This window comes from Thermobia domestica, unplaced genomic scaffold (assembly GCF_964235325.1).
Source record: "Thermobia domestica unplaced genomic scaffold, izTheDome1.hap1.1 HAP1_SCAFFOLD_240, whole genome shotgun sequence".
Lineage (NCBI taxonomy): Eukaryota > Metazoa > Arthropoda > Insecta > Zygentoma > Lepismatidae > Thermobia > Thermobia domestica.
In genome coordinates, this window is record NW_027655959.1 from 76,020 (window position 1) to 148,108 (window position 72,089).

Sequence of the window (72,089 nt, forward strand, 5' to 3'; positions counted from 1 at the left end):
TACCAAAAATGGTAGAGAATAAGGTACTTGATATCAACCATAGGGATCCCGGTTTGGGATCTCTATGAAAGATGTGCCTGCACTGCAATTTGAGCTTTATTTCGTGAAAATATGTTAAATAGTTCGGAAGATATAGACCAAAACAGATTATAATACGCAACAATTAGTAACAATTCAATATGTACATATTGACATATGATATATTGTCAGAAGGTTGCCAACCAACAGTTTTACGTGAAATAAGAAAATTATAAGAAAAGTGAATAACTCAGTGGTAATTCGAATCAATTTTTGACAGAAGGTGTGCGTCACGTGATCTCATCGAAAAGGTAAGGGTTAAAGTCGTTCATGTACAATATATCTTACTACCTTCATCATTTTATAATTTTTCTGCTAATTTGTGCCTTTCGTGTCTATCCTGATGTGTAGAATGTGAAAACAGCATATTTTGTTCTGACATCGAAATATATATACAGGGTGCAGCAAAATTAACCGTTGCTGAAGACAAGATAATATTTCGTTTTCAGGAAAATATAAACGTTTTCTATAATTAGGGTATTTTCTCTTTGTGTTACGTAAAAATACACATATTTTAACTTCGGGTGTCATATGCAAGCAACATAGTGGTGTGTCAGGGAAGGGGTGTGCAGTGAAATATGCGTTATTTTGAAAAAAAAAAACAAAAAAGTTGTACCAAAAATGGTAAAGAATAAGGTAATTGATATCAACCATAGGGATTCCGGTTTGGGGTGTCTATGAAAGATGTCCCTGCACTGCAGTTTGAGCTGAATTTGGTGAAAATATGTTAAATAGTTATGAAGATAGATACCAAAACAGATTATAATACACAACAATTCGTAACAATTCAATATGTTACTATTGACATATGATATATTGTCAGAAGGTTGCCAACCAATAGTTTTACGTGAAATAAGAAAATTATAAGAAAAGTGAATAACTCAGTGGTATTTGGAATCAATTTTTGACAGAAGGTGTGCGTCACGTGATCTCATCGAAAAGGTAAAGATTAAAGTCGGTCATGTAGGATATATCTTACTACCTTCATCATTTTATAATTTTTCTGCTAATTTGTGCCTTTCGTATCTATCCTTATGTGTAGAATGTGAAAACAGCATATTTTGTTCTGACATCGAAATATATATACAGGGTGCAGCAAAATTAACCGTTGCAGAAGACAAGATAATATTTCGTTTTAAGGAAAATATAAACGTTTTCTATAATTAGGGTATTTTCTCTTTGTGTTACGTAAAAATACACATATTTGAACTTCGGATGTCATATGCAAGCAACATAGTGGTGTTTCAGAGAAGGGGTGTGCAGTGAAATATGCGTTATTTTGATAAAAACACAAAAGTAGTACCAAAAATGGTAAAGAATAAGGTACTTGATATCAACCATAGGGATCCCGGTTTGGGATCTCTATGAAAGATGTGCCTGCACTGCAGTTTGAGCTTTATTTCGTGAAAATATGTTAAATAGTTCGGAAGATATAGACCAAAACAGATTATAATACACAACAATTCGTAACAATTCAATATATACATATTGACATATGATATATTGTCAGAAGGTTGCTAACCGACAGTTTTACGTGAAATAAAAAATATATAACAAAAGTGAATAACTCAGTGGTAATTGGAATCAATTTTTGAAAGAAGGTGCGCGTCATGTGATCTCATTGAAAAGGTAAGGGTTAAAGTCCTTCATGTATTATATATCTTGCTTACTTCATCATTTTATAATTTTTCTGCTAATTTGTGCCTTTCGTATCTATCCTGATGTGTAGAATGTGAAAACAGCATATTTTGTTCTGACATCGAAATATATATACAGGGTGCAGCAAAATTAACCGTTGCAGAAGACAAGATAATATTTCGTTTTCAGGAAAATATAAACGTTTTCTATAATTAGCGTATTTTCTCTTTGTGTTACGTAAAAATACACATATTTGAACTTCGGGTGTCATATGCAAGCAACATAGTGGTGTGTCAGGGAAGGGGTGTGCAGTGAAATATGCGTTATTTTGAAAAAAAATACAAAAGTAGTACCAAAAATGGTAGAGAATAAGGTACTTGATATCAACCATAGGGATCCCGGTTTGGGATCTCTATGAAAGATGTGCCTGCACTGCAATTTGAGCTTTATTTCGTGAAAATATGTTAAATAGTTCGGAAGATATAGACCAAAACAGATTATAATACGCAACAATTAGTAACAATTCAATATGTACATATTGACATATGATATATTGTCAGAAGGTTGCCAACCAACAGTTTTACGTGAAATAAGAAAATTATAAGAAAAGTGAATAACTCAGTGGTAATTCGAATCAATTTTTGACAGAAGGTGTGCGTCACGTGATCTCATCGAAAAGGTAAGGGTTAAAGTCGTTCATGTACAATATATCTTACTACCTTCATCATTTTATAATTTTTCTGCTTATTTGTGCCTTTCGTATCTATCCTTATGTGTAGAATGTGAAAACAGCATATTTTGTTCTGACATCGAAATATATATACAGGGTGCAGCAAAATTAACCGTTGCTGAAGACAAGATAATATTTCGTTTTCAGGAAAATATAAACGTTTTCTATAATTAGGGTATTTTCTCTTTGTGTTACGTAAAAATACACATATTTAAACTTCGGGTGTCATATGCAAGCAACATAGTGGTGTGTCAGGGAAGGGGTGTGCAGTGAAATATGCGTTATTTTGAAAAAAAAAAAAACAAAAAAGTTGTACCAAAAATGGTAAAGAATAAGGTAATTGATATCAACCCTAGGGATTCCGGTTTGGGGTGTCTATGAAAGATGTCCCTGCACTGCAGTTTGAGCTGAATTTGGTGAAAATATGTTAAATACTTATGAAGATAGATACCAAAACAGATTATAATACACAACAATTCGTAACAATTCAATATGTTACTATTGACATATGATATATTGTCAGAAGGTTGCCAACCAATAGTTTTACGTGAAATAAGAAAATTATAAGAAAAGTGAATAACTCAGTGGTAATTGGAATCAATTTTTGACAGAAGGTGTGCGTCACGTGATCTCATCGAAAAGGTAAAGATTAAAGTCGGTCATGTAGGATATATCTTACTACCTTCATCATTTTATAATTTTTCTGCTAATTTGTGCCTTTCGTATTTATCCTGATGTGTAGAATGTGAAAACAGCATATTTTGTTCTGACATCGAAATATATATACGGGGTGCAGCAAAATTAACCGTTGCAGAAGACAAGATAATATTTCGTTTTAAGGAAAATATAAACGTTTTCTATAATTAGGGTATTTTCTCTTTGTGTTACGTAAAAATACACATATTTGAACTTCGGATGTCATATGCAAGCAACATAGTAGTGTTTCAGAGAAGGGGTGTGCAGTGAAATATGCGTTATTTTGATAAAAACACAAAAGTAGTACCAAAAATGGTAAAGAATAAGGTACTTGATATCAACCATAGGGATCCCGGTTTGCGATCTCTATGAAAGATGTGCCTGCACTGCAGTTTGAGCTTTATTTCGTGAAAATATGTTAAATAGTTCGGAAGATATAGACCAAAACAGATTATAATACACAACAATTCGTAACAATTCAATATGTACATATTGACATATGATATATTGTCAGAAGGTTGCTAACCGACAGTTTTACGTGAAATAAAAAAATATATAAGAAAAGTGAATAACTCAGTGGTAATTGGAATCAATTTTTGAAAGAAGGTGCGCGTCATGTGATCTCATTGAAAAGGTAAGGGTTAAAGTCCTTCATGTATTATATATCTTGCTTACTTCATCATTTTATAATTTTTCTGCTAATTTGTGCCTTTCGTATCTATTCTGATGTGTAGAATGTGAAAACAGCATATTTTGTTCTGACATCGAAATATATATACAGGGTGCAGCAAAATTAACCGTTGCAGAAGACAAGATAATATTTCGTTTTCAGGAAAATATAAACGTTTTCTATAATTAGCGTATTTTCTCTTTGTGTTACGTAAAAATACACATATTTGAACTTCGGGTGTCATATGCAAGCAACATAGTGGTGTGTCAGGGAAGGGGTGTGCAGTGAAATATGCGTTATTTTGAAAAAAACACAAAAGTAGTACCAAAAATGGTAGAGAATAAGGTACCTGATATCAACCATAGGGATCATGGTTTGGGATCTCAATGAAAGATGTGCCTGCACTGCAATTTGAGCTTTATTTCGTGAAAATATGTTAAATAGTTCGGAAGATATAGACCAAAACAGATTATAATACGCAACAATTAGTAACAATTCAATATGTACATATTGACATATGATATATGGTCAGAAGGTTGCCAACCAACAGTTTTACGTGAAATAAGAAAATTATAAGAAAAGTGAATAACTCAGTGGTAATTCGAATCAATTTTTGACAGAAGGTGTGCGTCACGTGATCTCATCGAAATGGTAAGGGTTAAAGTCGTTCATGTACAATATATCTTACTACCTTCATCATTTTATAATTTTTCTGCTAATTTGTGCCTTTCGTGTCTATCCTGATGTGTAGAATGTGAAAACAGCATATTTTGTTCTGACATCGAAATATATATACAGGGTGCAGCAAAATTAACCGTTGCTGAAGACAAGATAATATTTCGTTTTCAGGAAAATATAAACGTTTTCTATAATTAGGGTATTTTCTCTTTGTGTTACGTAAAAATACACATATTTTAACTTCGGGTGTCATATGCAAGCAACATAGTGGTGTGTCAGGGAAGGGGTGTGCAGTGAAATATGCGTTATTTTGAAAAAAAAAAACAAAAAAGTTGTACCAAAAATGGTAAAGAATAAGGTAATTGATATCAACCATAGGGATTCCGGTTTGGGGTGTCTATGAAAGATGTCCCTGCACTGCAGTTTGAGCTGAATTTGGTGAAAATATGTTAAATAGTTATGAAGATAGATACCAAAACAGATTATAATACACAACAATTCGTAACAATTCAATATGTTACTATTGACATATGATATATTGTCAGAAGGTTGCCAACCAATAGTTTTACGTGAAATAAGAAAATTATAAGAAAAGTGAATAACTCAGTGGTATTTGGAATCAATTTTTGACAGAAGGTGTGCGTCACGTGATCTCATCGAAAAGGTAAAGATTAAAGTCGGTCATGTAGGATATATCTTACTACCTTCATCATTTTATAATTTTTCTGCTAATTTGTGCCTTTCGTATCTATCCTTATGTGTAGAATGTGAAAACAGCATATTTTGTTCTGACATCGAAATATATATACAGGGTGCAGCAAAATTAACCGTTGCAGAAGACAAGATAATATTTCGTTTTAAGGAAAATATAAACGTTTTCTATAATTAGGGTATTTTCTCTTTGTGTTACGTAAAAATACACATATTTGAACTTCGGATGTCATATGCAAGCAACATAGTGGTGTTTCAGAGAAGGGGTGTGCAGTGAAATATGCGTTATTTTGATAAAAACACAAAAGTAGTACCAAAAATGGTAAAGAATAAGGTACTTGATATCAACCATAGGGATCCCGGTTTGGGATCTCTATGAAAAATGTGCCTGCACTGCAGTTTGAGCTTTATTTCGTGAAAATATGTTAAATAGTTCGGAAGATATAGACCAAAACAGATTATAATACACAACAATTCGTAACAATTCAATATATACATATTGACATATGATATATTGTCAGAAGGTTGCTAACCGACAGTTTTACGTGAAATAAAAAATATATAACAAAAGTGAATAACTCAGTGGTAATTGGAATCAATTTTTGAAAGAAGGTGCGCGTCATGTGATCTCATTGAAAAGGTAAGGGTTAAAGTCCTTCATGTATTATATATCTTGCTTACTTCATCATTTTATAATTTTTCTGCTAATTTGTGCCTTTCGTATCTATCCTGATGTGTAGAATGTGAAAACAGCATATTTTGTTCTGACATCGAAATATATATACAGGGTGCAGCAAAATTAACCGTTGCAGAAGACAAGATAATATTTCGTTTTCAGGAAAATATAAACGTTTTCTATAATTAGCGTATTTTCTCTTTGTGTTACGTAAAAATACACATATTTGAACTTCGGGTGTCATATGCAAGCAACATAGTGGTGTGTCAGGGAAGGGGTGTGCAGTGAAATATGCGTTATTTTGAAAAAAAATACAAAAGTAGTACCAAAAATGGTAGAGAATAAGGTACTTGATATCAACCATAGGGATCCCGGTTTGGGATCTCTATGAAAGATGTGCCTGCACTGCAATTTGAGCTTTATTTCGTGAAAATATGTTAAATAGTTCGGAAGATATAGACCAAAACAGATTATAATACGCAACAATTAGTAACAATTCAATATGTACATATTGACATATGATATATTGTCAGAAGGTTGCCAACCAACAGTTTTACGTGAAATAAGAAAATTATAAGAAAAGTGAATAACTCAGTGGTAATTCGAATCAATTTTTGACAGAAGGTGTGCGTCACGTGATCTCATCGAAAAGGTAAGGGTTAAAGTCGTTCATGTACAATATATCTTACTACCTTCATCATTTTATAATTTTTCTGCTTATTTGTGCCTTTCGTATCTATCCTTATGTGTAGAATGTGAAAACAGCATATTTTGTTCTGACATCGAAATATATATACAGGGTGCAGCAAAATTAACCGTTGCTGAAGACAAGATAATATTTCGTTTTCAGGAAAATATAAACGTTTTCTATAATTAGGGTATTTTCTCTTTGTGTTACGTAAAAATACACATATTTAAACTTCGGGTGTCATATGCAAGCAACATAGTGGTGTGTCAGGGAAGGGGTGTGCAGTGAAATATGCGTTATTTTGAAAAAAAAAAACAAAAAAGTTGTACCAAAAATGGTAAAGAATAAGGTAATTGATATCAACCCTAGGGATTCCGGTTTGGGGTGTCTATGAAAGATGTCCCGGCACTGCAGTTTGAGCTGAATTTGGTGAAAATATGTTAAATACTTATGAAGATAGATACCAAAACAGATTATAATACACAACAATTCGTAACAATTCAATATGTTACTATTGACATATGATATATTGTCAGAAGGTTGCCAACCAATAGTTTTACGTGAAATAAGAAAATTATAAGAAAAGTGAATAACTCAGTGGTAATTGGAATCAATTTTTGACAGAAGGTGTGCGTCACGTGATCTCATCGAAAAGGTAAAGATTAAAGTCGGTCATGTAGGATATATCTTACTACCTTCATCATTTTATAATTTTTCTGCTAATTTGTGCCTTTCGTATTTATCCTGATGTGTAGAATGTGAAAACAGCATATTTTGTTCTGACATCGAAATATATATACGGGGTGCAGCAAAATTAACCGTTGCAGAAGACAAGATAATATTTCGTTTTAAGGAAAATATAAACGTTTTCTATAATTAGGGTATTTTCTCTTTGTGTTACGTAAAAATACACATATTTGAACTTCGGATGTCATATGCAAGCAACATAGTAGTGTTTCAGAGAAGGGGTGTGCAGTGAAATATGCGTTATTTTGATAAAAACACAAAAGTAGTACCAAAAATGGTAAAGAATAAGGTACTTGATATCAACCATAGGGATCCCGGTTTGCGATCTCTATGAAAGATGTGCCTGCACTGCAGTTTGAGCTTTATTTCGTGAAAATATGTTAAATAGTTCGGAAGATATAGACCAAAACAGATTATAATACACAACAATTCGTAACAATTCAATATGTACATATTGACATATGATATATTGTCAGAAGGTTGCTAACCGACAGTTTTACGTGAAATAAAAAAATATATAAGAAAAGTGAATAACTCAGTGGTAATTGGAATCAATTTTTGAAAGAAGGTGCGCGTCATGTGATCTCATTGAAAAGGTAAGGGTTAAAGTCCTTCATGTATTATATATCTTGCTTACTTCATCATTTTATAATTTTTCTGCTAATTTGTGCCTTTCGTATCTATTCTGATGTGTAGAATGTGAAAACAGCATATTTTGTTCTGACATCGAAATATATATACAGGGTGCAGCAAAATTAACCGTTGCAGAAGACAAGATAATATTTCGTTTTCAGGAAAATATAAACGTTTTCTATAATTAGCGTATTTTCTCTTTGTGTTACGTAAAAATACACATATTTGAACTTCGGGTGTCATATGCAAGCAACATAGTGGTGTGTCAGGGAAGGGGTGTGCAGTGAAATATGCGTTATTTTGAAAAAAACACAAAAGTAATACCAAAAATGGTAGAGAATAAGGTACCTGATATCAACCATAGGGATCATGGTTTGGGATCTCAATGAAAGATGTGCCTGCACTGCAATTTGAGCTTTATTTCGTGAAAATATGTTAAATAGTTCGGAAGATATACACCAAAACAGATTATAATACGCAACAATTAGTAACAATTCAATATGTACATATTGACATATGATATATTGTCAGAAGGTTGCCAACCAACAGTTTTACGTGAAATAAGAAAATTATAAGAAAAGTGAATAACTCAGTGGTAATTCGAATCAATTTTTGACAGAAGGTGTGCGTCACGTGATCTCATCGAAAAGGTAAGGGTTAAAGTCGTTCATGTACAATATATCTTACTACCTTCATCATTTTATAATTTTTCTGCTAATTTGTGCCTTTCGTGTCTATCCTGATGTGTAGAATGTGAAAACAGCATATTTTGTTCTGACATCGAAATATATATACAGGGTGCAGCAAAATTAACCGTTGCTGAAGACAAGATAATATTTCGTTTTCAGGAAAATATAAACGTTTTCTATAATTAGGGTATTTTCTCTTTGTGTTACGTAAAAATACACATATTTTAACTTCGGGTGTCATATGCAAGCAACATAGTGGTGTGTCAGGGAAGGGGTGTGCAGTGAAATATGCGTTATTTTGAAAAAAAATACAAAAAAGTTGTACCAAAAATGGTAAAGAATAAGGTACTTGATATCAACCATAGGGATTCCGGTTTGGGGTGTCTATGAAAGATGTCCCTGCACTGCAGTTTGAGCTGAATTTGGTGAAAATATGTTAAATAGTTATGAAGATAGATACCAAAACAGATTATAATACACAACAATTCGTAACAATTCAATATGTTACTATTGACATATGATATATTGTCAGAAGGTTGCCAACCAATAGTTTTACGTGAAATAAGAAAATTATAAGAAAAGTGAATAACTCAGTGGTAATTGGAATCAATTTTTGACAGAAGGTGTGCGTCACGTGATCTCATCGAAAAGGTAAAGATTAAAGTCGGTCATGTAGGATATATCTTACTACCTTCACCATTTTATAATTTTTCTGCTAATGTGTGCCTTTCGTATCTATCCTGATGTGTAGAATGTGAAAACAGCATATTTTGTTCTGACATCGAAATATATATACAGGGTGCAGCAAAATTAACCGTTGCAGAAGACAAGATAATATTTCGTTTACAGGAAAATATAAACGTTTTCTATAATTAGGGTATTTTCTCTTTGTGTTACGTAAAAATGCACATATTTGAACTTCGGATGTCATATGCAAGCAACATAGTGGTGTGTCAGGGAAGGGGTGTGCAGTGAAATATGCGTTATTTTGAAAAAAACACAAAAGTAGTACCAAAAATGGTAAAGAATAAGGTACTTGATATCAACCATAGGGATTCCGGTTTGAGGTGTCTATGAAAGATGTCCCTGCACTGCAGTTTGAGCTGAATTTCGTGAAAATATGTTAAATAGTTATGAAGATAGATACCAAAACAGATTATAATACACAACAATTCGTAATAATTCAATATGTAACTATTGACATATGATATATTGTAAGAAGGTTGCCAACCAATAGTTTTACGTGAAATAAGAAAATTATAAGAAAAGTGAATAACTCAGTGGTAATTGGAATCAATTTTTGACAGAAGGTGTGCGTCACGTGATCTCATCGAAAAGGTAAGGGTTAAAGTCGGTCATGTAGGATATATCTTACTACCTTCATCATTTTATAATTTTTCTGCTTATTTGTGCCTTTCGTATCTATCCTGATGTGTAGAATGTGAAAACAGCATATTTTGTTCTGACATCGAAATATATATACAGGGTGCAGCAAAATTAACCGTTGCAGAAGACAAGATAATATTTCGTTTTCAGGAAAATATAAACGTTTTCTATAATTAGCGTATTTTCTCTTTGTGTTACGTAAAAATACACATATTTGAACTTCGGGTGTCATATGCAAGCAACATAGTGGTGTGTCAGGGAAGGGGTGTGCAGTGAAATATGCGTTATTTTGAAAAAAAATACAAAAGTAGTACCAAAAATGGTAGAGAATAAGGTACTTGATATCAACCATAGGGATCCCGGTTTGGGATCTCTATGAAAGATGTGCCTGCACTGCAATTTGAGCTTTATTTCGTGAAAATATGTTAAATAGTTCGGAAGATATAGACCAAAACAGATTATAATACGCAACAATTAGTAACAATTCAATATGTACATATTGACATATGATATATTGTCAGAAGGTTGCCAACCAACAGTTTTACGTGAAATAAGAAAATTATAAGAAAAGTGAATAACTCAGTGGTAATTGGAATCAATTTTTGACAGAAGGTGTGCGTCACGTGATCTCATCGAAAAGGTAAAGATTAAAGTCGGTCATGTAGGATATATCTTACTACCTTCATCATTTTATAATTTTTCTGCTAATTTGTGCCTTTCGTATCTATCCTTATGTGTAGAATGTGAAAACAGCATATTTTGTTCTGACATCGAAATATATATACAGGGTGCAGCAAAATTAACAGTTGCAGAAGACAAGATAATATTTCGTTTTCAGGAAAATATAAACGTTTTCTATAATGAGCGTATTTTCTCTTTGTGTTACGTAAAAATACACATATTTGAACTTCGGGTGTCATATGCAAGCAACATAGTGGTGTGTCAGGGAAGGGGTTTGCAGTGAAATATGCGTTATTTTGAAAAAAAAACACAAAAGTAGTACCAAAAATGGTAAAGAATAAGGTACTTGATATCAACCATAGGGATCCCGGTTTGGGATCTCTATGAAAGATGTGCCTGCACTGCAGTTTGAGCTTTATTTCGTGAAAATATGTTAAATAGTTCGGAAGATATAGACCAAAACAGATTATAATACACAACAATTCGTAACAATTCAATATGTACATATTGACATATGATATATTGTCAGAAGGTTGCCAACCAATAGTTTTACGTGAAATAAGAAAATTATAAGAAAAGTGAATAACTCAGTGGTAATTGGAATCAATTTTTGACAGAAGGTGTGCGTCACGTGATCTCATCGAAAAGGTAAAGATTAAAGTCGGTCATGTAGGATATATTTTACTACCTTCATCATTTTATAATTTTTCTGCTAATTTGTGCCTTTCGTATCTATCCTGATGTGTAGAATGTGAAAACAGCATATTTTGTTCTGACATCGAAATATATATACAGGGTGCAGCAAAATTAACCGTTGCAGAAGACAAGATAATATTTCGTTTTAAGGAAAATATAAACGTTTTCTATAATTAGGGTATTTTCTCTTTGTGTTACGTAAAAATACACATATTTGAACTTCGGATGTCATATGCAAGCAACATAGTGGTGTTTCAGAGAAGGGGTGTGCAGTGAAATATGCGTTATTTTGATAAAAACACAAAAGTAGTACCAAAAATGGTAAAGAATAAGGTACTTGATATCAACCATAGGGATCCCGGTTTGGGATCTCTATGAAAGATGGGCCTGCACTGCAGTTTGAGCTTTATTTCGTGAAAATATGTTAAATAGTTCGGAAGATATAGACCAAAACAGATTATAATACACAACAATTCGTAACAATTCAATATGTACATATTGACATATGATATATTGTCAGAAGGTTGCTAACAGACAGTTTTACGTGAAATAAAAATATATATAAGAAAAGTGAATAACTCAGTGGTAATTGGAATCAATTTTTGAAAGAAGGTGCCCGTCATGTGATCTCATTGAAAAGGTAAGGGTTAAAGTCCTTCATGTATTATATATCTTGCTTACTTCATCATTTTATAATTTTTCTGCTAATTTGTGCCTTTCGTATCTATTCTGATGTGTAGAATGTGAAAACAGCATATTTTGTTCTGGCATCGAAATATATATACAGGGTGCAGCAAAATTAACCGTTGCAGAAGACAAGATAATATTTCGTTTTCAGGAAAATATAAACGTTTTCTATAATTAGCGTATTTTCTCTTTGTGTTACGTAAAAATACACATATTTGAACTTCGGGTGTCATATGCAAGCAACATAGTGGTGTGTCAGGGAAGGGGTGTGCAGTGAAATATGCGTTATTTTGAAAAAAACACAAAAGTAGTACCAAAAATGGTAGAGAATAAGGTACCTGATATCAACCATAGGGATCATGGTTTGGGATCTCAATGAAAGATGTGCCTGCACTGCAATTTGAGCTTTATTTCGTGAAAATATGTTAAACAGTTCGGAAGATATAGACCAAAACAGATTATAATACGCAACAATTAGTAACAATTCAATACGTACATATTGACATATGATATATGGTCAGAAGGTTGCCAACCAACAGTTTTACGTGAAATAAGAAAATTATAAGAAAAGTGAATAACTCAGTGGTAATTCGAATCAATTTTTGACAGAAGGTGTGCGTCACGTGATCTCATCGAAAAGGTAAGGGTTAAAGTCGTTCATGTAGAATATATCTTACTACCTTCATCATTTTATAATTTTTCTGCTAATTTGTGCCTTTCGTGTCTATCCTGATGTGTAGAATGTGAAAACAGCATATTTTGTTCTGACATCGAAATATATATACAGGGTGCAGCAAAATTAACCGTTGCTGAAGACAAGATAATATTTCGTTTTCAGGAAAATATAAACGTTTTCTATAATTAGGGTATTTTCTCTTTGTGTTACGTAAAAATACACATATTTTAACTTCGGGTGTCATATGCAAGCAACATAGTGGTGTGTCAGGGAAGGGGTGTGCAGTGAAATATGCGTTATTTTGAAAAAAAAAAAAAAAAAAAAGTTGTACCAAAAATGGTAAAGAATAAGGTACTTGATATCAACCATAGGGATTCCGGTTTGGGGTGTCTATGAAAGATGTCCCTGCACTGCAGTTTGAGCTGAATTTGGTGAAAATATGTTAAATAGTTATGAAGATAGATACCAAAACAGATTATAATACACAACAATTCGTAACAATTCAATATGTTACTATTGACATATGATATATTGTCAGAAGGTTGCCAACCAATAGTTTTACGTGAAATAAGAAAATTATAAGAAAAGTGAATAACTCAGTGGTAATTGGAATCAATTTTTGACAGAAGGTGTGCGTCTCGTGATCTCATCGAAAAGGTAAAGATTAAAGTCGGTCATGTAGGATATATCTTACTACCTTCATCATTTTATAATTTTTCTGCTAATTTGTGCCTTTCGTATCTATCCTGATGTGTAGAATGTGAAAACAGCATATTTTGTTCTGACATCGAAATATATATACAGGCTGCAGCAAAATTAACCGTTGCAGAAGACAAGATAATATTTCGTTTTCAGGAAAATATAAACGTTTTCTATAATTAGGGTATTTTCTCTTTGTGTTACGTAAAAGTGAACATATTTGAACTTCGGATGTCATATGCAAGCAACATAGTGGTGTGTCAGGGAAGGGGTGTGCAGTGAAATATGCGTTATTTTGAAAAAAACACAAAAGTAGTACCAAAAATGGTAAAGAATAAGGTACTTGATATCAACCATAGGGATTCCGGTTTGAGGTGTCTATGAAAGATGTCCCTGCACTGCAGTTTGAGCTGAATTTCGTGAAAATATGTTAAATAGTTATGAAGATAGATACCAAAACAGATTATAATACACAACAATTCGTAATAATTCAATATGTAACTATTGACATATGATATATTGTCAGAAGGTTGCCAACCAACAGTTTTACGTGAAATAAGAAAATTAGAAGAAAAGTGAATAACTCAGTGGTAATTCGAATCAATTTTTGACAGAAGGTGTGCGTCACGTGATCTCATCGAAAATGTAAGGGTTAAAGTCGTTCATGTAGAATATATCTTACTACCTTCATCATTTTATAATTTTTCTGCTAATTTGTGCCTTTCGTGTCTATCCTGATGTGTAGAATGTGAAAACAGCATATTTTGTTCTGACATCGAAATATATATACAGGGTGCAGCAAAATTAACCGTTGCAGAAGACAAGATAATATTTCGTTTTCAGGAAAATATAAACGTTTTCTATAATTAGGGTATTTTCTCTTTGTGTTACGTAAAAATACACATATTTGAACTTCGGATGTCATATGCAAGCAACATAGTGGTGTTTCAGAGAAGGGGTGTGCAGTGAAATATGCGTTATTTTGATAAAAACACAAAAGTAGTACCAAAAATGGTAAAGAATAAGGTACTTGATATCAACCATAGGGATCCCGGTTTGGGATCTCTATGAAAGATGTGCCTGCACTGCAGTTTGAGCTTTATTTCGTGAAAATATGTTAAATAGTTCGGAAGATATAGACCAAAACAGATTATAATACACAACAATTCGTAACAATTCAATATGTACATATTGACATATGATATGTTGTCAGAAGGTTGCTAACCGACAGTTTTACGTGAAATAAAAAAATATATAAGAAAAGTGAATAACTCAGTGGTAATTGGAATCAATTTTTGAAAGAAGGTGCGCGTCATGTGATCTCATTGAAAAGGTAAGGGTTAAAGTCCTTCATGTATTATATATCTTGCTTACTTCATCATTTTATAATTTTTCTGCTAATTTGTGCCCTTCGTATCTATCCTGATGTGTAGAATGTGAAAACAGCATATTTTGTTCTGACATCGAAATATATATACAGGGTGCAGCAAAATTAACCGTTGCAGAAGACAAGATAATATTTCGTTTTCAGGAAAATATAAACGTTTTCTATAATTAGCGTATTTTCTCCTTGTGTTACGTAAAAATACACATATTTGAACTTCGGGTGTCATATGCAAGCAACATAGTGGTGTGTCAGGGAAGGGGTGTGCAGTGAAATATGCGTTATTTTGAAAAAAACACAAAAGTAGTACCAAAATGGTAGAGAATAAGGTACCTGATATCAACCATAGGGATCATGATTTGGGATCTCAATGAAAGATGTGCCTGCACTGCAATTTGAGCTTTATTTCGTGAAAATATGTTAAATAGTTCGGAAGATATAGACCAAAACAGATTATAATACGCAACAATTAGTAACAATTCAATATGTACATATTGACATATGATATATGGTCAGAAGTTTGCCAACCAACAGTTTTACGTGAAATAAGAAAATTATAAGAAAAGTGAATAACTCAGTGGTAATTCGAATCAATTTTTGACAGAAGGAGTGCGTCACGTGATCTCATCGAAAAGGTAAGGGTTAAAGTCGTTCATGTAGAATATATCTTACTACCTTCATCATTTTATAATTTTTCTGCTAATTTGTGCCTTTCGTGTCTATCCTGATGTGTAGAATGTGAAAACAGCATATTTTGTTCTGACATCGAAATATATATACAGGGTGCAGCAAAATTAACCGTTGCTGAAGACAAGATAATATTTCGTTTTCAGGAAAATATAAACGTTTTCTATAATTAGGGTATTTTCTCTTTGTGTTACGTAAAAATACACATATTTGAACTTCGGGTGTCAAATGCAAGCAACATAGTGGTGTGTCAGGGAAGGGGTGTGCAGTGAAATATGCGTTATTTTGAAAAAAAAAAAACAAAAAAGTTGTACCAAAAATGGTAAAGAATAAGGTACTTGATATCAACCATAGGGATTCCGGTTTGGGGTGTCTATGAAAGATGTCCCTGCACTGCAGTTTGAGCTGAATTTGGTGAAAATATGTTAAATAGTTATGAAGATAGATACCAAAACAGATTATAATACACAACAATTCGTAACAATTCAATATGTTACTATTGACATATGATATATTGTCAGAAGGTTGCCAACCAATAGTTTTACGTGAAATAAGAAAATTATAAGAAAAGTGAATAACTCAGTGGTAATTGGAATCAATTTTTGACAGAAGGTGTGCGTCTCGTGATCTCATCGAAAAGGTAAAGATTAAAGTCGGTCATGTAGGATATATCTTACTACCTTCATCATTTTATAATTTTTCTGCTAATTTGTGCCTTTCGTATCTATCCTGATGTGTAGAATGTGAAAACAGCATATTTTGTTCTGACATCGAAATATATATACAGGGTGCAGCAAAATTAACCGTTGCAGAAGACAAGATAATATTTCGTTTACAGGAAAATATAAACGTTTTCTATAATTAGGGTATTTTCTCTTTGTGTTACGTAAAAGTGCACATATTTGAACTTCGGATGTCATATGCAAGCAACATAGTGGTGTGTCAGGGAAGGGGTGTGCAGTGAAATATGCGTTATTTTGAAAAAAACACAAAAGTAGTACCAAAAATGGTAAAGAATAAGGTACTTGATATCAACCATAGGGATCCCGGTTTGGGATCTCTATGAAAGATGTGCCTGCACTGCAGTTTGAGCTTTATTTCGTGAAAATATGTTAAATAGTTCGGAAGATATAGACCAAAACAGATTATATTACGCAACAATTAGTAACAATTCAATATGTACATATTGACATATGATATATTGTCAGAAGGTTGCCAACCAACAGTTTTACGTGAAATAAGAAAATTATAAGAAAAGTGAATAACTGAGTGGTAATTGGAATCAATTTTTGACAGAAGGTGTGCGTCACGTGTTCTCATCGAAAACGTAAGGGTTAAAGTCGTTCATGTGGGATATATCTTACCTCCTTCATCATTTTATAATTTTTCTGCTAATTTGTGCCTTTCGTATCTATCCTGATGTGTAGAATGTGAAAACAGCATATTTTGTTCTGACATTGAAATATATATACAGGGTGCAGCAAAATTAACCGTTGCAGAAGACAAGATAATATTTCGTTTTCAGGAAAATATAAACGTTTTCTATAATTAGGGTATTTTCTCTTTGTGTTACGTAAAAATACACATATTTGAACTTCGGGTGTCATATGCAAGCAACATAGTGGTGTGTCAGGGAAGGGGTGTGCAGTGATATATGCGTTATTTTGAAAAAAATACAAAAGTAGTACCAAAAATGGTAGAGAATAAGGTACTTGATATCAACCATAGGGATCCCGGTTTGGGATCTCTATGAAAGATGTGCCTGCACTGCAATTTGAGCTTTATTTCGTGAAAATATGTTAAATATTTCGGAAGATATAGACCAAAACAGATTATAATACGCAACAATTAGTAACAATTCAATATGTACATATTGACATATGATATATTGTCAGAAGTTTGCCAACCAACAGTTTTACGTGAAATAAGAAAATTATAAGAAAAGTGAATAACTCAGTGGTAATTCGAATCAATTTTTGACAGAAGGTGTGCGTCTCGTGATCTCATCGAAAAGGTAAGGGTTAAAGTCGTTCATGTAGAATATATCTTACTACCTTCATCATTTTTTTAATTTTTCTGCTTATTTGTGCCTTTCGTGTCTATCCTGATGTGTAGAATGTGCAAAACAGCATATTTTGTTCTGACATCGAAATATATATACAGGGTGCAGCAAAATTAACCGTTGCTGAAGACAAGATAATATTTCGTTTTCAGGAAAATATAAACGTTTTCTATAATTAGGGTATTTTCTCTTTGTGTTACGTAAAAATACACATATTTTAACTTCGGGTGTCATATGCAAGCAACATAGTGGTGTGTCAGGGAAGGGGTGTGCAGTGAAATATGCGTTATTTTGAAAAAAAAACACAAAAGTAGTACCAAAATTGGTAAAGAATAAGGTACTTGATATCAAATATAGGAATTCCGGTTTGGGGTGTCTATGAAAAATGTCCCTGCACTGCAGTTTGAGCTGAATTTCGTGAAAATATGTTAAATAGTTATGAAGATGGATACCAAAACAGATTATAATACACAACAATTCGTAACAATTCAATATGTAACTATTGACATATGATATATTGTCAGAAGGTTGCCAACCAATAGTTTTACGTGAAATAAGAAAATTATAAGAAAAGTGAATAACTCAGTGGTAATTGGAATCAATTTTTGACAGAAGGTGTGCGTCACGTGATCTCATCGAAAAGGTAAAGATTAAAGTCGGTCATGTAGGATATATCTTACTACCTTCATCATTTTATAATTTTTCTGCTAATTTGTGCCTTTCGTATCTATCCTGATGTGTAGAATGTGAAAACAGCATATTTTGTTCTGACATCGAAATATATATACAGGGTGCAGCAAAATTAACCGTTGCAGAAGACAAGATAATATTTCGTTTTCAGGATAATATAAACGTTTTATATAATTATGGTATTTTCTCTTTGTGTTACGTAAAAATACACATATTTGAACTTCGGATGTCATATGCAAGCAACATAGTGGTGTTTCAGGGAAGGGGTGTGCAGTGAAATATGCGTTATTTTGATAAAAACACAAAAGTAGTGCCAAAAATGGTAAAGAATAAGGTACTTGATATCAACCATAGGGATCCCAGTTTGGGATCTCTATGAAAGATATGCCTGCACTGCAGTTTGAGCTTTATTTCGTGAAAATATGTTAAATAGTTCGGAAGATATAGATCAAAACAGATTATAATACACAACAATTCGTAACAATTCAATATGTACATATTGAGATATGATATATTGTAGAAGGTTGCTAACCGACAGTTTTACGTGAAATAAAAAAATATATAAGAAAAGTGAATAACTCAGTGGTAATTGGAATCAATTTTTGAAAGAAGGTGCGCGTCATGTGATCTCATTGAAAAGGTAAGGGTTAAAGTCCTTCATGTATAATATATCTTGCTTACTTCATCATTTTATAATTTTTCTGCTAATTTGTGCCTTTCGTATCTATCCTGATGTGTTGAATATGAAAACAGCATATTTTGTTCTGACATCGAAATATATATACAGGGTGCAGCAAAATTTACCGTTGCAGAAGACAAGATAATATTTCGTTTTCAGGAAAATATAAACGTTTTCTATAATTAGGGTATTTTCTCTTTGTGTTACGTAAAAATACACATATTTGAACTTCGGGTGTCATATGCAAGCAACATAGTGGTGTGTCAGGGAAGAGGTGTGCAGTGAAATATGCGTTATTTTGAAAAAAAACACAAAAGTAGTACCAAAAGTGCTAAAGAATAAGGTACTTGATATCAACCATAGGGATTCCGGTTTGAGGTGTCTATGAAAGATGTCCCTGCACTGCAGTTTGAGCTGAATTTCGTGAAAATATGTTAAATAGTTATGAAGATAGATACCAAAACAGATTATAATACACAACAATTCGTAATAATTCAATATGCAACTATTGACATATGATATATTGTCAGAAGGTTGCCAACCAATAGTTTATCGTGAAATAAGAAAATTATAGGAAAAGTGAATAACTCAGTGGTAATTGGAATCAATTTTTTACAGAAGGTGTGCGTCACGTGATCTCATCGAAAAGGTAAGGGTTAAAGTCGGTCATGTAGGATATATCTTACTACCTTCATCATTTTATAATTTTTCTGCTTATTTGTGCCTTTCGTATCTATCCTGATGTGTAGAATGTGAAAACAGCATATTTTGTTCTGACATCGAAATATATATACAGGGTGCAGCAAAATTAACCGTTGCAGAAGACAAGATAATATTTCGTTTTCAGGAAAATATAAACGTTTTCTATAATTAGGGTATTTACTCTTTGTGTTACGTAAAAATACACATATTTGAACTTCGGGTGTCATATGCAAGCAACATAGTTGTGTGTCAGGGAAGGGGTTTGCAGTGAAATATGCGTTATTTTGAAAAAAGCAAAAAAGTATTACCAAAAATTGTAAAAAATAAGGTACTTGATATCAACCTTAGGGATGCCGGTTCGGGATCTCTATGAAAGATGTGCCTGCTCTGCAGTTTGAACTTTATTTCGTGAAAATATGTTAAATAGTTCGGAAGATATAGACCAAAACAGATTATAATACACAACAATTCGTAACAATTCAATATGTAAGAATTGACATATGATATATTGTCAGAAGGTTGCCAACCAACAGTTTTACGTGAAATAAGAAAATTATAAGAAAAGTGAATAACTGAGTGGTAATTGGAATCTTTTTTTGACAGAAGGTGTGCGTCACGTGTTTTCATCGAAAACGTAAGGGTTAAAGTCGTTCATGTGGGATATATCTTACCTCCTTCATCATTTTATAATTTTTCTGCTAATTTGTGCCTATCGTGTCTATCCTGATGTGTAGAATGTGAAAACAGCATATTTTGTTCTGACATCGAAATATATATACAGGGTGCAGCAAAATTAACCGTTGCTGAAGACAAGATAATATTTCGTTTTCAGGAAAATATAAACGTTTTCTATAATTAGGGTATTTTCTCTTTGTGTTACGTAAAAATACACATATTTTAACTTCGGGTGTCATATGCAAGCAACATAGTGGTGTGTCAGGGAAGGGGTGTGCAGTGAAATATGCGTTATTTTGAAAAAAACACAAAAGTAGTACCAAAAATGGTAAAGAATAAGGTACTTGATATCAACCATAGGGATTCCGGTTTGGGGTGTCTATGAAAGATGTCCCTGCACTGCAGTCTGAGCTGAATTTGGTGAAAATATGTTAAATAGTTATGAAGATATAAACCAAAACAGTTTATAACACACAACAATTCGTAACAATTCAATATGTAACTAGTGACATATGATATATTGTCAGAAGGTTGCCAACCAACAGTTTTACGTGAAATAAGAAAATTATAAGAAAAGTGAATAACTCAGTGGTAATTGGAATCAATTTTTGACAGAAGGTGTGCGTCACGTGTTCTCATCGAAAAGGTAAGGGTTAAAGTCGTTCATGTGGGATATATCTTACCTCCTTCAGCGTTTTATAATTTTTCTGCTAATTTGTGCCTTTCGTATCTATCCTGATGTGTAGAATGTGAAAACAGCATATTTTGTTCTGACATCAAAATATATATACAGGGTGCAGCAAAATTAACCGTTGCAGAAGACATTATTTCGTTTTCAGGAAAATATAAACGTTTTCTATAATTAGCGTATTTTCTCTTTGTGTTACGTAAAAATACACATATTTGAACTTCGGGTGTTATATGCAAGCAACATAGTGTTGTGTCAGGGTAGGGGTTTGCAGTGAAATATGCGTTATTTTGAAAAAAGCAAAAAAGTAGTACCAAACATTGTAGAGAATAAGGTACTTGATATCAACCATAGGGATCCCGGTTTGGGACCTCTATGATAGATGTGCCTGCACTGCAGTTTGAGCTTTATTTCGTGAAAATATGTTAAAGAGTTATGAAGATATAAACCAAAACAGTTTATAACACACAACAATTCGTAACAATTCAATATGTAACTAGTGACATATGATATATTGTCAGAAGGTTGCCAACCAACAGTTTTACGTGAAATAAGAAAATTATAAGAAAAGTGAATAACTCAGTGGTAATTGGAATCAATTTTTGACAGAAGGTGTGCGTCACGTGTTCTCATCGAAAAGGTAAGGGTTAAAGACGTTCATCTTGGATATATGTTACTACCTTCATCATTTTAGAATTTTTCTGCTAATTTGTGCCTTTCGTATCTATCCTGATGTGTAGAATGTGAAAACAGCATATTTTGTTCTGACATCGAAATATATATACAGGGTGCAGCAAAATTAACCGTTGCAGAAGACAAGATAATATTTCGTTTACAGGAAAATATAAACGTTTTCTATAATTAGGGTATTTTCTCTTTGTGTTACGTAAAAATGCACATATTTGAACTTCGGATGTCATATGCAAGCAACATAGTGGTCTTTCAGGGAAGGGGTGTGCAGTGAAATATGCGTTATTTTGATAAAAACACAAAAGTAGTACCAAAAATGGTAAAGAATAAGGTACTTGATATCAACCATAGGGATCCCGGTTTGGGATCTCTATGAAAGATGTGCCTGCACTGCAGTTTGAGCTTTATTTCGTGAAAATATGTTAAATAGTTCGGAAGATATAGACCAAAACAGATTATAATACGCAACAATTAGTAACAATTCAATATGTACATATTGACATATGATATATTGTCAGAAGGTTGCCAACCAACAGTTTTACGTGAAATAAGAAAATTATAAGAAAAGTGAATAACTGAGTGGTAATTGGAATCAATTTTTGACAGAAGGTGTGCGTCACGTGTTCTCATCGAAAACGTAAGGGTTAAAGTCGTTCATGTGGGATATATCTTACCTCCTTCATCATTTTATAATTTTTCTGCTAATTTGTGCCTTTCGTATCTATCCTGATGTGTAGAATGTGAAAACAGCATATTTTGTTCTGACATTGAAATATATATATAGGGTGCAGCAAAATTAACCGTTGCAGAAGACAAGATAATATTTCGTTTTCAGGAAAATATAAACGTTTTCTATAATTAGGGTATTTTCTCTTTGTGTTACGTAAAAATACACATATTTGAACTTCGGGTGTCATATGCAAGCAACATAGTGGTGTGTCAGGGAAGGGGTGTGCAGTGAAATATGCGTTATTTTGAAAAAAATACAAAAGTAGTACCAAAAATGGTAGAGAATAAGGTACTTGATATCAACCATAGGGATCCCGGTTTGGGATCTCTATGAAAGATGTGCCTGCACTGCAATTTGAGCTTTATTTCGTGAAAATATGTTAAATATTTCGGAAGATATAGACCAAAACAGATTATAATACGCAACAATTAGTAACAATTCAATATGTACATATTGACATATGATATATTGTCAGAAGGTTGCCAACCAACAGTTTTACGTGAAATAAGAAAATTATAAGAAAAGTGAATAACTCAGTGGTAATTCGAATCAATTTTTGACAGAAGGTGTGCGTCACGTGATCTCATCGAAAAGGTAAGGGTTAAAGTCGTTCATGTAGAATATATCTTACTACCTTCATCATTTTTTTAATTTTTCTGCTTATTTGTGCCTTTCGTGTCTATCCTGATGTGTAGAATGTACAAAACAGCATATTTTGTTCTGACATCGAAATATATATACAGGGTGCAGCAAAATTAACCGTTGCTGAAGACAAGATAATATTTCGTTTTCAGGAAAATATAAACGTTTTCTATAATTAGGGTATTTTCTCTTTGTGTTACGTAAAAATACACATATTTTAACTTCGGGTGTCATATGCAAGCAACATAGTGGTGTGTCAGGGAAGGGGTGTGCAGTGAAATATGCGTTATTTTGAAAAAAAAAAACACAAAAGTAGTACCAAAATTGGTAAAGAATAAGGTACTTGATATCAAATATAGGGATTCCGGTTTGGGGTGTCTATGAAAGATGTCCCTGCACTGCAGTTTGAGCTGAATTTCGTGAAAATATGTTAAATAGTTATGAAGATGGATACCAAAACAGATTATAATACACAACAATTCGTAACAATTCAATATGTAACTATTGACATATGATATATTGTCAGAAGGTTGCCAACCAATAGTTTTACGTGAAATAAGAAAATTATAAGAAAAGTGAATAACTCAGTGGTAATTGGAATCAATTTTTGACAGAAGGTGTGCGTCACGTGATCTCATCGAAAAGGTAAAGATTAAAGTCGGTCATGTAGGATATATCTTACTACCTTCATCATTTTATAATTTTTCTGCTAATTTGTGCCTTTCGTATCTATCCTGATGTGTAGAATGTGAAAACAGCATATTTTGTTCTGACATCGAAATATATATACAGGGTGCAGCAAAATTAACCGTTGCAGAAGACAAGATAATATTTCGTTTTCAGGATAATATAAACGTTTTATATAATTATGGTATTTTCTCTTTGTGTTACGTAAAAATACACATATTTGAACTTCGGATGTCATATGCAAGGAACATAGTGGTGTTTCAGGGAAGGGGTGTGCAGTGAAATATGCGTTATTTTGATAAAAACACAAAAGTAGTGCCAAAAATGGTAAAGAATAAGGTACTTGATATCAACCATAGGGATCCCAGTTTGGGATCTCTATGAAAGATATGCCTGCACTGCAGTTTGAGCTTTATTTCGTGAAAATATGTTAAATAGTTCGGAAGATATAGATCAAAACAGATTATAATACACAACAATTCGTAACAATTCAATATGTACATATTGAGATATGATATATTGTAGAAGGTTGCTAACCGACAGTTTTACGTGAAATAAAAAAATATATAAGAAAAGTGAATAACTCAGTGGTAATTGGAATCAATTTTTGAAAGAAGGTGCGCGTCATGTGATCTCATTGAAAAGGTAAGGGTTAAAGTCCTTCATGTATAATATATCTTGCTTACTTCATCATTTTATAATTTTTCTGCTAATTTGTGCCTTTCGTATCTATCCTGATGTGTTGAATATGAAAACAGCATATTTTGTTCTGACATCGAAATATATATACAGGGTGCAGCAAAATTTACCGTTGCAGAAGACAAGATAATATTTCGTTTTCAGGAAAATATAAACGTTTTCTATAATTAGGGTATTTTCTCTTTGTGTTACGTAAAAATACACATATTTGAACTTCGGGTGTCATATGCAAGCAACATAGTGGTGTGTCAGGGAAGGGGTGTGCAGTGAAATATGCGTTATTTTGAAAAAAAACACAAAAGTAGTACCAAAAATGCTAAAGAATAAGGTACTTGATATCAACCATAGGGATTGCGGTTTGAGGTGTCTATGAAAGATGTCCCTGCACTGCAGTTTGAGCTGAATTTCGTGAAAATATGTTAAATAGTTATGAAGATAGATACCAAAACAGATTATAATACACAACAATTCGTAATAATTCAATATGCAACTATTGACATATGATATATTGTCAGAAGGTTGCCAACCAATAGTTTTACGTGAAATAAGAAAATTATAAGAAAAGTGAATAACTCAGTGGTAATTGGAATCAATTTTTTACAGAAGGTGTGCGTCACGTGATCTCATCGAAAAGGTAAGGGTTAAAGTCGGTCATGTAGGATATATCTTACTACCTTCTTCATTTTATAATTTTTCTGCTTATTTGTGCCTTTCGTATCTATCCTGATGTGTAGAATGTGAAAACAGCATATTTTGTTCTGACATCGAAATATATATACAGGGTGCAGCAAAATTAACCGTTGCAGAAGACAAGATAATATTTCGTTTTCAGGAAAATATAAACGTTTTCTATAATTAGGGTATTTACTCTTTGTGTTACGTAAAAATACACATATTTGAACTTCGGGTGTCATATGCAAGCAACATAGTTGTGTGTCAGGGAAGGGGTTTGCAGTGAAATATGCGTTATTTTGAAAAAAGCAAAAAAGTATTACCAAAAATTGTAAAAAATAAGGTACTTGATATCAACCTTAGGGATGCCGGTTCGGGATCTCTATGAAAGATGTGCCTGCTCTGCAGTTTGAGCTTTATTTCGTGAAAATATGTTAAATAGTTCGGAAGATATAGACCAAAACAGATTATAATACACAACAATTCGTAACAATTCATTATGTAAGAATTGACATATGATATATTGTCAGAAGGTTGCCAACCAACAGTTTTACGTGAAATAAGAAAATTATAAGAAAAGTGAATAACTGAGTGGTAATTGGAATCTTTTTTTGACAGAAGGTGTGCGTCACGTGTTTTCTTCGAAAACGTAAGGGTTAAAGTCGTTCATGTGGGATATATCTTACCTCCTTCATCATTTTATAATTTTTCTGCTAATTTGTGCCTTTCGTGTCTATCCTGATGTGTAGAATGTGAAAACAGCATATTTTGTTCTGACATCGAAATATATATACAGGGTGCAGCAAAATTAACCGTTGCTGAAGACAAGATAATATTTCGTTTTCAGGAAAATATAAACGTTTTCTATAATTAGGGTATTTTCTCTTTGTGTTACGTAAAAATACACATATTTTAACTTCGGGTGTCATATGCAAGCAACATAGTGGTGTGTCAGGGAAGGGGTGTGCAGTGAAATATGCGTTATTTTGAAAAAAACACAAAAGTAGTACCAAAAATGGTAAAGAATAAGGTACTTGATATCAACCATAGGGATTCCGGTTTGGGGTGTCTATGAAAGATGTCCCTGCACTGCAGTCTGAGCTGAATTTGGTGAAAATATGTTAAATAGTTATGAAGATAGATACCAAAACAGATTATAATACACAACAATTCGTAACAATTCAATATGTTACTATTGACATATGATATATTGTCAGAAGGTTGCCAACCAATAGTTTTACGTGAAATAAGAAAATTATAAGAAAAGTGAATAACTCAGTGGTAATTGGAATCAATTTTTGACAGAAGGTGTGCGTCACGTGATCTCATCGAAAAGGTAAAGATTAAAGTCGGTCATGTAGGATATATCTTACTACCTTCATCATTTTATAATTTTTCTGCTTATTTGTGCCTTTCGTATCTATCCTTATGTGTAGAATGTGAAAACAGCATATTTTGTTCTGACATCGAAATATATATACAGGGTGCAGCAAAATTAACCGATGCAGAAGACAAGATAATATTTCGTTTTCAGGAAAATATAAACGTTTTCTATAATTAGGGTATTTTCTCTTTGTGTTACCTAAAAATACCATTTTTTAACTTCGGGTGTCATATGCAAGCAACATAGTAGTGTGTCAGGGAAGGGGTGTGCAGTGAAATATGCGTTATTTTGATAAAAACACAAAAGTAGTACCAAAAATTGTAAAAAATAAGGTACTTGATATCAACCTTAGGGATGCCGGTTCGGGATCTCTATGAAAGATGTGCCTGCTCTGCAGTTTGAGCTTTATTTCGTGAAAATATGTTAAATAGTTATGAAGATATAAACCAAAACAGATTATAATACACAACAATTCGTAACAATTCAATATGTAACTATTGAAATATGATATATTGTCAGAAGGTTGCCAACCAACAGTTTTACGTGAAATAAGAAAATTAGAAGAAAAGTGAATAACTGAGTGGTAATTGGAATCAATTTTTGACAGAAGGTGTGCGTCACGTGTTCTCATCGAAAAGGTAAGGGTTAAAGTCGTTCATGTTGGATATATGTTACTACCTTCATCATTTTAGAATTTTTCTGCTAATTTGTGCCTTTCGTATCTATCCTGATGTGTAGAATGTGAAAACAGCATATTTTGTTCTGACATCGAAATATATATACAGGGTGCAGCAAAATTAACCTTTGCAGAAGACAAGATAATATTTCGTTTTCAGAAAAATATAAACGTTTTCTATAATTAGCGTATTTTCTCTTTGTGTTACGTAAAAATACACATATTTGAACTTCGGGTGTTATATGCAAGCAACATAGTGGTGTGTCAGGGTAGGGGTTTGCAGTGAAATATGCGTTATTTTGAAAAAAGCAAAAAAGTAGTACCAAACATAGTAGAGAATAAGGTACTTGATATCAACCATAGGGATCCCGGTTTGGGACCTCTATGATAGATGTGCCTGCACTGCAGTTTGAGCTTTATTTCGTGAAAATATGTTAAAGAGTTATGAAGATATAAACCAAAACAATTTATAACACACAACAATTCGTAACAATTCAATATGTAACTAGTGACATATGATATATTGTCAGAAGGTTGCCAACCAACAGTTTTACGTGAAATAAGAAAATTATAAGAAAAGTGAATAACTCAGTGGTAATTGGAATCAATTTTTGACAGAAGGTGTGCGTCACGTGTTCTCATCGAAAAGGTAAGGGTTAAAGTCGTTCATGTGGGATATATCTTACCTCCTTCAGCGTTTTATAATTTTTCTGCTAATTTGTGCCTTTCGTATCTATCCTGATGTGTAGAATGTGAAAACAGCATATTTTGTTCTGACATCAAAATATATATACAGGGTGCAGCAAAATTAACCGTTGCAGAAGACATTATTTCGTTTTCAGGAAAATATAAACGTTTTCTATAATTAGCGTATTTTCTCTTTGTGTTACGTAAAAATACACATATTTGAACTTCGGGTGTCATATGCAAGCAACATAGTGGTCTTTCAGGGAAGGGGTGTGCAGTGAAATATGCGTTATTTTGATAAAAACACAAAAGTAGTACCAAAAATGGTAAAGAATAAGGTACTTGATATCAACCATAGGGATCCCGGTTTGGGACCTCTATGATAGATGTGCCTGCACTGCAGTTTGAGCTTTATTTCGTGAAAATATGTTAAATAGTTATGAAGATATAAACCAAAACAGATTATAATACACAACAATTCGTAACAATTCAATATGTAAATATTGACATATGATATATTGTCAGAAGGTTGCCAACCAACAGTTTTACGTGAAATAAGAAAATTAGAAGAAAAGTGAATAACTCAGTGGTAATTGGAATCAATTTTTGACAGAAGGTGTGCGTCACGTGTTCTCATCGAAAAGGTAAGGGTTAAAGACGTTCATGTTGGATATATGTTACTACCTTCATCATTTTAGAATTTTTCTGCTAATTTGTGCCTTTCGTATCTATCCTGATGTGTAGAATGTGAAAACAGCATATTTTGTTCTGACATCGAAATATATATACAGGGTGCAGCAAAATTAACCGTTGCAGAAGACAAGATAATATTTCGTTTTCAGGAAAATATAAACGTTTTCTATAATTAGGGTATTTTCTCTTTGTGTTATGTAAAAATGCACATATTTGAACTTCGGATGTCATATGCAAGCAACATAGTGGTCTTTCAGGGAAGGGGTGTGCAGTGAAATATGCGTTATTTTGATAAAAACACAAAAGTAGTACCAAAAATGGTAAAGAATAAGGTACTTGATATCAACCATAGGGATCCCGGTTTGGGATCTCTATGAAAGATGTGCCTGCACTGCAGTTTGAGCTTTATTTCGTGAAAATATGTTAAATAGTTCGGAAGATATAGACCAAAACACATTATAATACGCAACAATTAGTAACAATTCAATATGTACATATTGACATATGATATATTGTCAGAAGGTTGCCAACCAACAGTTTTACGTGAAATAAGAAAATTATAAGAAAAGTGAATAACTGAGTGGTAATTGGAATCAATTTTTGACAGAAGGTGTGCGTCACGTGTTCTCATCGAAAACGTAAGGGTTAAAGTCGTTCATGTGGGATATATCTTACCTCCTTCATCATTTTATAATTTTTCTGCTAATTTGTGCCTTTCGTATCTATCCTGATGTGTAGAATGTGAAAACAGCATATTTTGTTCTGACATTGAAATATATATACAGGGTGCAGCAAAATTAACCGTTGCAGAAGACAAGATAATATTTCGTTTTCAGGAAAATATAAACGTTTTCTATAATTAGGGTATTTTCTCTTTGTGTTACGTAAAAATACACATATTTGAACTTCGGGTGTCATATGCAAGCAACATAGTGGTGTGTCAGGGAAGGGGTGTGCAGTGAAATATGCGTTATTTTGAAAAAAATACAAAAGTAGTACCAAAAATGGTAGAGAATAAGGTACTTGATATCAACCATAGGGATCCCGGTATGGGATCTCTATGAAAGATGTGCCTGCACTGCAATTTGAGCTTTATTTCGTGAAAATATGTTAAATATTTCGGAAGATATAGACCAAAACAGATTATAATACGCAACAATTAGTAACAATTCAATATGTACATATTGACATATGATATATTGTCAGAAGGTTGCCAACCAACAGTTTTACGTGAAATAAGAAAATTATAAGAAAAGTGAATAACTCAGTGGTAATTCGAATCAATTTTTGACAGAAGGTGTGCGTCACGTGATCTCATCGAAAAGGTAAGGGTTAAAGTCGTTCATGTAGAATATATCTTACTACCTTCATCATTTTTTTAATTTTTCTGCTTATTTGTGCCTTTCGTGTCTATCCTGATGTGTAGAATGTGCAAAACAGCATATTTTGTTCTGACATCGAAATATATATACAGGGTGCAGCAAAATTAACCGTTGCTGAAGACAAGATAATATTTCGTTTTCAGGAAAATATAAACGTTTTCTATAATTAGGGTTTTTTCTCTTTGTGTTACGTAAAAATACACATATTTTAACTTCGGGTGTCATATGCAAGCAACATAGTGGTGTGTCAGGGAAGGGGTGTCCAGTGAAATATGTGTTATTTTGAAAAAAAAACACAAAAGTAGTACCAAAATTGGTAAAGAATAAGGTACTTGATATCAACCATAGGGATTCCGGTTTGGGGTGTCTATGAAAGATGTCCCTGCACTGCAGTTTGAGCTGAATTTCGTGAAAATATGTTAAATAGTTATGAAGATAGATACCAAAACAGATTATAATACACAACAATTCGTAACAATTCAATATGTAACTATTGACATATGATATATTGTCAGAAGGTTGCCAACCAATAGTTTTACGTGAAATAAGAAAATTATAAGAAAAGTGAATAACTCAGTGGTAATTGGAATCAATTTTTGACAGAAGGTGTGCGTCACGTGATCTCATCGAAAAGGTAAAGATTAAAGTCGGTCATGTAGGATATATCTTACTACCTTCATCATTTTATAATTTTTCTGCTAATTTGTGCCTTTCGTATCTATCCTGATGTGTAGAATGTGAAAACAGCATATTTTGTTCTGACATCGAAATATATATACAGGGTGCAGCAAAATTAACCGTTGCAGAAGACAAGATAATATTTCGTTTTCAGGAAAATATAAACGTTTTATATAATTAGGGTATTTTCTCTTTGTGTTACGTAAAAATACACATATTTGAACTTCGGATGTCATATGCAAGCAACATAGTGGTGTTTCAGGGAAGGGGTGTGCAGTGAAATATGCGTTATTTTGATAAAAACACAAAAGTAGTGCCAAAAATGGTAAAGAATAAGGTACTTGATATCAACCATAGGGATCCCAGTTTGGGATCTCTATGAAAGATATGCCTGCACTGCAGTTTGAGCTTTATTTCGTGAAAATATGTTAAATAGTTCGGAAGATATAGATCAAAACAGATTATAATACACAACAATTCGTAACAATTCAATATGTACATATTGAGATATGATATATTGTAGAAGGTTGCTAACCGACAGTTTTACGTGAAATAAAAAAATATATAAGAAAAGTGAATAATTCAGTGGTAATTGGAATCAATTTTTGAAAGAAGGTGCGCGTCATGTGATCTCATTGAAAAGGTAAGGGTTAAAGTCCTTCATGTATTATATATCTTGCTTACTTCATCATTTTATAATTTTTCTGCTAATTTGTGCCTTTCGTATCTATCCTGATGTGTTGAATATGAAAACAGCATATTTTGTTCTGACATCGAAATATATATACAGGGTGCAGCAAAATTTACCGTTGCAGAAGACAAGATAATATTTCGTTTTCAGGAAAATATAAACGTTTTCTATAATTAGGGTATTTTCTCTTTGTGTTACGTAAAAATACACATATTTGAACTTCGGGTGTCATATGCAAGCAACATAGTGGTGTGTCAGGGAAGGGGTGTGCAGTGAAATATGCGTTATTTTGAAAAAAAACACAAAAGTAGTACCAAAAATGCTAAAGAATAAGGTACTTGATATCAACCATAGGGATTCCGGTTTGAGGTGTCTATGAAAGATGTCCCTGCACTGCAGTTTGAGCTGAATTTCGTGAAAATATGTTAAATAGTTATGAAGATAGATACCAAAACAGATTATAATACACAACAATTCGTAATAATTCAATATGCAACTATTGACATATGATATATTGTCAGAAGGTTGCCAACCAATAGTTTTACGTGAAATAAGAAAATTATAAGAAAAGTGAATAACTCAGTGGTAATTGGAATCAATTTTTGACAGAAGGTGTGCGTCACGTGATCTCATCGAAACGGTAAGGGTTAAAGTCGGTCATGTAGGATATATCTTACTACCTTCATCATTTTATAATTTTTCTGCTTATTTGTGCCTTTCGTATCTATCCTGATGTGTAGAATGTGAAAACAGCATATTTTGTTCTGACATCGAAATATATATACAGGGTGCAGCAAAATTAACCGTTGCAGAAGACAAGATAATATTTCGTTTTCAGGAAAATATAAACGTTTTCTATAATTAGGGTATTTACTCTTTGTGTTACGTAAAAATACACATATTTGAACTTCGGGTGTCATATGCAAGCAACATAGTTGTGTGTCAGGGAAGGGGTTTGCAGTGAAATATGCGTTATTTTGAAAAAAGCAAAAAAGTATTACCAAAAATTGTAAAAAATAAGGTACTTGATATCAACCTTAGGGATGCCGGTTCGGGATCTCTATGAAAGATGTGCCTGCTCTGCAGTTTGAGCTTTATTTCGTGAAAATATGTTAAATAGTTCGGAAGATATAGACCAAAACAGATTATAATACACAACAATTCGTAACAATTCAATATGTAAGAATTGACATATGATATATTGTCAGAAGGTTGCCAACCAACAGTTTTACGTGAAATAAGAAAATTATAAGAAAAGTGAATAACTGAGTGGTAATTGGAATCTTTTTTTGACAGAAGGTGTGCGTCACGTGTTTTCATCGAAAACGTAAGGGTTAAAGTCGTTCATGTGGGATATATCTTACCTCCTTCATCATTTTATAATTTTTCTGCTAATTTGTGCCTTTCGTGTCTATCCTGATGTGTAGAATGTGAAAACAGCATATTTTGTTCTGACATCGAAATATATATACAGGGTGCAGCAAAATTAACCGTTGCTGAAGACAAGATAATATTTCGTTTTCAGGAAAATATAAACGTTTTCTATAATTAGGGTATTTTCTCTTTGTGTTACGTAAAAATACACATATTTTAACTTCGGGTGTCATATGCAAGCAACATAGTGGTGTGTCAGGGAAGGGGTGTGCAGTGAAATATGCGTTATTTTGAAAAAAACACAAAAGTAGTACCAAAAATGGTAAAGAATAAGGTACTTGATATCAACCAAAGGGATTCCGGTTTGGGGTGTCTATGAAAGATGTCCCTGCACTGCAGTCTGAGCTGAATTTGGTGAAAATATGTTAAATAGTTATGAAGATAGATACCAAAACAGATTATAATACACAACAATTCGTAACAATTCAATATGTTACTATTGACATATGATATATTGTCAGAAGGTTGCCAACCAATAGTTTTACGTGAAATAAGAAAATTATAAGAAAAGTGAATAACTCAGTGGTAATTGGAATCAATTTTTGACAGAAGGTGTGCGTCACGTGATCTCATCGAAAAGGTAAAGATTAAAGTCGGTCATGTAGGATATATCTTACTACCTTCATCATTTTATAATTTTTCTGCTTATTTGTGCCTTTCGTATCTATCCTTATGTGTAGAATGTGAAAACAGCATATTTTGTTCTGACATCGAAATATATATACAGGGTGCAGCAAAATTAACCGATGCAGAAGACAAGATAATATTTCGTTTTCAGGAAAATATAAACGTTTTCTATAATTAGGGTATTTTCTCTTTGTGTTACCTAAAAATACCATTTTTTAACTTCGGGTGTCATATGCAAGCAACATAGTAGTGTGTCAGGGAAGGGGTGTGCAGTGAAATATGCGTTATTTTGATAAAAACACAAAAGTAGTACCAAAAATTGTAAAAAATAAGGTACTTGATATCAACCTTAGGGATCCCGGTTCGGGATCTCTATGAAAGATGTGCCTGCTCTGCAGTTTGAGCTTTATTTCGTGAAAATATGTTAAATAGTTATGAAGATATAAACCAAAACAGATTATAATACACAACAATTCGTAACAATTCAATATGTAACTATTGAAATATGATATATTGTCAGAAGGTTGCCAACCAACAGTTTTACGTGAAATAAGAAAATTAGAAGAAAAGTGAATAACTGAGTGGTAATTGGAATCAATTTTTGACAGAAGGTGTGCGTCACGTGTTCTCATCGAAAAGGTAAGGGTTAAAGTCGTTCATGTTGGATATATGTTACTACCTTCATCATTTTAGAATTTTTCTGCTAATTTGTGCCTTTCGTATCTATCCTGATGTGTAGAATGTGAAAACAGCATATTTTGTTCTGACATCGAAATATATATACAGGGTGCAGCAAAATTAACCTTTGCAGAAGACAAGATAATATTTCGTTTTCAGAAAAATATAAACGTTTTCTATAATTAGGGTATTTTCTCTTTGTGTTACGTAAAAATACACATATTTGAACTTCGGGTGTTATATGCAAGCAACATAGTGGTGTGTCAGGGTAGGGGTTTGCAGTGAAATATGCGTTATTTTGAAAAAAGCAAAAAAGTAGTACCAAACATAGTAGAGAATAAGGTACTTGATATCAACCATAGGGATCCCGGTTTGGGACCTCTATGATAGATGTGCCTGCACTGCAGTTTGAGCTTTATTTCGTGAAAATATGTTAAAGAGTTATGAGGATATAAACCAAAACAGTTTATAACACACAACAATTCGTAACAATTCAATATGTAACTAGTGACATATGATATATTGTCAGAAGGTTGCCAACCAACAGTTTTACGTGAAATAAGAAAATTATAAGAAAAGTGAATAACTCAGTGGTAATTGGAATCAATTTTTGACAGAAGGTGTGCGTCACGTGTTCTCATCGAAAAGGTAAGGGTTAAAGTCGTTCATGTGGGATATATCTTACCTCCTTCAGCGTTTTATAATTTTTCTGCTAATTTGTGCCTTTCGTATCTATCCTGATGTGTAGAATGTGAAAACAGCATATTTTGTTCTGACATCAAAATATATATACAGGGTGCAGCAAAATTAACCGTTGCAGAAGACATTATTTCGTTTTCAGGAAAATATAAACGTTTTCTATAATTAGCGTATTTTCTCTTTGTGTTACGTAAAAATACACATATTTGAACTTCGGATGTCATATGCAAGCAACATAGCGGTGTGTCAGGGTAGGAGTTTGCAGTGAAATATGCGTTATTTTGAAAAAAGCAAAAAAGTATTACCAAACATAGTAGAGAATAAGGTACTTGATATCAACCATAGGGATCCCGGTTTGGGACCTCTATGATAGATGTGCCTGCACTGCAGTTTGAGCTTTATTTCGTGAAAATATGTTAAATAGTTATGAAGATATAAACCAAAACAGATTATAATACACAACAATTCGTAACAATTCAATATGTAAATATTGACATATGATATATTGTCAGAAGGTTGCCAACCAACAGTTTTACGTGAAATAAGAAAATTAGAAGAAAAGTGAATAACTCAGTGGTAATTGGAATCAATTTTTGACAGAAGGTGTGCGTCACGTGTTCTCATCGAAAAGGTAAGGGTTAAAGTCGTTCATGTTGGATATATGTTACTACCTTCATCATTTTAGAATTTTTCTGCTAATTTGTGCCTTTCGTATCTATCCTGATGTGTAGAATGTGAAAACAGCATATTTTGTTCTGACATCGAAATATATATACAGGGTGCAGCAAAATTAACCGTTGCAGAAGACAAGATAATATTTCGTTTTCAGAAGAATATAAACGTTTTTTATAATTAGCGTATTTTCTATTTGTGTTACGTAAAAATACACATATTTGAACTTCGGGTGTCATATGCAAGCAACATAGTGGTGTGTCAGGGTAGGGGTTTGCAGTGAAGCAAAAAAGTAGTACCAAAATTGGTAAAGAATAAGGTACTTGATATCAAATATAGGGATTCCGGTTTGGGGTGTCTATGAAAGATGTCCCTGCACTGCAGTTTGAGCTGAATTTCGTGAAAATATGTTAAATAGTTATGAAGATGGATACCAAAACAGATTATAATACACAACAATTCGTAACAATTCAATATGTAACTATTGACATATGATATATTGTCAGAAGGTTGCCAACCAACAGTTTTACGTGAAATAAGAAAATTATAAGAAAAGTGAATAACTGAGTGGTAATTGAAATCAATTTTTGACAGAAGGTGTACGTCACGTGTTCCCATCGAAAACGTAAGGGTTAAAGTCCTTCATGTATTATATATCTTGCTTACTTCATCATTTTATAATTTTTCTGCTAATTTGTGCCTTTCGTATCTATCCTGATGTGTTGAAGATGAAAACAGCATATTTTGTTCTGACATCGAAATATATATACAGGGTGCAGCAAAATTAACCGTTGCAGAAGACAAGATAATATTTCGTTTTCAGGAAAATATAAACGTTTTCTATAATTAGGGTATTTTCTCTTTATGTTACGTAAAAATACACATATTTGAACTTCGGGTGTCATATGCAAGCAACATAGTGGTGTGTCAGGGAAGGGGTTTGCAGTGAAATATGCGTTATTTTGAAAAAAAAAAAAACAAAAAAATAGTAGTACCAAAATTGGTAAAGAATAAGGTACTTGATATCACCCATAGGGATCCCGGTTTGGGGTGTCAAGGAAGATGTGCCTGCACTGCAATTTGAGCTTTATTTCGTGAAAATATGTTAAATAGTTCGGAAGATATAGACCAAAACAGATTATAATACGCAACAATTAGTAACAATTCAATATGTACATATTGACATATGATATATGGTCAGAAGGTTGCCAACCAACAGTTTTACGTGAAATAAGAAAATTATAAGAAAAGTGAATAACTCAGTGGTAATTCGAATCAATTTTTGACAGAAGGTGTGCGTCACGTGATCTCATCGAAAAGGTAAGGGTTAAAGTCGGTCATGTAGGATATATCTTACTACCTTCATCATTTTATAATTTTTCTGCTTATTTGTGCCTTTCGTATCTATCCTGATGTGTAGAATGTGAAAACAGCATATTTTGTTCTGACATCGAAATATATATACAGGGTGCAGCAAAATTAACCGATGCAGAAGACAAGATAATATTTCGTTTTCAGGAAAATATAAACGTTTTCTATAATTAGGGTATTTTCTCTTTGTGTTACGTAAAAATACACATATTTGAACTTCGGATGTCATATGCAAGCAACATAGTGGTGTTTCAGGGAAGGAGTGTGCAGTGAAATATGCGTTATTTTGATAAAAACACAAAAGTAGTACCAAAAATGGTAAAGAATAAGGTACTTGATATCAACCATAGGGATCCCGGTTTGGGATCTCTATGAAAGATGTGCCTGCACTGCAGTTTGAGCTTTATTTCGTGAAAATATGTTAAATAGTTCGGAAGATATAGACCAAAACAGATTATAATACACAACAATTCGTAACAATTCAATATGTACATATTGACATATGATATATTGTCAGAAGGTTGCTAACCGACAGTTTTACGTGAAATAAAAAAATATATAAGAAAAGTGAATAACTCAGTGGTAATTGGAATCAATTTTTGAAAGAAGGTGCGCGTCATGTGATCTCATTGAAAAGGTAAGGGTTAAAGTCCTTCATGTATTATATATCTTGCTTACTTCATCATTTTATAATTTTTCTGCTAATTTGTGCCTTTCGTATCTATCCTGATGTGTTGAATATGAAAACAGCATATTTTGTTCTGACATCGAAATATATATACAGGGTGCAGCAAAATTAACCGTTGCAGAAGACAAGATAATATTTCGTTTTCAGGAAAATATAAACGTTTTCTATAATTAGGGTATTTTCTCTTTGTGTTACGTAAAAATACACATATTTGAACTTCGGATGTCATATGCAAGCAACATAGTGGTGTTTCAGGGAAGGAGTGTGCAGTGAAATATGCGTTATTTTGATAAAAACACAAAAGTAGTACCAAAAATGGTAAAGAATAAGGTACTTGATATCAACCATAGGGATCCCGGTTTGGGATCTCTATGAAAGATGTGCCTGCTCTGCAGTTTGAGCTTTATTTCGTGAAAATATGTTAAATAGTTCGGAAGATATAGACCAAAACAGATTATAATACACAACAATTCGTAACAATTCAATATGTACATATTGACATATGATATATTGTCAGAAGGTTGCCAACCAACAGTTTTACGTGAAATAAGAAAATTATAAGAAAAGTGAATAACTCAGTGGTAATTGGAATCAATTTTTGACAGAAGGTGTGCGTCACGTGTTCTCATCGAAAAGGTAAGGGTTAAAGTCGTTCATGTTGGATATATGTTACTACCTTCATCATTTTAGAATTTTTCTGCTAATTTGTGCTTTTCGTATCTATCCTGATGTGTAGAATGTGAAAACAGCATATTTTGTTCTGACATCGAAATATATATACAGGGTGCAGCAAAATTAACCTTTGCAGAAGACAAGATAATATTTCGTTTTCAGAAAAATATAAACGTTTTCTATAATTAGCGTATTTTCTCTTTGTGTTACGTAAAAATACACATATTTGAACTTTGGGTGTCATATGCAAGCAACATAGTGGTGTGTCAGGGTAGGGGTTTGCAGTGAAATATGCGTTATTTTGAAAAAAGCAAAAAAGTGGTACCAAACATAGTAGAGAATAAGGTACTTGATATCAACCATAGGCATCCCGGTTTGGGACCTCTATGATAGATGTGCCTGCACTGCAGTTTGAGCTTTATTTCGTGAAAATATGTTAAAGAGTTATGAAGATATAAACCAAAACAGTTTATAATACACAACAATTCGTAACAATTCAATATGTAACTATTGACATATGATATATTGTCAGAAGGTTGCCAACCAACAGTTTTACGTGAAATAAGAAAATTATAAGAAAAGTGAATAACTCAGTGGTAATTGGAATCAATTTTTGACAGAAGGTTTGCGTCACGTGTTCTCATCGAAAAGGTAAGGGTTAAAGTCGTTCATGTGGGATATATCTTACCTCCTTCAGCGTTTTATAATTTTTCTGCTAATTTGTGCCTTTCATATCTATCCTGATGTGTAGAATGTGAAAACAGCATATTTTGTTCTGACATCAAAATATATATACAGGGTGCAGCAAAATTAACCGTTGCAGAAGACATTATTTCGTTTTCAGGAAAATATAAACGTTTTCTATAATTAGCGTATTTTCTCTTTGTGTTACGTAAAAATACACATATTTGAATTTCGGGTGTCATATGCAAGCAACATAGTGGTGTGTCAGGGTAGGAGTTTGCAGTGAAATATGCGTTATTTTGAAAAAAGCAAAAAAGTATTACCAAACATAGTAGAGAAAAAGGTACTTGATATCAACCATAGGGATCCCGGTTTGGGACCTCTATGATAGATGTGCCTGCACTGCAGTTTGAGCTTTATTTCGTGAAAATATGTTAAATAGTTATGAAGATATAAACCAAAACAGATTATAATACACAACAATTCGTAACAATTCAATATGTAAATATTGACATATGATATATTGTCAGAAGGTTGCCAACCAACAGTTTTACGTGAAATAAGAAAATTAGAAGAAAAGTGAATAACTCAGTGGTAATTGGAATCAATTTTTGACAGAAGGTGTGCGTCACGTGTTCTCATCGAAAAGGTAAGGGTTAAAGTCGTTCATGTTGGATATATGTTACTACCTTCATCATTTTAGAATTTTTCTGCTAATTTGTGCCTTTCGTATCTATCCTGATGTGTAGAATGTGAAAACAGCATATTTTGTTCTGACATCGAAATATATATACAGGGTGCAGCAAAATTAACCGTTGCAGAAGACAAGATAATATTTCGTTTTCAGAAAAATATAAACGTTTTTTATAATTAGCGTATTTTCTATTTGTGTTACGTAAAAATACACATATTTGAACTTCGGGTGTCATATGCAAGCAACATAGTGGTGTGTCAGGGTAGGGGTTTGCAGTGAAATATGCGTTATTTTGAAAAAAGCAAAAAAGTAGTACCAAACATAGTAGAGAATAAGGTACTTGATATCAACCATAGGGATCCCGGTTTGGGACCTCTATGATAGATGTGCCTGCACTGCAGTTTGAGCTTTATTTCGTGAAAATATATTAAATAGTTCGGAAGATATAGACCAAAACAGATTATAATACGCAACAATTAGTAACAATTCAATATGTACATATTGACATATGATATATGGTCAGAAGGTTGCCAACCAACAGTTTTACGTGAAATAAGAAAATTATAAGAAAAGTGAATAACTCAGTGGTAATTCGAATCAATTTTTGACAGAAGGTGTGCGTCACGTGATCTCATCGAAAAGGTAAGGGTTAAAGTCGGTCATGTAGGATATATCTTACTACCTTCATCATTTTATAATTTTTCTGCTTATTTGTGCCTTTCGTATCTATCCTGATGTGTAGAATGTGAAAACAGCATATTTTGTTCTGACATCGAAATATATATACAGGGTGCAGCAAAATTAACCGATGCAGAAGACAAGATAATATTTCGTTTTCAGGAAAATATAAACGTTTTCTATAATTAGGGTATTTTCTCTTTGTGTTACGTAAAAATACACATATTTGAACTTCGGATGTCATATGCAAGCAACATAGTGGTGTTTCAGGGAAGGAGTGTGCAGTGAAATATGCGTTATTTTGATAAAAACACAAAAGTAGTACCAAAAATGGTAAAGAATAAGGTACTTGATATCAACCATAGGGATCCCGGTTTGGGATCTCTATGAAAGATGTGCCTGCGCTGCAGTTTGAGCTTTATTTCGTGAAAATATGTTAAATAGTTCGGAAGATATAGACCAAAACAGATTATAATACACAACAATTCGTAACAATTCAATATGTACATATTGACATATGATATATTGTCAGAAGGTTGCTAACCGACAGTTTTACGTGAAATAAAAAAATATATAAGAAAAGTGAATAACTCAGTGGTAATTGGAATCAATTTTTGAAAGAAGGTGCGCGTCATGTGATCTCATTGAAAAGGTAAGGGTTAAAGTCCTTCATGTATTATATATCTTGCTTACTTCATCATTTTATAATTTTTCTGCTAATTTGTGCCTTTCGTATCTATCCTGATGTGTTGAATATGAAAACAGCATATTTTGTTCTGACATCGAAATATATATACAGGGTGCAGCAAAATTAACCGTTGCAGAAGACAAGATAATATTTCGTTTTCAGGAAAATATAAACGTTTTCTATAATTAGGGTATTTTCTCTTTGTGTTACGTAAAAATACATATATTTGAACTTCGGATGTCATATGCAAGCAACATAGTGGTGTTTCAGGGAAGGAGTGTGCAGTGAAATATGCGTTATTTTGATAAAAACACAAAAGTAGTACCTAAAATGGTAAAGAATAAGGTACTTGATATCAACCATAGGGATCCCGGTTTGGGATCTCTATGAAAGATGTGCCTGCTCTGCAGTTTGAGCTTTATTTCGTGAAAATATGTTAAATAGTTCGGAAGATATAGACCAAAACAGATTATAATACACAACAATTCGTAACAATTCAATATGTACATATTGACATATGATATATTGTCAGAAGGTTGCCAACCAACAGTTTTACGTGAAATAAGAAAATTATAAGAAAAGTGAATAACTCAGTGGTAATTGGAATCAATTTTTGACAGAAGGTGTGCGTCACGTGTTCTCATCGAAAAGGTAAGGGTTAAAGTCGTTCATGTTGGATATATGTTACTACCTTCATCATTTTAGAATTTTTCTGCTAATTTGTGCTTTTCGTATCTATCCTGATGTGTAGAATGTGAAAACAGCATATTTTGTTCTGACATCGAAATATATATACAGGGTGCAGCAAAATTAACCTTTGCAGAAGACAAGATAATATTTCGTTTTCAGAAAAATATAAACGTTTTCTATAATTAGCGTATTTTCTCTTTGTGTTACGTAAAAATACACATATTTGAACTTTGGGTGTCATATGCAAGCAACATAGTGGTGTGTCAGGGTAGGGGTTTGCAGTGAAATATGCGTTATTTTGAAAAAAGCAAAAAAGTGGTACCAAACATAGTAGAGAATAAGGTACTTGATATCAACCATAGGCATCCCGGTTTGGGACCTCTATGATAGATGTGCCTGCACTGCAGTTTGAGCTTTATTTCGTGAAAATATGTTAAAGAGTTATGAAGATATAAACCAAAACAGTTTATAATACACAACAATTCGTAACAATTCAATATGTAACTATTGACATATGATATATTGTCAGAAGGTTGCCAACCAACAGTTTTACGTGAAATAAGAAAATTATAAGAAAAGTGAATAACTCAGTGGTAATTGGAATCAATTTTTGACAGAAGGTTTGCGTCACGTGTTCTCATCGAAAAGGTAAGGGTTAAAGTCGTTCATGTGGGATATATCTTACCTCCTTCAGCGTTTTATAATTTTTCTGCTAATTTGTGCCTTTCATATCTATCCTGATGTGTAGAATGTGAAAACAGCATATTTTGTTCTGACATCAAAATATATATACAGGGTGCAGCAAAATTAACCGTTGCAGAAGACATTATTTCGTTTTCAGGAAAATATAAACGTTTTCTATAATTAGCGTATTTTCTCTTTGTGTTACGTAAAAATACACATATTTGAATTTCGGGTGTCATATGCAAGCAACATAGTGGTGTGTCAGGGTAGGAGTTTGCAGTGAAATATGCGTTATTTTGAAAAAAGCAAAAAAGTATTACCAAACATAGTAGAGAAAAAGGTACTTGATATCAACCATAGGGATCCCGGTTTGGGACCTCTATGATAGATGTGCCTGCACTGCAGTTTGAGCTTTATTTCGTGAAAATATGTTAAATAGTTATGAAGATATAAACCAAAACAGATTATAATACACAACAATTCGTAACAATTCAATATGTAAATATTGACATATGATATATTGTCAGAAGGTTGCCAACCAACAGTTTTACGTGAAATAAGAAAATTAGAAGAAAAGTGAATAACTCAGTGGTAATTGGAATCAATTTTTGACAGAAGGTGTGCGTCACGTGTTCTCATCGAAAAGGTAAGGGTTAAAGTCGTTCATGTTGGATATATGTTACTACCTTCATCATTTTAGAATTTTTCTGCTAATTTGTGCCTTTCGTATCTATCCTGATGTGTAGAATGTGAAAACAGCATATTTTGTTCTGACATCGAAATATATATACAGGGTGCAGCAAAATTAACCGTTGCAGAAGACAAGATAATATTTCGTTTTCAGAAAAATATAAACGTTTTTTATAATTAGCGTATTTTCTATTTGTGTTACGTAAAAATACACATATTTGAACTTCGGGTGTCATATGCAAGCAACATAGTGGTGTGTCAGGGTAGGGGTTTGCAGTGAAATATGCGTTATTTTGAAAAAAGCAAAAAAGTAGTACCAAACATAGTAGAGAATAAGGTACTTGATATCAACCATAGGGATCCCGGTTTGGGACCTCTATGATAGATGTGCCTGCACTGCAGTTTGAGCTTTATTTCGTGAAAATATATTAAATAGTTCGGAAGATATAGACCAAAACAGATTATAATACACAACAATTCGTAACAATTCAATATGTAAGTATTGACATATGATATATAGTCAGAAGGTTGCCAACCAACAGTTTTACGTGAAATAAGAAAATTATAAGAAAAGTGAATAACTGAGTGGTAATTGAAATCAATTTTTGACAGAAGGTGTGCGTTACGTGTTCTCATCGAAAACGTAAGGGTTAAAGTCCTTCATGTATTATATATCTTGCTTACTTCATCATTTTATAATTTTTCTGCTAATTTGTGCCTTTCGTATCTATCCTGATGTGTTGAAGATGAAAACAGCATATTTTGTTCTGACATCGAAATATATATACAGGGTGCAGCAAAATTAACCGTTGCAGAAGACAAGATAATATTTCGTTTTCAGGAAAATATAAACGTTTTCTATAATTAGGGTATTTTCTCTTTGTGTTACGTAAAAATACACATATTTGAACTTCGGGTGTCATATGCAAGCAACATAGTGGTGTGTCAGGGAAGGGGTTTGCAGTGAAATATGCGTTATTTTGAAAAAAAAAAACACAAAAGTAGTACCAAAATTGGTAAAGAATAAGGTACTTGATATCACCCATAGGGATCCCGGTTTGGGGTGTCAAGGAAGATGTGCCTGCACTGCAATTTGAGCTTTATTTCGTGAAAATATGTTAAATAGTTCGGAAGATATAGACCAAAACAGATTATAATACGCAACAATTAGTAACAATTCAATATGTACATATTGACATATGATATATTGTCAGAAGGTTGCCAACCAACAGTTTTACGTGAAATAAGAAAATTATAAGAAAAGTGAATAACTCAGTGGTAATTGGAATCAATTTTTGACAGAAGGTGTGCGTCACGTGTTCTCATCGAAAAGGTAAGGGTTAAAGTCGTTCATGTAGAATATATCTTACTACCTTCATCATTTTAGAATTTTTCTGCTAATTTGTGCTTTTCGTATCTATCCTGATGTGTAGAATGTGAAAACAGCATATTTTGTTCTGACATCGAAATATATATACAGGGTGCAGCAAAATTAACCGTATCAGAAGACAAGATAATATTTCGTTTTCAGAAAAATATAAACGTTTTCTATAATTAGCGTATTTTCTCTTTGTGTTACGTAAAAATACACATATTTGAACTTCGGGTGTCATATGCAAGCAACATAGTGGTGTGTCAGGGTAGGGGTTTGCAGTGAAATATGCGTTATTTTGAAAAAAGCAAAAAAGTAGTACCAAACATAGTAGAGAATAAGGTACTTGATATCAACCATAGTGATCCCGGTTTGGGACCTCTATGATAGATGTGCTTGCACTGCAGTTTGAGCTTTATTTCGTGAAAATATGTTAAAGAGTTATGAAGATATAAACCAAAACAGTTTATAACACACAACAATTAGCAACAATTCAATATGTACATATTGACATATGATATATGGTCAGAAGGTTGCCAACCAACAGTTTTACGTGAAATAAGAAAATTATAAGAAAAGTGAATAACTCAGTGGTAATTCGAATCAATTTTTGACAGAAGGTGTGCGTCACGTGATCTCATCGAAAAGGTAAGGGTTAAAGTCGGTCATGTAGGATATATCTTACTACCTTCATCATTTTATAATTTTTCTGCTTATTTGTGCCTTTCGTATCTATCCTGATGTGTAGAATGTGAAAACAGCATATTTTGTTCTGACATCGAAATATATATACAGGGTGCAGCAAAATTAACCGATGCAGAAGACAAGATAATATTTCGTTTTCAGGAAAATATAAACGTTTTCTATAATTAGGGTATTTTCTCTTTGTGTTACGTAAAAATACACATATTTGAACTTCGGATGTCATATGCAAGCAACATAGTGGTGTTTCAGGGAAGGAGTGTGCAGTGAAATATGCGTTATTTTGATAAAAACACAAAAGTAGTACCAAAAATGGTAAAGAATAAGGTACTTGATATCAACCATAGGGATCCCGGTTTGGGATCTCTATGAAAGATGTGCCTGCACTGCAGTTTGAGCTTTATTTCGTGAAAATATGTTAAATAGTTCGGAAGATATAGACCAAAACAGATTATAATACACAACAATTCGTAACAATTCAATATGTACATATTGACATATGATATATTGTCAGAAGGTTGCTAACCGACAGTTTTACGTGAAATAAAAAAATATATAAGAAAAGTGAATAACTCAGTGGTAATTGGAATCAATTTTTGAAAGAAGGTGCGCGTCATGTGATCTCATTGAAAAGGTAAGGGTTAAAGTCCTTCATGTATTATATATCTTGCTTACTTCATCATTTTATAATTTTTCTGCTAATTTGTGCCTTTCGTATCTATCCTGATGTGTTGAATATGAAAACAGCATATTTTGTTCTGACATCGAAATATATATACAGGGTGCAGCAAAATTAACCGTTGCAGAAGACAAGATAATATTTCGTTTTCAGGAAAATATAAACGTTTTCTATAATTAGGGTATTTTCTCTTTGTGTTACGTAAAAATACACATATTTGAACTTCGGATGTCATATGCAAGCAACATAGTGGTGTTTCAGGGAAGGAGTGTGCAGTGAAATATGCGTTATTTTGATAAAAACACAAAAGTAGTACCAAAAATGGTAAAGAATAAGGTACTTGATATCAACCATAGGGATCCCGGTTTGGGATCTCTATGAAAGATGTGCCTGCTCTGCAGTTTGAGCTTTATTTCGTGAAAATATGTTAAATAGTTCGGAAGATATAGACCAAAACAGATTATAATACACAACAATTCGTAACAATTCAATATGTACATATTGACATATGATATATTGTCAGAAGGTTGCCAACCAACAGTTTTACGTGAAATAAGAAAATTATAAGAAAAGTGAATAACTCAGTGGTAATTGGAATCAATTTTTGACAGAAGGTGTGCGTCACGTGTTCTCATCGAAAAGGTAAGGGTTAAAGTCGTTCATGTTGGATATATGTTACTACCTTCATCATTTTAGAATTTTTCTGCTAATTTGTGCTTTTCGTATCTATCCTGATGTGTAGAATGTGAAAACAGCATATTTTGTTCTGACATCGAAATATATATACAGGGTGCAGCAAAATTAACCTTTGCAGAAGACAAGATAATATTTCGTTTTCAGAAAAATATAAACGTTTTCTATAATTAGCGTATTTTCTCTTTGTGTTACGTAAAAATACACATATTTGAACTTTGGGTGTCATATGCAAGCAACATAGTGGTGTGTCAGGGTAGGGGTTTGCAGTGAAATATGCGTTATTTTGAAAAAAGCAAAAAAGTGGTACCAAACATAGTAGAGAATAAGGTACTTGATATCAACCATAGGCATCCCGGTTTGGGACCTCTATGATAGATGTGCCTGCACTGCAGTTTGAGCTTTATTTCGTGAAAATATGTTAAAGAGTTATGAAGATATAAACCAAAACAGTTTATAATACACAACAATTCGTAACAATTCAATATGTAACTATTGACATATGATATATTGTCAGAAGGTTGCCAACCAACAGTTTTACGTGAAATAAGAAAATTATAAGAAAAGTGAATAACTCAGTGGTAATTGGAATCAATTTTTGACAGAAGGTTTGCGTCACGTGTTCTCATCGAAAAGGTAAGGGTTAAAGTCGTTCATGTGGGATATATCTTACCTCCTTCAGCGTTTTATAATTTTTCTGCTAATTTGTGCCTTTCATATCTATCCTGATGTGTAGAATGTGAAAACAGCATATTTTGTTCTGACATCAAAATATATATACAGGGTGCAGCAAAATTAACCGTTGCAGAAGACATTATTTCGTTTTCAGGAAAATATAAACGTTTTCTATAATTAGCGTATTTTCTCTTTGTGTTACGTAAAAATACACATATTTGAATTTCGGGTGTCATATGCAAGCAACATAGTGGTGTGTCAGGGTAGGAGTTTGCAGTGAAATATGCGTTATTTTGAAAAAAGCAAAAAAGTATTACCAAACATAGTAGAGAAAAAGGTACTTGATATCAACCATAGGGATCCCGGTTTGGGACCTCTATGATAGATGTGCCTGCACTGCAGTTTGAGCTTTATTTCGTGAAAATATGTTAAATAGTTATGAAGATATAAACCAAAACAGATTATAATACACAACAATTCGTAACAATTCAATATGTAAATATTGACATATGATATATTGTCAGAAGGTTGCCAACCAACAGTTTTACGTGAAATAAGAAAATTAGAAGAAAAGTGAATAACTCAGTGGTAATTGGAATCAATTTTTGACAGAAGGTGTGCGTCACGTGTTCTCATCGAAAAGGTAAGGGTTAAAGTCGTTCATGTTGGATATATGTTACTACCTTCATCATTTTAGAATTTTTCTGCTAATTTGTGCCTTTCGTATCTATCCTGATGTGTAGAATGTGAAAACAGCATATTTTGTTCTGACATCGAAATATATATACAGGGTGCAGCAAAATTAACCGTTGCAGAAGACAAGATAATATTTCGTTTTCAGAAAAATATAAACGTTTTTTATAATTAGCGTATTTTCTATTTGTGTTACGTAAAAATACACATATTTGAACTTCGGGTGTCATATGCAAGCAACATAGTGGTGTGTCAGGGTAGGGGTTTGCAGTGAAATATGCGTTATTTTGAAAAAAGCAAAAAAGTAGTACCAAACATAGTAGAGAATAAGGTACTTGATATCAACCATAGGGATCCCGGTTTGGGACCTCTATGATAGATGTGCCTGCACTGCAGTTTGAGCTTTATTTCGTGAAAATATATTAAATAGTTCGGAAGATATAGACCAAAACAGATTATAATACACAACAATTCGTAACAATTCAATATGTAAGTATTGACATATGATATATAGTCAGAAGGTTGCCAACCAACAGTTTTACGTGAAATAAGAAAATTATAAGAAAAGTGAATAACTGAGTGGTAATTGAAATCAATTTTTGACAGAAGGTGTGCGTTACGTGTTCTCATCGAAAACGTAAGGGTTAAAGTCCTTCATGTATTATATATCTTGCTTACTTCATCATTTTATAATTTTTCTGCTAATTTGTGCCTTTCGTATCTATCCTGATGTGTTGAAGATGAAAACAGCATATTTTGTTCTGACATCGAAATATATATACAGGGTGCAGCAAAATTAACCGTTGCAGAAGACAAGATAATATTTCGTTTTCAGGAAAATATAAACGTTTTCTATAATTAGGGTATTTTCTCTTTGTGTTACGTAAAAATACACATATTTGAACTTCGGGTGTCATATGCAAGCAACATAGTGGTGTGTCAGGGAAGGGGTTTGCAGTGAAATATGCGTTATTTTGAAAAAAAAACACAAAAGTAGTACCAAAATTGGTAAAGAATAAGGTACTTGATATCACCCATAGGGATCCCGGTTTGGGGTGTCAAGGAAGATGTGCCTGCACTGCAATTTGAGCTTTATTTCGTGAAAATATGTTAAATAGTTCGGAAGATATAGACCAAAACAGATTATAATACGCAACAATTAGTAACAATTCAATATGTACATATTGACATATGATATATTGTCAGAAGGTTGCCAACCAACAGTTTTACGTGAAATAAGAAAATTATAAGAAAAGTGAATAACTCAGTGGTAATTGGAATCAATTTTTGACAGAAGGTGTGCGTCACGTGTTCTCATCGAAAAGGTAAGGGTTAAAGTCGTTCATGTAGAATATATCTTACTACCTTCATCATTTTAGAATTTTTCTGCTAATTTGTGCTTTTCGTATCTATCCTGATGTGTAGAATGTGAAAACAGCATATTTTGTTCTGACATCGAAATATATATACAGGGTGCAGCAAAATTAACCGTATCAGAAGACAAGATAATATTTCGTTTTCAGAAAAATATAAACGTTTTCTATAATTAGCGTATTTTCTCTTTGTGTTACGTAAAAATACACATATTTGAACTTCGGGTGTCATATGCAAGCAACATAGTGGTGTGTCAGGGTAGGGGTTTGCAGTGAAATATGCGTTATTTTGAAAAAAGCAAAAAAGTAGTACCAAACATAGTAGAGAATAAGGTACTTGATATCAACCATAGGGATCCCGGTTTGGGACCTCTATGATAGATGTGCTTGCACTGCAGTTTGAGCTTTATTTCGTGAAAATATGTTAAAGAGTTATGAAGATATAAACCAAAACAGTTTATAACACACAACAATTCGTAACAATTCAATATGTAACTATTGACATATGATATATTGTCAGAAGGTTGCCAACCAACAGTTTTACGTGAAATAAGAAAATTATAAGAAAAGTGAATAACTCAGTGGTAATTGGAATCAATTTTTGACAGAAGGTGTGCGTCACGTGTTCTCATCGAAAAGGTAAGGGTTAAAGTCGTTCATGTGGGATATATCTTACCTCCTTCAGCGTTTTATAATTTTTCTGCTAATTTGTGCTTTTCGTATCTATCCTGATGTGTAGAATGTGAAAACAGCATATTTTGTTCTGACATCAAAATATATATACAGGGTGCAGCAAAATTAACCGTTGCAGAAGACATTATTTCGTTTTCAGGAAAATATAAACGTTTTCTATAATTAGCGTATTTTCTCTTTGTGTTACGTAAAAATACACATATTTGAACTTCGGGTGTCATATGCAAGCAACATAGTGGTGTGTCAGGGTAGGAGTTTGCAGTGAAATATGCGTTATTTTGAAAAAAGCAAAAAAGTATTACCAAACATAGTAGAGAATAAGGTACTTGATATCACCCATAGGGATCCCGGTTTGGGGTGTCAAGGAAGATGTGCCTGCACTGCAGTTTGAGCTTTATTTCGTGAAAATATGTTAAATAGTTATGAAGATATAAACCAAAACAGATTATAATACACAACAATTCGTAACAATTCAATATGTAAATATTGACATATGATATATTGTCAGAAGGTTGCCAACCAGTAGTTTTACGTGAAATAAGAAAATTATAAGAAAAGTGAATAACTCAGTGGTAATTGGAATCAATTTTTGACAGAAGGTGTGCGTCACGTGATCTCATCGAAAAGGTAAAGATTAAAGTCGGTCATGTAGGATATATCTTACTACCTTCATCATTTTATAATTTTTCTGCTAATTTGTGCTTTTCGTATCTATCCTGATGTGTAGAATGTGAAAACAGCATATTTTGTTCTGACATCGAAATATATATACAGGGTGCAGCAAAATTAACCGTTGCAGAAGACAAGATAATATTTCGTTTTCAGGAAAATATAAACGTTTTATATAATTAGGGTATTTTCTCTTTGTGTTACGTAAAAATACACATATTTGAACTTCGGATGTCATATGCAAGCAACATAGTGGTGTTTCAGGGAAGGGGTGTGCAGTGAAATATGCGTTATTTTGATAAAAACACAAAAGTAGTGCCAAAAATGGTAAAGAATAAGGTACTTGATATCAACCATAGGGATCCCAGTTTGGGATCTCTATGAAAGATATGCCTGCACTGCAGTTTGAGCTTTATTTCGTGAAAATATGTTAAATAGTTCGGAAGATATAGATTAAAACAGATTATAATACACAACAATTCGTAACAATTCAATATGTACATATTGAGATATGATATATTGTAGAAGGTTGCTAACCGACAGTTTTACGTGAAATAAAAAAATATATAAGAAAAGTGAATAACTCAGTGGTAATTGGAATCAATTTTTGAAAGAAGGTGCGCGTCATGTGATCTCATTGAAAAGGTAAGGGTTAAAGTCCTTCATGTATTATATATCTTGCTTACTTCATCATTTTATAATTTTTCTGCTAATTTGTGCCTTTCGTATCTATCCTGATGTGTTGAATATGAAAACAGCATATTTTGTTCTGACATCGAAATATATATACAGGGTGCAGCAAAATTTACCGTTGCAGAAGACAAGATAATATTTCGTTTTCAGGAAAATATAAACGTTTTCTATAATTAGGGTATTTTCTCTTTGTGTTACGTAAAAATACACATATTTTAACTTCGGGTGTCATATGCAAGCAACATAGTGGTGTGTCAGGGAAGGGGTGTGCAGTGAAATATGCGTTATTTTGAAAAAAAACACAAAAGTAGTACCAAAAATGCTAAAGAATAAGGTACTTGATATCAACCATAGGGATTCCGGTTTGAGGTGTCTATGAAAGATGTCCCTGCACTGCAGTTTGAGCTGAATTTCGTGAAAATATGTTAAATAGTTATGAAGATATAAACCAAAACAGATTATAATACACAACAATTCGTAACAATTCAATATGTAAATATTGACATATGATATATTGTCAGAAGGTTGCCAACCAACAGTTTTACGTGAAATAAGAAAATTAGAAGAAAAGTGAATAACTCAGTGGTAATTGGAATCAATTTTTGACAGAAGGTGTGCGTCACGTGTTCTCATCGAAAAGGTAAGGGTTAAAGTCGTTCATGTTGGATATATGTTACTACCTTCATCATTTTAGAATTTTTCTGCTAATTTGTGCCTTTCGTATCTATCCTGATGTGTAGAATGTGAAAACAGCATATTTTGTTCTGACATCGAAATATATATACAGGGTGCAGCAAAATTAACCGTTGCAGAAGACAAGATAATATTTCGTTTTCAGAAAAATATAAACGTTTTTTATAATTAGCGTATTTTCTATTTGTGTTACGTAAAAATACACATATTTGAACTTCGGGTGTCATATGCAAGCAACATAGTGGTGTGTCAGGGTAGGGGTTTGCAGTGAAATATGCGTTATTTTGAAAAAAGGAAAAAAGTAGTACCAAACATAGTAGAGAATAAGGTACTTGATATCAACCATAGGGATCCCGGTTTGGGACCTCTATGATAGATGTGCCTGCACTGCAGTTTGAGCTTTATTTCGTGAAAATATATTAAATAGTTCGGAAGATATAGACCAAAACAGATTATAATACACAACAATTCGTAACAATTCAATATGTAAGTATTGACATATGATATATAGTCAGAAGGTTGCCAACCAACAGTTTTACGTGAAATAAGAAAATTATAAGAAAAGTGAATAACTGAGTGGTAATTGAAATCAATTTTTGACAGAAGGTGTGCGTTACGTGTTCTCATCGAAAACGTAAGGGTTAAAGTCCTTCATGTATTATATATCTTGCTTACTTCATCATTTTATAATTTTTCTGCTAATTTGTGCCTTTCGTATCTATCCTGATGTGTTGAAGATGAAAACAGCATATTTTGTTCTGACATCGAAATATATATACAGGGTGCAGCAAAATTAACCGTTGCAGAAGACAAGATAATATTTCGTTTTCAGGAAAATATAAACGTTTTCTATAATTAGGGTATTTTCTCTTTGTGTTACGTAAATATACACATATTTGAACTTCGGGTGTCATATGCAAGCAACATAGTGGTGTGTCAGGGAAGGGGTTTGCAGTGAAATATGCGTTATTTTGAAAAAAAAAACACAAAAGTAGTACCAAAATTGGTAAAGAATAAGGTACTTGATATCACCCATAGGGATCCCGGTTTGGGGTGTCAAGGAAGATGTGCCTGCACTGCAATTTGAGCTTTATTTCGTGAAAATATGTTAAATAGTTCGGAAGATATAGACCAAAACAGATTATAATACGCAACAATTAGTAACAATTCAATATGTACATATTGACATATGATATATTGTCAGAAGGTTGCCAACCAACAGTTTTACGTGAAATAAGAAAATTATAAGAAAAGTGAATAACTCAGTGGTAATTGGAATCAATTTTTGACAGAAGGTGTGCGTCACGTGTTCTCATCGAAAAGGTAAGGGTTAAAGTCGTTCATGTAGAATATATCTTACTACCTTCATCATTTTAGAATTTTTCTGCTAATTTGTGCTTTTCGTATCTATCCTGATGTGTAGAATGTGAAAACAGCATATTTTGTTCTGACATCGAAATATATATACAGGGTGCAGCAAAATTAACCGTATCAGAAGACAAGATAATATTTCGTTTTCAGAAAAATATAAACGTTTTCTATAATTAGCGTATTTTCTCTTTGTGTTACGTAAAAATACACATATTTGAACTTCGGGTGTCATATGCAAGCAACATAGTGGTGTGTCAGGGTAGGGGTTTGCAGTGAAATATGCGTTATTTTGAAAAAAGCAAAAAAGTAGTACCAAACATAGTAGAGAATAAGGTACTTGATATCAACCATAGGGATCCCGGTTTGGGACCTCTATGATAGATGTGCCTGCACTGCAGTTTGAGCTTTATTTCGTGAAAATATGTTAAAGAGTTATGAAGATATAAACCAAGACAGTTTATAACACACAACAATTCGTAACAATTCAACATGTAACTATTGACATATGATATATTGTCAGAAGGTTGCCAACCAACAGTTTTACGTGAAATAAGAAAATTATAAGAAAAGTGAATAACTCAGTGGTAATTGGAATCAATTTTTGACAGAAGGTGTGCGTCACGTGTTCTCATCGAAAAGGTAAGGGTTAAAGTCGTTCATGTGGGATATATCTTACCTCCTTCAGCGTTTTATAATTTTTCTGCTAATTTGTGCCTTTCGTATCTATCCTGATGTGTAGAATGTGAAAACAGCATATTTTGTTCTGACATCAAAATATATATACAGGGTGCAGCAAAATTAACCGTTGCAGAAGACATTATTTCGTTTTCAGGAAAATATAAACGTTTTCTATAATTAGCGTATTTTCTCTTTGTGTTACGTAAAAATACACATATTTGAACTTCGGGTGTCATATGCAAGCAACATAGTGGTGTGTCAGGGTAGGAGTTTGCAGTGAAATATGCGTTATTTTGAAAAAAGCAAAAAAGTATTACCAAACATAGTAGAGAATAAGGTACTTGATATCAACCATAGGGATCCCGGTTTGGGACCTCTATGATAGATGTGCCTGCACTGCAGTTTGAGCTTTATTTCGTGAAAATATGTTAAATAGTTATGAAGATATAAACCAAAACAGATTATAATACACAACAATTCGTAACAATTCAATATGTAAATATTGACATATGATATATTGTCAGAAGGTTGCCAACCAATAGTTTTACGTGAAATAAGAAAATTATGAGAAAAGTGAATAACTCAGTGGTAATTGGAATCAATTTTTGACAGAAGGTGTGCGTCACGTGATCTCATCGAAAAGGTAAAGATTAAAGTCGGTCATGTAGGATATATCTTACTACCTTCATCATTTTATAATTTTTCTGCTAATTTGTGCTTTTCGTATCTATCCTGATGTGTAGAATGTGAAAACAGCATATTTTGTTCTGACATCGAAATATATATACAGGGTGCAGCAAAATTAACCGTTGCAGAAGACAAGATAATATTTCGTTTTCAGGAAAATATAAACGTTTTATATAATTAGGGTATTTTCTCTTTGTGTTACGTAAAAATACACATATTTGAACTTCGGATGTCATATGCAAGCAACATAGTGGTGTTTCAGGGAAGGGGTTTGCAGTGAAATATGCGTTATTTTGATAAAAACACAAAAGTAGTGCCAAAAATGGTAAAGAATAAGGTACTTGATATCAACCATAGGGATCCCAGTTTGGGATCTCTATGAAAGATATGCCTGCACTGCAGTTTGAGCTTTATTTCGTGAAAATATGTTAAATAGTTCGGAAGATATAGATCAAAACAGATTATAATACACAACAATTCGTAACAATTCAATATGTACATATTGAGATATGATATATTGTAGAAGGTTGCTAACCGACAGTTTTACGTGAAATAAAAAAATATATAAGAAAAGTGAATAACTCAGTGGTAATTGGAATCAATTTTTGAAAGAAGGTGCGCGTCATGTGATCTCATTGAAAAGGTAAGGGTTAAAGTCCTTCATGTATTATATATCTTGCTTACTTCATCATTTTATAATTTTTCTGCTAATTTGTGCCTTTCGTATCTATCCTGATGTGTTGAATATGAAAAAAGCATATTTTGTTCTGACATCGAAATATATATACAGGGTGCAGCAAAATTTACCGTTGCAGAAGACAAGATAATATTTCGTTTTCAGGAAAATATAAACGTTTTCTATAATTAGGGTATTTTCTCTTTGTGTTACGTAAAAATACACATATTTTAACTTCGGGTGTCATATGCAAGCAACATAGTGGTGTGTCAGGGAAGGGGTGTGCAGTGAAATATGCGTTATTTTGAAAAAAAACACAAAAGTAGTACCAAAAATGCTAAAGAATAAGGTACTTGATATCAACCATAGGGATTCCGGTTTGAGGTGTCTATGAAAGATGTCCCTGCACTGCAGTTTGAGCTGAATTTCGTGAAAATATGTTAAATAGTTATGAAGATAGATACCAAAACAGATTATAATACACAACAATTCGTAATAATTCAATATGCAACTATTGACATATGATATATTGTCAGAAGGTTGCCAACCAATAGTTTTACGTGAAATAAGAAAATTATAAGAAAAGTGAATAACTCAGTGGTAATTGGAATCAATTTTTGACAGAAGGTGTGCGTCACGTGATCTCATCGAAAAGGTAAGGGTTAAAGTCGGTCATGTAGGATATATCTTACTACCTTCATCATTTTATAATTTTTCTGCTTATTTGTGCCTTTCGTATCTATCCTGATGTGTAGAATGTGAAAACAGCATATTTTGTTCTGACATCGAAATATATATACAGGGTGCAGCAAAATTAACCGTTGCAGAAGACAAGATAATATTTCGTTTTCAGGAAAATATAAACGTTTTCTATAATTAGGGTATTTACTCTTTGTGTTACGTAAAAATACACATATTTGAACTTCGGGTGTCATATGCAAGCAACATAGTTGCGTGTCAGGGAAGGGGTTTGCAGTGAAATATGCGTTATTTTGAAAAAAGCAAAAAAGTATTACCAAAAATTGTGAAAAATAAGGTACTTGATATCAACCTTAGGGATGCCTGTTCGGGATCTCTATGAAAGATGTGCCTGCTCTGCAGTTTGAGCTTTATTTCGTGAAAATATGTTAAATAGTTCGGAAGATATAGACCAAAAGAGATTATAATACACAACAATTCGTAACAATTCAATATGTAAGAATTGACATATGATATATTGTCAGAAGTTTGCCAACCAACAGTTTTACGTGAAATAAGAAAATTATAAGAAAAGTGAATAACTGAGTGGTAATTGGAATCTTTTTTTGACAGAAGGTGTGCGTCACGTGTTTTCATCGAAAACGTAAGGGTTAAAGTCGTTCATGTGGGATATATCTTACCTCCTTCATCATTTTATAATTTTTCTGCTAATTTGTGCCTTTCGTGTCTATCCTGATGTGTAGAATGTGAAAACAGCATATTTTGTTCTGACATCGAAATATATATACAGGGTGCAGCAAAATTAACCGTTGCTGAAGACAAGATAATATTTCGTTTTCAGGAAAATATAAACGTTTTCTATAATTAGGGTATTTTCTCTTTGTGTTACGTAAAAATACACATATTTTAACTTCGGGTGTCATATGCAAGCAACATAGTGGTGTGTCAGGGAAGGGGTGTGCAGTGAAATATGCGTTATTTTGAAAAAAACACAAAAGTAGTACCAAAAATGGTAAAGAATAAGGTACTTGATATCACCCATAGGGATTCCGGTTTGGGGTGTCTATGAAAGATGTCCCTGCACTGAAGTCTGAGCTGAATTTTGTGAAAATATGTTAAATAGTTATGAAGATAGATACCAAAACAGATTATAATACACAACAATTCGTAACAATTCAATATGTTACTATTGACATATGATATATTGTCAGAAGGTTGCCAACCAATAGTTTTACGTGAATTAAGAAAATTATAAGAAAAGTGAATAACTCAGTGGTAATTGGAATCAATTTTTGACAGAAGGTGTGCGTCACGTGATCTCATCGAAAAGGTAAAGATTAAAGTCGGTCATGTAGGATATATCTTACTACCTTCATCATTTTAGAATTTTTCTGCTAATTTGTGCCTTTCGTATCTATCCTGATGTGTAGAATGTGAAAACAGCATATTTTGTTCTGACATCGAAATATATATACAGGGTGCAGCAAAATTAACCTTTGCAGAAGACAAGATAATATTTCGTTTTCAGAAAAATATAAACGTTTTCTATAATTAGCGTATTTTCTCTTTGTGTTACGTAAAAATACACATATTTGAACTTCGGGTGTTATATGCAAGCAACATAGTGGTGTGTCAGGGTAGGGGTTTGCAGTGAAATATGCGTTATTTTGAAAAAAAAACACAAAAGTAGTACCAAAATTGGTAAAGAATAAGGTACTTGATATCACCCATAGGGATCCCGGTTTGGGGTGTCAAGGAAGATGTGCCTGCACTGCAATTTGAGCTTTATTTCGTGAAAATATGTTAAATAGTTCGGAAGATATAGACCAAAACAGATTATAATACGCAACAATTAGTAACAATTCAATATGTACATATTGACATATGATATATTGTCAGAAGGTTGCCAACCAACAGTTTTACGTGAAATAAGAAAATTATAAGAAAAGTGAATAACTCAGTGGTAATTGGAATCAATTTTTGACAGAAGGTGTGCGTCACGTGTTCTCATCGAAAAGATAAGGGTTAAAGTCGTTCATGTAGAATATATCTTACTACCTTCATCATTTTAGAATTTTTCTGCTAATTTGTGCTTTTCGTATCTATCCTGATGTGTAGAATGTGAAAACAGCATATTTTGTTCTGACATCGAAATATATATACAGGGTGCAGCAAAATTAACCGTTGCAGAAGACAAGATAATATTTCGTTTTCAGAAAAATATAAACGTTTTCTATAATTAGCGTATTTTCTCTTTGTGTTACGTAAAAATACACATATTTGAACTTCGGGTGTCATATGCAAGCAACATAGTGGTGTGTCAGGGTAGGGGTTTGCAGTGAAATATGCGTTATTTTGAAAAAAGCAAAAAAGTAGTACCAAACATAGTAGAGAATAAGGTACTTGATATCAACCATAGGGATCCCGGTTTGGGACCTCTATGATAGATGTGCCTGCACTGCAGTTTGAGCTTTATTTCGTGTAAATATGTTAAAGAGTTATGAAGATATAAACCAAAACAGTTTATAACACACAACAATTCGTAACAATTCAATATGTAACTATTGACATATGATATATTGTCAGAAGGTTGCCAACCAACAGTTTTACGTGAAATAAGAAAATTATAAGAAAAGTGAATAACTCAGTGGTAATTGGAATCAATTTTTGACAGAAGGTGTGCGTCACGTGTTCTCATCGAAAAGGTAAGGGTTAAAGTCGTTCATGTGGGATATATCTTACCTCCTTCAGCGTTTTATAATTTTTCTGCTAATTTGTGCCTTTCGTATCTATCCTGATGTGTAGAATGTGAAAACAGCATATTTTGTTCTGACATCAAAATATATATACAGGGTGCAGCAAAATTAACCGTTGCAGAAGACAAGATAATATTTCGTTTTCAGGAAAATATAAACGTTTTCTATAATTAGCGTATTTTCTCTTTGTGTTACGTAAAAATACACATATTTGAACTTCGGGTGTCATATGCAAGCAACATAGTGTTGTGTCAGGGAAGGGGTGTGCAGTGAAATATGCGTTATTTTGAAAAAAAAAACACAAAAGTAGTACCAAAAATGCTAAAGAATAAGGTACTTGATATCAACCATAGGGATTCCGGTTTGAGGTGTCTATGAAAGATGTCCCTGCACTGCAGTTTGAGCTGAATTTCGTGAAAATATGTTAAATAGTTATGAAGATAGATACCAAAACAGATTATAATACACAACAATTCGTAATAATTCAATATGCAACTATTGACATATGATATATTGTCAGAAGGTTGCCAACCAATAGTTTTACGTGAAATAAGAAAATTATAAGAAAAGTGAATAACTCAGTGGTAATTGGAATCAATTTTTGACAGAAGGTGTGCGTCACGTGATCTCATCGAAAAGGTAAGGGTTAAAGTCGGTCATGTAGGATATATCTTACTACCTTCATCATTTTATAATTTTTCTGCTTATTTGTGCCTTTCGTATCTATCCTGATGTGTAGAATGTGAAAACAGCATATTTTGTTCTGACATCGAAATATATATACAGGGTGCAGCAAAATTAACCGTTGCAGAAGACAAGATAATATTTCGTTTTCAGGAAAATATAAACGTTTTCTATAATTAGGGTATTTACTCTTTGTGTTACGTAAAAATACACATATTTGAACTTCGGGTGTCATATGCAAGCAACATAGTTGTGTGTCAGGAAAGGGGTTTGCAGTGAAATATGCGTTATTTTGAAAAAAGCAAAAAAGTATTACCAAAAATTGTAAAAAATAAGGTACTTGATATCAACCTTAGGGATGCCGGTTCGGGATCTCTATGAAAGATGTGCCTGCTCTGCAGTTTGAGCTTTATTTCGTGAAAATATGTTAAATAGTTCGGAAGATATAGACCAAAACAGATTATAATACACAACAATTCGTAACAATTCAATATGGAATTGACATATGATATATTGTCAGAAGGTTGCCAACCAACAGTTTTACGTGAAATAAGAAAATTATAAGAAAAGTGAATAACTGAGTGGTAATTGGAATCTTTTTTTGACAGAAGGTGTGCGTCACGTGTTTTCATCGAAAACGTAAGGGTTAAAGTCGTTCATGTGGGATATATCTTACCTCCTTCATCATTTTATAATTTTTCTGCTAATTTGTGCCTTTCGTGTCTATCCTGATGTGTAGAATGTGAAAACAGCATATTTTGTTCTGACATCGAAATATATATACAGGGTGCAGCAAAATTAACCGTTGCTGAAGACAAGATAATATTTCGTTTTCAGGAAAATATAAACGTTTTCTATAATTAGGGTATTTTCTCTTTGTGTTACGTAAAAATACACATATTTTAACTTCGGGTGTCATATGCAAGCAACATAGTGGTGTGTCAGGGAAGGGGTGTGCAGTGAAATATGCGTTATTTTGAAAAAAACACAAAAGTAGTACCAAAAATGGTAAAGAATAAGGTACTTGATATCAACCATAGGGATTCCGGTTTGGGGTGTCTATGAAAGATGTCCCTGCACTGCAGTCTGAGCTGAATTTGGTGAAAATATGTTAAACAGTTATGAAGATAGATACCAAAACAGATTATAATACACAACAATTCTTAACAATTCAATATGTTACTATTGACATATGATATATTGTCAGAAGGTTGCCAACCAATAGTTTTACTTGAAATAAGAAAATTATAAGAAAAGTGAATAACTCAGTGGTAATTGGAATCAATTTTTGACAGAAGGTGTGCGTCACGTGATCTCATCGAAAAGGTAAAGATTAAAGTCGGTCATGTAGGATATATCTTACTACCTTCATCATTTTATAATTTTTCTGCTTATTTGTGCCTTTCGTATCTATCCTTATGTGTAGAATGTGAAAACAGCATATTTTGTTCTGACATCGAAATATATATACAGGGTGCAGCAAAATTAACCGATGCAGAAGACAAGATAATATTTCGTTTTCAGGAAAATATAAACGTTTTCTATAATTAGGGTATTTTCTCTTTGTGTTACCTAAAAATACCATTTTTTAACTTCGGGTGTCATATGCAAGCAACATAGTAGTGTGTCAGGGAAGGGGTGTGCAGTGAAATATGCGTTATTTTGATAAAAACACAAAAGTAGTACCAAAAATTGTAAAAAATAAGGTACTTGATATCAACCTTAGGGATGCCGGTTCGGGATCTCTATGAAAGATGTGCCTGCTCTGCAGTTTGAGCTTTATTTCGTGAAAATATGTTAAATAGTTATGAAGATATAAACCAAAACAGATTATAATACACAACAATTCGTAACAATTCAATATGTAACTATTGAAATATGATATATTTTCAGAAGGTTGCCAACCAACAGTTTTACGTGAAATAAGAAAATTAGAAGAAAAGTGAATAACTGAGTGGTAATTGGAATCAATTTTTGACAGAAGGTGTGCGTCACGTGTTCTCATCGAAAAGGTAAGGGTTAAAGTCGTTCATGTTGGATATATGTTACTACCTTCATCATTTTAGAATTTTTCTGCTAATTTGTGCCTTTCGTATCTATCCTGATGTGTAGAATGTGAAAACAGCATATTTTGTTCTGACATCGAAATATATATATACAGGGTGCAGCAAAATTAACCTTTGCAGAAGACAAGATAATATTTCGTTTTCAGAAAAATATAAACGTTTTCTATAATTAGGGTATTTTCTCTTTGTGTTACGTAAAAATACACATATTTGAACTTCGGGTGTCATATGCAAGCAACATAGTGGTGTTTCAGAGAAGGGGTGTGCAGTGAAATATGCGTTATTTTGATAAAAACACAAAAGTAGTACCAAAAATGGTAAAGAATAAGGTACTTGATATCAACCATAGGGATCCCGGTTTGGGATCTCTATGAAAGATGTGCCTGCACTGCAGTTTGAGCTTTATTTCGTGAAAATATGTTAAATAGTTCGGAAGATATAGACCAAAACAGATTATAATACACAACAATTCGTAACAATTCAATATATACATATTGACATATGATATATTGTCAGAAGGTTGCTAACCGACAGTTTTACGTGAAATAAAAAAATATATAAGAAAAGTGAATAACTCAGTGGTAATTGGAATCAATTTTTGAAAGAAGGTGCGCGTCATGTGATCTCATTGAAAAGGTAAGGGTTAAAGTCCTTCATTTGCTTACTTCATCATTTTATAATTTTTCTGCTAATTTGTGCCTTTCGTATCTATCCTGATGTGTAGAATGTGAAAACAGCATATTTTGTTCTGACATCGAAATATATATACAGGGTGCAGCAAAATTAACCGTTGCAGAAGACAAGATAATATTTCGTTTTCAGGAAAATATAAACGTTTTCTATAATTAGCGTATTTTCTCTTTGTGTTACGTAAAAATACACATATTTGAACTTCGGGTGTCATATGCAAGCAACATAGTGGTGTGTCAGGGTAGGAGTTTGCAGTGAAATATGCGTTATTTTGAAAAAAGCAAAAAAGTATTACCAAACATAGTAGAGAATAAGGTACTTGATATCAACCATAGGGATCCCGGTTTGGGACCTCTATGATAGATGTGCCTGCACTGCAGTTTGAGCTTTATTTCGTGAAAATATGTTAAATAGTTATGAAGATATAAACCAAAACAGATTATAATACACAACAATTCGTAACAATTCAATATGTAAATATTGACATATGATATATTGTCAGAAGGTTGCCAACCAACAGTTTACGTGAAATAAGAAAATTAGAAGAAAAGTGAATAACTCAGTGGTAATTGGAATCAATTTTTGACAGAAGGTGTGCGTCACGTGTTCTCATCGAAAAGGTAAGGGTTAAAGTCGTTCATGTTGGATATATGTTACTACCTTCATCATTTTAGAATTTTCTGCTAATTTGTGCCTTTCGTATCTATCCTGATGTGTAGAATGTGAAAACAGCATATTTTGTTCTGACATCGAAATATATATACAGGGTGCAGCAAAATTAACCGTTGCAGAAGACAAGATAATATTTCGTTTTCAGAAAAATATAAACGTTTTTTATAATTAGCGTATTTTCTATTTGTGTTACGTAAAAATACACATATTTGAACTTCGGGTGTCATATGCAAGCAACATAGTGGTGTGTCAGGGTAGGGGTTTGCAGTGAAATATGCGTTATTTTGAAAAAGCAAAAAAGTAGTACCAAACATAGTAGAGAATAAGGTACTTGATATCAACCATAGGGATCCCGGTTTGGGACCTCTATGATAGATGTGCCTGCACTGCAGTTTGAGCTTTATTTCGTGAAAACATATTAAATAGTTCGGAAGATATAGACCAAAAGAGATTATAATACACAACAATTCGTAACAATTCAATATGTAAGTATTGACATAAGATATATTGTCAGAAGGTTGCCAACCAACAGTTTTACGTGAAATAAAAAAAATTATAAGAAAAGTGAATAACTGAGTGGTAATTGAAATCAATTTTTGACAGAAGGTGTACGTCACGTGTTCCCATCGAAAACGTAAGGGTTAAAGTCCTTCATGTATTATATATCTTGCTTACTTCATCATTTTATAATTTTTCTGCTAATTTGTGCCTTTCGTATCTATCCTGATGTGTTGAAGATGAAAACAGCATATTTTGTTCTGACATCGAAATATATATACAGGGTGCAGCAAAATTAACCGTTGCAGAAGACAAGATAATATTTCGTTTTCAGGAAAATATAAACGTTTTCTATAATTAGGGTATTTTCTCTTTAATGTTACGTAAAAATACACATATTTGAACTTCGGGTGTCATATGCAAGCAACATAGTGGTGTGTCAGGGAGGGGTTTGCAGTAAAATATGCGTTATTTTGAAAAAAAACACAAAAGTAGTACCAAAATTGGTAAAGAATAAGGTACTTGATATCACCCATAGGGATCCCGGTTTGGGGTGTCAAGGAAGGTGTGCCTGCACTGCAATTTGAGCTTTATTTCGTGAAAATGTGTTAAATTGTTCGGAAGATATAGACCAAAACAGATTATAATACGCAACAATTAGTTACAATTCAATATGTACATATTGACATATGATATATTGTCAGAAGGTTGCCAACCAACAGTTTTACGTGAAATAAGAAAATTATAAGAAAAGTGAATAACTCAGTGGTAATTGGAATCAATTTTTGACAGAAGGTGTGCGTCACGTGATCTCATCGAAAAGGTAAGGGTTAAAGTCGGTCATGTAAGATATATCTTACTACCTTCATCATTTTATAATTTTTCTGCTTATTTGTGCCTTTCGTATCTATCCTGATGTGTAGAATGTGAAAACAGCATATTTTGTTCTGACATCGAAATATATATACAGCGTGCAGCAAAATTAACCGATGCAGAAGACAAGATAATATTTCGTTTTCAGGAAAGTATAAACGTTTTCTATAATTAGGGTATTTTCTCTTTGTGTTACGTAAAAATACACATATTTGAACTTCGGATGTCATATGCAAGCAACATAGTGGTGTTTCAGGGAAGGAGTGTGCAGTGAAATATGCGTTATTTTGATAAAAACACAAAAGTAGTACCAAAAATGGTAAAGAATAAGGTACTTGATATCAACCATAGGGATCCCGGTTTGGGACCTCTATGATAGATGTGCCTTGCACTGCAGTTTGAGCTTTATTTCGTGAAAATATGTTAAAGAGTTATGAAGATATAAACCAAAACAGTTTATAATACACAACAATTCGTAACAATTCAATATGTAACTCTTGACATATGATATATTGTCAGAAGGTTGCCAACCAACAGTTTTACGTGAAATAAGAAAATTATAAGAAAAGTAAATAACTCAGTGGTAATTGGAATCAATTTTTGACAGAAGGTTTGCGTCACGTGTTCTCATCGAAAAGGTAAGGGTTAAAGTCGTTCATGTGGGATATATCTTACCTCCTTCAGCGTTTTATAATTTTTCTGCTAATTTGTGCCTTTCATATCTATCCTGATGTGTAGAATGTGAAAACAGCATATTTTGTTCTGACATCAAAATATATTACAGGGTGCAGCAAAATTAACCGTTGCAGAAGACATTATTTCGTTTTCAGGAAAATATAAACGTTTTCTATAATTAGCGTATTTTCTCTTTGTGTTACGTAAAATACACATATTTGAACTTCGGGTGTCATATGCAAGCAACATAGTGGTGTGTGTCAGGGTAGGAGTTTGCAGTGAAATATGCGTTATTTTGAAAAAAGCAAAAAAGTATTACCAAACATAGTAGAGAATAAGATACTTGATATCAACCATAGGGATCCCGGTTTGAGACCTCTATGATAGATGTGCCTGCACTGCAGTTTGAGCTTTATTTCGTGAAAATATATTAAATAGTTCGGAAGATATAGACCAAAACAGATTATAATACACAACAATTCGTAACAATTCAATATGTAAGTATTGACATATGATATATTGTCAGAAGGTTGCCAACCAACAGTTTTACGTGAAATAAGAAAATTATAAGAAAAGTGAATAACTGAGTGGTAATTGAAATCAATTTTTGACAGAAGGTGTGCGTTACGTGTTCTCATCGAAAACGTAAGGGTTAAAGTCCTTCATGTATTATATATCTTGCTTACTTCATCATTTTATAATTTTTCTGCTAATTTGTGCCTTTCGTATCTATCCTGATGTGTTGAAGATGAAAACAGCATATTTTGTTCTGACATCGAAATATATATACAGGGTGCAGCAAAATTAACCGTTGCAGAAGACAAGATAATATTTCGTTTTCAGGAAAATATAAACGTTTTCTATAATTAGGGTATTTTCTCTTTGTGTTACGTAAAAATACACATATTTGAACTTCGGGTGTCATATGCAAGCAACATAGTGGTGTGTCAGGGAAGGGGTTTGCAGTGAAATATGCGTTATTTTGAAAAAAAAACACAAAAGTAGTACCAAAATTGGTAAAGAATAAGGTACTTGATATCACCCATAGGGATCCCGGTTTGGGGTGTCAAGGAAGATGTGCCTGCACTGCAATTTGAGCTTTATTTCATGAAAATATGTTAAATAGTTCGGAAGATATAGACCAAAACAGATTATAATACGCAACAATTAGTAACAATTCAATATGTACATATTGACATATGATATATTGTCAGAAGGTTGCCAACCAACAGTTTTACGTGAAATAAGAAAATTATAAGAAAAGTGAATAACTCAGTGGTAATTGGAATCAATTTTTGACAGAAGGTGTGCGTCACGTGTTCTCATCGAAAAGGTAAGGGTTAAAGTCGTTCATGTAGAATATATCTTACTACCTTCATCATTTTAGAATTTTTATGCTAATTTGTGCTTTTCGTATCTATCCTGATGTGTAGAATGTGAAAACAGCATATTTTGTTCTGACATCGAAATATATATACAGGGTGCAGCAAAATTAACCGTATCAGAAGACAAGATAATATTTCGTTTTCAGAAAAATATAAACGTTTTCTATAATTAGCGTATTTTCTCTTTGTGTTACGTAAAAATACACATATTTGAACTTCGGGTGTCATATGCAAGCAACATAGTGGTGTGTCAGGGTAGGGGTTTGCAGTGAAATATGCGTTATTTTGAAAAAAGCAAAAAAGTAGTACCAAACATAGTAGAGAATAAGGTACTTGATATCAACCATAGGGATCCCGGTTTGGGACCTCTATGATAGATGTGCCTGCACTGCAGTTTGAGCTTTATTTCGTGAAAATATGTTAAAGAGTTATGAAGATATAAACCAAAACAGTTTATAACACACAACAATTCGTAACAATTCAATATGTAACTATTGACATATGATATATTGTCAGAAGGTTGCCAACCAACAGTTTTACGTGAAATAAGAAAATTATAAGAAACGTGAATAACTCAGTGGTAATTGGAATCAATTTTTGACAGAAGGTGTGCGTCACGTGTTCTCATCGAAAAGGTAAGGGTTAAAGTCGTTCATGTGGGATATATCTTACCTCCTTCAGCGTTTTATAATTTTTCTGCTAATTTGTGCCTTTCGTATCTATCCTGATGTGTAGAATGTGAAAACAGCATATTTTGTTCTGACATCAAAATATATATACAGGGTGCAGCAAAATTAACCGTTGCAGAAGACATTATTTCGTTTTCAGGAAAATATAAACGTTTTCTATAATTAGCGTATTTTCTCTTTGTGTTACGTAAAAATACACATATTTGAACTTCGGGTGTCATATGCAAGCAACATAGTGGTGTGTCAGGGTAGGAGTTTGCAGTGAAATATGCGTTATTTTGAAAAAAGCAAAAAAGTATTACCAAACATAGTAGAGAATAAGGTACTTGATATCAACCATAGGGATCCCGGTTTGGGACCTCTATGATAGATGTGCCTGCACTGCAGTTTGAGCTTTATTTCGTGAAAATATGTTAAATAGTTATGAAGATATAAACCAAAACAGATTATAATACACAACAATTCGTAACAATTCAATATGTAAATATTGACATATGATATATTGTCAGAAGGTTGCCAACCAACAGTTTTACGTGAAATAAGAAAATTAGAAGAAAAGTGAATAACTCAGTGGTAATTGGAATCAATTTTTGACAGAAGGTGTGCGTCACGTGTTCTCATCGAAAAGGTAAGGGTTAAAGTCGTTCATGTTGGATATATGTTACTACCTTCATCATTTTAGAATTTTTCTGCTAATTTGTGCCTTTCGTATCTATCCTGATGTGTAGAATGTGAAAACAGCATATTTTGTTCTGACATCGAAATATATATACAGGGTGCAGCAAAATTAACCGTTGCAGAAGACAAGATAATATTTCGTTTTCAGGAAAATATAAACGTTTTCTTAATTAGCGTATTTTCTCTTTGTGTTACGTAAAAATACACATATTTGAACTTCGGGTGTCATATGCAAGCAACATAGTGGTGTGTCAGGGTAGGAGTTTGCAGTGAAATATGCGTTATTTTGAAAAAAGCAAAAAAGTATTACCAAACATAGTAGAGAATAAGGTACTTGATATCAACCATAGGGATCCCGGTTTGGGACCTCTATGATAGATGTGCCTGCACTGCAGTTTGAGCTTTATTTCGTGAAAATATATTAAATAGTTCGGAAGATATAGACCAAAACAGATTATAATACACAACAATTCGTAACAATTCAATATGTAAGTATTGACATATGATATATTGTCAGAAGGTTGCCAACCAACAGTTTTACGTGAAATAAGAAAATTATAAGAAAAGTGAATAACTGAGTGGTAATTGAAATCAATTTTTGACAGAAGGTGTGCGTTACGTGTTCTCATCGAAAACGTAAGGGTTAAAGTCCTTCATGTATTATATATCTTGCTTACTTCATCATTTTATAATTTTTCTGCTAATTTGTGCCTTTCGTATCTATCCTGATGTGTTGAAGATGAAAACAGCATATTTTGTTCTGACATCGAAATATATATACAGGGTGCAGCAAAATTAACCGTTGCAGAAGACAAGATAATATTTCGTTTTCAGGAAAATATAAACGTTTTCTATAATTAGGGTATTTTCTCTTTGTGTTACGTAAAAATACACATATTTGAACTTCGGGTGTCATATGCAAGCAACATAGTGGTGTGTCAGGGAAGGGGTTTGCAGTGAAATATGCGTTATTTTGAAAAAAAAACACAAAAGTAGTACCAAAATTGGTAAAGAATAAGGTACTTGATATCACCCATAGGGATCCCGGTTTGGGGTGTCAAGGAAGATGTGCCTGCACTGCAATTTGAGCTTTATTTCATGAAAATATGTTAAATAGTTCGGAAGATATAGACCAAAACAGATTATAATACGCAACAATTAGTAACAATTCAATATGTACATATTGACATATGATATATTGTCAGAAGGTTGCCAACCAACAGTTTTACGTGAAATAAGAAAATTATAAGAAAAGTGAATAACTCAGTGGTAATTGGAATCAATTTTTGACAGAAGGTGTGCGTCACGTGTTCTCATCGAAAAGGTAAGGGTTAAAGTCGTTCATGTAGAATATATCTTACTACCTTCATCATTTTAGAATTTTTCTGCTAATTTGTGCTTTTCGTATCTATCCTGATGTGTAGAATGTGAAAACAGCATATTTTGTTCTGACATCGAAATATATATACAGGGTGCAGCAAAATTAACCGTATCAGAAGACAAGATAATATTTCGTTTTCAGAAAAATATAAACGTTTTCTATAATTAGCGTATTTTCTCTTTGTGTTACGTAAAAATACACATATTTGAACTTCGGGTGTCATATGCAAGCAACATAGTGGTGTGTCAGGGTAGGGGTTTGCAGTGAAATATGCGTTATTTTGAAAAAAGCAAAAAAGTAGTACCAAACATAGTAGAGAATAAGGTACTTGATATCAACCATAGGGATCCCGGTTTGGAACCTCTATGATAGATGTGCCTGCACTGCAGTTTGAGCTTTATTTCGTGAAAATATGTTAAAGAGTTATGAAGATATAAACCAAAACAGTTTATAACACACAACAATTCGTAACAATTCAATATGTAACTATTGACATATGATATATTGTCAGAAGGTTGCCAACCAACAGTTTTACGTGAAATAAGAAAATTATAAGAAACGTGAATAACTCAGTGGTAATTGGAATCAATTTTTGACAGAAGGTGTGCGTCACGTGTTCTCATCGAAAAGGTAAGGGTTAAAGTCGTTCATGTGGGATATATCTTACCTCCTTCAGCGTTTTATAATTTTTCTGCTAATTTGTGCCTTTCGTATCTATCCTGATGTGTAGAATGTGAAAACAGCATATTTTGTTCTGACATCAAAATATATATACAGGGTGCAGCAAAATTAACCGTTGCAGAAGACATTATTTCGTTTTCAGGAAAATATAAACGTTTTCTATAATTAGCGTATTTTCTCTTTGTGTTACGTAAAAATACACATATTTGAACTTCGGGTGTCATATGCAAGCAACATAGTGGTGTGTCAGGGTAGGAGTTTGCAGTGAAATATGCGTTATTTTGAAAAAAGCAAAAAAGTATTACCAAACATAGTAGAGAATAAGGTACTTGATATCAACCATAGGGATCCCGGTTTGGGACCTCTATGATAGATGTGCCTGCACTGCAGTTTGAGCTTTATTTCGTGAAAATATGTTAAATAGTTATGAAGATATAAACCAAAACAGATTATAATACACAACAATTCGTAACAATTCAATATGTAAATATTGACATATGATATATTGTCAGAAGGTTGCCAACCAACAGTTTTACGTGAAATAAGAAAATTAGAAGAAAAGTGAATAACTCAGTGGTAATTGGAATCAATTTTTGACAGAAGGTGTGCGTCACGTGTTCTCATCGAAAAGGTAAGGGTTAAAGTCGTTCATGTTGGATATATGTTACTACCTTCATCATTTTAGAATTTTTCTGCTAATTTGTGCCTTTCGTATCTATCCTGATGTGTAGAATGTGAAAACAGCATATTTTGTTCTGACATCGAAATATATATACAGGGTGCAGCAAAATTAACCGTTGCAGAAGACAAGATAATATTTCGTTTTCAGAAAAATATAAACGTTTTTTATAATTAGCGTATTTTCTATTTGTGTTACGTAAAAATACACATATTTGAACTTCGGGTGTCATATGCAAGCAACATAGTGGTGTGTCAGGGTAGGGGTTTGCAGTGAAATATGCGTTATTTTGAAAAAAGCAAAAAAGTAGTACCAAACATAGTAGAGAATAAGGTACTTGATATCAACCATAGGGATCCCGGTTTGGGACCTCTATGATAGATGTGCCTGCACTGCAGTTTGAGCTTTATTTCGTGAAAACATATTAAATAGTTCGGAAGATATAGACCAAAACAGATTATAATACACAACAATTCGTAACAATTCAATATGTAAGTATTGACATATGATATATTGTCAGAAGGTTGCCAACCAACAGTTTTACGTGAAATAAAAAAAATTATAAGAAAAGTGAATAACTGAGTGGTAATTGAAATCAATTTTTGACAGAAGGTGTACGTCACGTGTTCCCATCGAAAACGTAAGGGTTAAAGTCCTTCATGTATTATATATCTTGCTTACTTCATCATTTTATAATTTTTCTGCTAATTTGTGCCTTTCGTATCTATCCTGATGTGTTGAAGATGAAAACAGCATATTTTGTTCTGACATCGAAATATATATACAGGGTGCAGCAAAATTAACCGTTGCAGAAGACAAGATAATATTTCGTTTTCAGGAAAATATAAACGTTTTCTATAATTAGGGTATTTTCTCTTTATGTTACGTAAAAATACACATATTTGAACTTCGGGTGTCATATGCAAGCAACATAGTGGTGTGTCAGGGAAGGGGTTTGCAGTAAAATATGCGTTATTTTGAAAAAAAAACACAAAAGTAGTACCAAAATTGGTAAAGAATAAGGTACTTGATATCACCCATAGGGATCCCGGTTTGGGGTGTCAAGGAAGGTGTGCCTGCACTGCAATTTGAGCTTTATTTCGTGAAAATGTGTTAAATTGTTCGGAAGATATAGACCAAAACAGATTATAATACGCAACAATTAGTTACAATTCAATATGTATATATTGACATATGATATATTGTCAGAAGGTTGCCAACAAACAGTTTTACGTGAAATAAGAAAATTATAAGAAAAGTGAATAACTCAGTGGTAATTGGAATCAATTTTTGACAGAAGGTGTGCGTCACGTGATCTCATCGAAAAGGTAAGGGTTAAAGTCGGTCATGTAAGATATATCTTACTACCTTCATGATTTTATAATTTTTCTGCTTATTTGTGCCTTTCGTATCTATCCTGATGTGTAGAATGTGAAAACAGCATATTTTGTTCTGACATCGAAATATATATACAGGGTGCAGCAAAATTAACCGATGCAGAAGACAAGATAATATTTCGTTTTCAGGAAAGTATAAACGTTTTCTATAATTAGGGTATTTTCTCTTTGTGTTACGTAAAAATACACATATTTGAACTTCGGATGTCATATGCAAGCAACATAGTGGTGTTTCAGGGAAGGAGTGTGCAGT